We start from the raw sequence: 61433 nt of genomic DNA, 5'->3' as shown, positions 1-61433 counted from the left end.
ATTCCTGCTTCTCTTGATCACTGCGGAAAGAGCAGCTGCTTAATGCTGCATCCAGTCAGTGGCTCGGAAGACAGAGCTGTGCCCTGAAGTCTCCATTTTGCATGCTTGATAAATGCAGCAGGACAGAGGGAACAGTCTTTGCCATTTCACTTGACGTTGGTGGAGACTTACATGCTGCCATTGGTGATGGGATTGTATGTCCTGTGAGGCAAGAGGCTATGCTAACAGCATCAGTGCTGCTAGTAGGGTCTCCTATGTCAGACTGGCTTTTGCTCTGGAGCCAGATTAAATGTGCCAAACAGCTACTGGACAGCAGCAATTGTGTAGCAGAGGATCTCGGGGACAATGGCAGTGGCACCATAGTTAGTACTGCCCATAAGGATGCATGGTAACCCCCATTAGAATGTCCTTTACTACAAAAACCCTGTGATGAGTCAATCCAAAATGAAATGAGATCATGCCAGATGAGACACTGAAGTTGAATGGCACTCAGCAAGCTTTTGGGGTAGAGCAGAGGACAGCTGTGAGTAGCACTGTATGTAATGATGCAACTGGACTTGTAAAGATATATAATTTCAATACTAAAATTAGGGTGGTCCATGCCATTCTATTTCCCATGTCTATGTATGGTTGTGAAAGCTAGACAGTGAAGAAAACTGATAGGAAATCATCATCATCATCATCATATTATTATTATTATTATTATTATTATTATTATTGCACCATAAATTTGCATGGCACTGTACAGAGATTAATTAGTTAATTAGACATTGCCCTGCCCTCAGGCTTACAATCTAAAAAAACATGACACAAGAGGGGAAGGGAATGGCAGTGGGGAAGGGAAATATGTCCAGCGATTCTCTCTCTGAGCCCTGGACCATGGCAGATGGACTAGAGAGAGGGCTCACCTTCTTACTCTGGGCTAGGTCCAATGGAGCTGGGCCTGTTTCTCTCTCTCGGAGGCCAGATCGTATTATTTGAAATGTGCTGCTGGATGAAAGTTCTACAGAGACCATGGACTGCTAAAAATACAAATAAGTAGTTCCTATGGCAAATCAAGTCTGAACTCTCCCTAGAAGCCAATATAGAAATAGCATTTACATTTCTATACCACTTAATAGTGAACGCACCACTACACAGTTTACAATCTGTAAGCCAATTGCCTTCAACAAGCTGGATAATCATTTTACCAACCTACGAAAGGATGGAAGGCTGAGTCAACCTTGGAGCCCTGGGATCAAACTCACAACATCGTGGCTGCTGTACTGGCATGTAACCGCTGTGCCACCAAGGTTCCTACTAAACTGAAGATGACTGAGACTGTTGCACCTTTATTTTGGGAAGACATGACTCACTAGAAATTACAATAATAATACCTGGGGAGGTAGAAGGCAGTAGGAAAAGATGAAGACTGCATTACAAGATAGACTAATCAGGTAAGCCATGTTCCTGAGGCTGCAGGATCTGAGCAGAGTTGTTGACTGTGTGTCTTGAAGGTCTCTCATTCACAGGGTCGTCATACATCAAAGTTAACTTGAGGGCAGTTAAGAACATAATCTAGGCCGGTGTTTCCCATAGGAGTCAATAAGCTGCCCGCTCCCAGGGGTGGTGGAAAGGTCCAGGAAGGCAGCGAGGAAAAGAGGAACCTTTGGTCAAAATATTGGCACACAAGAAAGACAAGGGGAACGAACCAGCAGCTTTTAGAACCAGGATGGAGATGAGTTAAAGCACATGGTATTAGGGGGGGAGAACCAGCAGCGAAAATTAGCTTTCACATTTGGGACCTTGTTTAATCATTTGGCGCTTTTGCAGGACTAGGCTAGCAGGTTGGAGCTGTGCTGCAGCTCCTGCTTTCTTTTGTCAAGACAGACCAAGAGAAGAGATACCAGAAGAAACAATGTTGAGGTGGGGGGGGGGGGACTTGAAGCTGTGTGAGAAAAGCATGTCTCAGACTCAGAGGAACAAGGGTTAATTCTTCAAGAGTCCTTTGCCTCTCGAATTGGCAGTTTTTCCTTGCCAAGGAGAAGAGTGAGAAGCTGGCTGTGCCCCATGCACCCTGGCAAAGAAGGATTGGGAGTCCTTACTTGCCAGGGAGAAGCTTCTCCCTTTGCACCTAGTCACCTTGTGAGCAGCAACTGAGCAGCTGGTTAAGCAGCAACCAAGAAGCTTCTCGCTTACGTCGGCTTTTGCGACAAGGCCAGCACAGCCAAAAAGCTTCTTGGTCACTGCTCAATCAACTGCTCTGTTGCTGCTCCCAAGGTGACTGGGTGCAAAGGGAGCATCAGCTAAGAAGCTTCTCACCTGTACCAGCCTTTGCAGCAAGGCTGGCATGGCCATAGGGTTCTCAGTTGTTGCTCCCTTTGCACCCAGTCACCCTCACAGTAGCAACTCAGCAGCTGGTCAACAGGCCAGCCTTCCTTTTGCTGTAAGGCCAGTGTGGGCAAGAGGAACAGGCCTGGGACACTACCGTATTCACACTTGAGAAGCTGAGGAGGCAGTGATGAGCTAGGCACAGCGAGGTAGATGCCATTGGCTGCTGCACAAACAGTAGACCTAATACCAAGGCATTTGGAGAGCTCTAGGATTGTTGCCTTAGAGAAAAGAGGGCAGTACCCCCCGGGGAAAAAAAATTGGGGACCACTGACAAAGGCTTTCAGCCACTGTCCTAAATATGCAGAAATTGTTAAGATGGCATTTGTCTCTTTCTTCCTCGCTCCCCCCTGGCCTTGCACATTTCTCTTCCTTTCCATTACTAGGTAAAGCCTAGACACTGGAAAAAACCCAATGCATATACACCTTCAGACTCATTCCTGTACAAAAATGTATGCTATGAATAAAGGGAGGGGAAGGCTTGAAAAAACAAACAGTGCTCGGAGATAGCTCAAAAGCCTCACATGGCATTAGAATGGGACATTAATGCTCTGTTAAATCTCCTTATCCTTCTCAAAGTAAATTGCATGAGCCAAATAAATATGGGATTGGCAAAGTTAGGTTACCCAATCTGAAGAACAGTAGTTCTTGACAGAGAACTTCAATAGAATGTACAACAATCCTGCTCCCAGCAACAATCAGCAATGATGATGGGAATTATAGTCCCAAACAGTTGGAGGGTACCAGATTGTGGAAGGGTGTCAGTACTTCTACACATATATTACTACTAGAATAGTTTTCCAGAGATGGGTGGAAGGACCCACAAGCCCTCATGTTGGATACTGCTCCCCAGGTCCAGGCATGGTGTTGGCAAGAGGTAAACTCCAATTTTACCCGTCAAAGTTACTATATTCTGAAACATTTACATTTCCTACATGTTAAAAATCTGATATGGAGTGGGGACAACTCATAATTTACAAAGGTTGCCTCATCTACTCAGAGCTGATTCATATTTGGAACAGGAGTCATTAACAGGCTTTTCTTCCCTTTCACCCAAAAGCAAATTTGGACTGATTGCACTGATGGGGGGTGAGAGCCTACATGAAGGGCTGTGAGTTTACAATGGCAAGAGCTGTTGCTGACATGACACGTGCTAGAATTGCAATGATGTACAAGATGTTCTATTGCACAATGGGGCACTATGACAGGTGGGGACATTTTTCCATGACTTTCCACTGCCATCCATTCTGGATTATCTCCCACCCTTTGTGCTGCACTGTTGCTCAACAGCCATGCTGCTCACACTTCTACAATGGCCCTGATGATGCAGTAGGACAGTGCTCCCCACCTGGGAATATGAGCCACACCTCAGTTTATTACACAATTGTAAATTGGTTTATGACATCACGGATCCCCAACAGGATACCAGCTAGTTTTGTGTTGTTGTTTTAATAAAAAGACTAAATTTCAGACTGTAGATGTCAAGCACAGATTTACTTAAGCCTCATGATTAGCAACCTTTTTATAAATGCCTTGATTTTACAAGCTAACACAGTAGTTAAAAAGAATATTTAAGACAGGTTTTAAGCAGGAGTGGTAAATTTACTTGGCACCGATAATCAAAAATCTAGTTTCCTATTCAGTTGAAGTTTTTATCTGTAACAATGAGACCTAGAAGTAGAACTTTTGCCCTTTAAATACAAGCTTAAATATTTGAGAGAGGCACCCACAAACTCAAGGGAGCTGCTGGATGGGTGTGTTAGCTTATCCATTTCAGGTCTTCAAGTACTCCTCAAATGATTACAGCAGCACTTCTTTTATGGAAGACAAGATGGACAACTTAGTTCAACAGTGTGTCTTCTAGCTCAGTGTCTCAGACAGTTGTAGTAATCTCCAAGGAGGTACTCTTTGGCTTGAATACTTTAAAATGTACTAAGCATGTTTAATACAAAGAAAAGGAAAGTCACAATCCCCACCAATGAACAGTGTTCATCACTCCAGATGACAGCAACCAGATTTGTCTCCAGCTTGACGGGGTGGGGACATGCCAGCATGCACCCAAACATAAGATGCATCCCATGGCTAAAAAACTGGACAGAAGGTTCACATACAGCTGATACTTTGCCTCTAGCCAGCAAGAGGTGCATCGTGCAGCTGCCTTGGCTTACTAGTTGTATTCCTTCATGGGAGCATACACAAATGATTGGGTCCTTGCTTCCTAGAGCAAAGAGCTGTTGAGAACAGTCTTCCTAAGATAGCTCATTAATACCTACTTCCAGCATGCACATCTTTTGGTGCATGAAGGAAAAGGCACATGTTCCAATTGTTCAACTCTAAAAGAAGATGGAAGGATACACGCATTCATGGTGAGAACACAAAGCCATCACCTAACTACTGTGTAATTGGTCACAGTGGAAAGGGTAGAAGATGGGATATACCAAGGTCATGCCTTCCATGCTTTCCAACACAGCAACAAATAAATTGGCAAATACTTAATCTGAAAGCCCCTTTGTTCTACTGTAGGGCTTAGAAGATGCCCAAGAGCATGAGGAAATGCTCCTAATTAGGAAGAAAAACTGTGTCATGTTTTTCCTAAAATCACAGGAGCCAAAGAATGTGAAGGCAATGCTTCTAATGACTGAGACCACACAATTGTTTGAGTAGGTAGTGGGAGAGTATAACAACCCATTCTGTCTTGCTCTTCTATACTTGTTGCATCTTCTACCTTCAGTCTTCAAAAGTCTCCAAGTTATGACTAAAGAAAAGATTGAAATCAAGTAAATTTTTTAGATCAAAGAGTCTTTAAGAATTTTTCCTTCCATCAGTATAGAATTTCTAGACAAGTGCTTTCCTTGTTATTCACAAGATGTTAACAAGTGAAAGTACAAAGAGCAATCGAGTTTAAGGGACAACTGGGATCTCTCCCTCCTCACCTGCTGCAGCTCATCGTCCGTACATTCCAAAAACAAGAAAACTGAAAAATACAGTCACCCCAATCAAAGATACAGTGGCAGGGGCCGTGAATAACTGACGGTAGTTGATGCGGAAATACCACATGACTGCCAGCATCACCATAAAAACTGGAACCATCAAGTTGCCCATGCTCAAAACAATACCCCCAGCTTCTGAGGGTGGAGCTACAGTATCAGGAATGGCAGAAGCAGTGGTCTGAGAGAAATGGCAGTGGATCACACAGTTGTCCAGGATGTTGAGGGAGCGGAGAGTCCGTGCCTGGTCTTGCAGAAGCTGGCCTTGGTAGATAAACTTCATCTGATTTTCCTGGCCTGGGAAGTACTTGCTTTAAAAAGAAGAAACAAGATGTAAATACTTGGAATGAAAAAGTGCTTGCGTGATATTTTAGAACAAGCATCAGAGCAACTCATTACCCATAAATGAGAAAGTACATTGGGGCACTTAGAGATAGCAGCTATGACAGGTTAGGACTGATGAACAAGCTCCACCTAAACACAGTGCAGCAGTTCCCTCCAATAGCCTGCCTGAACCACATGGCCAGTTAAAGTACTCTCCCCCTCGATGTCCCAGGGGTAGTCAAGTCATTTTCCACCCAAAGGAAGAAAAGAAAGAGCTGGTTGACTAGTTTTTAATATGAAAAAGAAAACAACATCTAACAACATATTTCCCGTCTCTCCCCATGGATTGAGGCGGGAGTACATCAGATAAAATCACCATTACAACAAAAACAGAGCTATCCAAAATTACATCAATTAGTTAACAAGGGAAATTCAATAAATTAATATAAATCCATACCTATATATGATTAATGGAAGATAGAGTGTTACCCAGGTTCAGTTATGGTGGGTCAAATGGATAGGCCTGCCGGAAGAGACCCGTCTTAAGTGCTTTCTTGAAAGCAACTAAGGTGTTGATACGACGGATCTCATCCGGAAGGTTGTGCCAAAGTCTGGGGGCAGCAGCAGTAAATGTCCTGTCATAGGTCGATTTCAATCTGATTTTTGGGTACTCTAGTAATATGTTTTCAGATGTTCAGAATGTGCAGGGCGGATTGTGTAGGGAGAGACGTTCCTTCAAGTAACTCGGGCCTGAGCCATGTAGGGCTTTAAAGGTAATTACCAACAATTTGTTTTGGGCCCAAAAGCTAATCGATAGCCAGTGTAAAGATTTTAATATTGGTGTAATGTGTTCCGATCTAGATGTTTTAGTGATCAGTCTGGTCGCAGCATTTTGAATCTGTTGAAGCTTCCAGGTTTGATACAAAGGTAGCCCCATGTAAAGCGCATTGCAGAAATCTAAACGAGAAGCTACTAGCACATGTATCACTGTTTCAAGGTCCCCCTGGGCCAGGTAAGGACACAGTTGGCGTATCAATCAAAGTTGGTACCAAGCACTTCTGGATAAGCTTAGGCTCTGCTAATTTTCAGATAGTAAAAAAACAATGAAACTTGGCCCCAGTACAGACACCCAGCAACCTAACACGTCTTCCGTATGTCAAAATGGCTGCGCCCTGTACAGATGGGCGCTGCCATTTTGACGCGACGGACGCCTAGCATCCGTATGTCACGGCACCATAATGATATAATGAGTGCGCCACTGGCGCACTGTGGCATCATTATGGTACCACAAAAAGAACCCGCTTTTCATGGGTTCTTTTTGCTCTCTGAGGAAGCCACATGGTTTGTCCGCTGCGGCTTCCTCGCAGAGCAAACCAGGGCACCAACAGACCACCCTTTTAGGCCAGTCTGTACCAGGCCAAAGACACTCATATATATACTCACCCTCTATTGAAGTATGCAAGTATTTAACTACATGATCTGACATCTTGTTCATTATAACCCTTCTCACTACATCCTGACATCCAGACAACAAACCTAAGAACACCACTGTTATATTGCTAACACAGCTGAATTCCCCAGGCCTAGCCTCTAAACCTGATATTGAAACTGATGGCATAGACCAGACCACCAGCAGATACAAAGGGAACACCCAAGATCCTGCATCATCAGACATAACAACAATGATAAAGCTCCATCATCATAGTTATGTCTGATGACGCCATTCCTCCCAAACCCACCTTTTCAGCCTGGTTGTCTACTCAACTGCATCATCAAGAACAGGTGGCTGGAGAAACCCCTCAAGGTCCACTGCAAATGCTTGTCTCGAGGCTCCCTGTGACCAGGAGAGCAATGCAGATAACATCTCAATCTGCAGCACCTTGAAACCCTTTGATTGGGGTGCTGCCAGCATGAAAAGGTTTTGAGCATCATGTTTAGTCCTTAATGACCACAAATGTGAATCTGCAGCAGTTACAAGATCATCTGTCCACTTTATGATCTTGTAACCACTCAACAGGACGCCAGCTAACCTATTGTAGCTCTGTTCACCTGCTGATTACACAGCTATGTGTCAAACCTATTTTCCTCTTCCCCAGTAGCTACATCCATGTATGTGCCAAGAGTTTCCAAGCTATAGCTGCCTCTAAAGGTAAAGGTAGTACCTTGATATGACTGTCTAGTGGTAACCAACTGTAGGGAGTGGTGCTCATTTCTGTTACTAAGCCAAAGAGCCAGCACTGTCCAATACAACTCTGGTGGTCATGTGGACAGCATGACTGCACCAAACGCTATTATCTTCCCACCGAAGTGGTACCTATTTATATACTTGCATTTGCATGCTTTCGAACTGCTAGGCTGGGAAAAGCTGGAACTAGTGACAGGAGCTCACCCCACTTGGGCCTTGAACTGCCAATCTCTCAACTAAAGGATTTCTGAAGGAAAAATCAAGGCACTGGGAAATAGTGTCTGCAGGATCACTGCTTCACATTTGAAATGCCTACAGTTTTCCGATCCGTTTCTTTTTCATTACACGCAAGCCCAAAACTGAGCTGGCCAGATACTTTGGGCAGTAGCACCAACATTTTTGGTGCCCAGAACTGATTCATGCTCAGCCCTAAGCCAGTTATTTCATGAAGATGGGCAAGTTGAAAAATCAGAAAAACAGCAGTTGAACACGCAATGTAATGATTCAGAGTATGAATGCAGAGCTCAGAAAGCCCTAGTGCAAGTCTCACTTCCGTTATGAACCTTCTGGATGGCCTTAGGCAAGCCAATATTGTCCTACATTAACCTCAAAGTTTGCTATAAAGAAAATTACTAAATACTCATGTATAAGTCTAGAAATTTTAGTAAAAAAAACTGACCCCAAAAATCTGGGTTGACTTATCAATGTATGTAAGTTCACTGAGTAGAGCAGTGAAAGGTGAGAGTTTACTCATCCTGAGAGAGTAATTGTCCCAAGAGCACTTAAAAGAAGCACCAACCTCTTATACCTTCTCTGCCACAGTGCTGCTTCTGACATTTTCAAAATGCCTTGGTGGAGAAATGGCAGTGGTGACTGCTTTTTGCCACTTATCCCAAAGAAGTGCTGGGAGGAATTGGGCTTTGAAGGATTTAAATAAAAAATCTGTGCATGTTTGTCAGTTTTTCTGGGTTAAAATGATACAAAGTTATCACCTTAAACGCTACAATCACTGCTAACGTAGTTATCATTTTCTCTCCTTTGCCTTTTTTATCCTTTCTTTTTTCTTTTTTTGGTGCATGTGTTTTCTTAGCCCCAATTGTGCCTGTTAACCTCCCACATATATCACAATATGTACTGTAGTTTCCTCCTCATCCACCCAGCCTTTAGGGTGAGCACAAACAGTTCTGCCTACCAGAATTCATCCTCTACACCTTTTGTTACGTGTCCTTAAGTTTTCCCCTCAACTTATCCATGCGTCCTATCAAAATCTGTTATTCTGGCCCCAAAATCTGCCCTCAACTTATACATGAGGTCGTTTTATGGTTGACTATACAAAATAATGTCTGTGGAATGCTGTGCACATAAATGTTATTTTTAGCAGCATATATGCAATTGAAAAGGTGACTCTGTATCAGGGATGGGCCTGATACAGGCCTGCAGACATTACTAGACTACAACTTTCAACAGTCCTAGCCAGAAAAGCCAGTGGTGAGGAATACTGGGACTTGGAGTTCAACATCTGGAGAACTACATGAGTCTCATCCCTGCTTTATATATTGTCACAGCAAAGAGGTTGTTCCAAAGGCTTTTGTTTTCCTGCAAATGTAATGGGTGGTTTTAATTATCAATGAACGCACAGATTTATTTTTGTATACTTTGGCCTGTTACTGACTGCCAAAATAAAGCTGCTCCGGGTCTCTTTGGAGGTATGCTGTTTAAATGATGCGTGCATCCTAAGAATCCAGAAGCTGCACCAAAGCTGCACTCCAGTGCTTAGGAATGGAGTGTGGCTTTGGTGCGACCTCCGGATTCTTAGGACCCATGCATCATTTAACTAGCATGCTTCCAAAGAGACCTGAAGCAGCTTTATTTTGGCAGTCTGTAAAAGGCCTTTATATCTTATTTATTAAAACGTACTTTCTGTCATGAGTTGAACAAATATGATGTACCTCTGCAGGTACTGTGTTTACATGAATCCTGTTGGTTAATCTTAACTACAAAGGACCTACTGAAACAACTGCTGAATGATGAATCAATACATTCATAAATACCATTATTTAATGAGTCTACGCTAGCCAGGGCTAATAAAAGGATTGACATTTATATTGTATTATTTGTTTACTGTTATTATTATGGTTTATGCTCAGACAAATAAAATTAACTTACAAAAAGTGCTATACATGTCTGTTTAGAAGGAAGTTCCATTCAGTTTGGTAGGACTTACTTCCACGTAAGTTTGTACAGTCATCCCTCCATATTTGCGGCTTGATATTTGCGGATTTGATTATTCACGGATTTCATTAATATGTTCTCTCTAGGACTTTCTAGGTCCTCCAGTGCAACTCTGTGGTCAACTTTAATTAAAAGTTGCACTGAAAGACCATTTGTAGCTACTCCAGTGCCATTCTATGGTCAGTGTATGTTGGACATTGACCACAGAGTTGCACTGGAAGACCTAGAGATTCCTAGAGAGGTGTCCTCTCAGATAAAAACTGTGTTTTTGTTATTTGCGGTTTTTCCATATTCGCGGGGGTCTTGTTCCCCTAACCCTAGCATATATGGAGGAACAACTGTATAGAAGTACTACCTGACTTTTAAAGCCCTGCATGGGCTGGCCCCGCCTTATTTATCTGAACTTCTTTCTTCTCACATTCCCACTCATACTCTCCGTTCTGGTAGTCAAGGTGTGCTATCCCAGGCTAGGATTTCCACTGCCCCGTCCCGGATTCGTCCCTTCTCACTTGCTGTCCCTCAGTCCTGGAACCTTCTTCCTCCATGAGCACAGGTCATCACTTCTTTAACCAGTTTCAAAACTGAGTTGAAGACTATATTGTTCAGGACAGCGTTCCCAGCCATTGTGTGATTGTTTATCCTATTGTTATCTGATATTTGCATTGATGTTTGATCTTTTCAATTTGTTGTCTGCTTATTTTTATCTAATTCTATCTTGTATCATTATCAATTGTTCTTTTGTATTTTGTAGAATGTACGCCATTGATAGGTATCATTTTTATCGATTTTATTGTTTGTATGCACAGCGCTGTGTAAATCTACAGCGCTATATAAATAAAGTATAATAATAATAAATAATAATACTAATCTGTGAATTTCACATTTAGATTTTCTCTTGCTCTCAGAAATGTAACTATTGCAATGACGGCATTTTACTAGATCAGCTACACTAAACTTCACAGGGGAAAAAGAAAGAAAACATACCAATGAGGTACCTTCTATATCCAACGGCACTCACCTCTTGAGGATGCCAATGGTATCTTCTGGTTTCACAATAGCCACCTCTTCAGTGTCATTGAGGAATTTGAGGCGCACTTTGATAAGCCCTGGGTTTGGTTCATTCTCCTTCTTAGCAGGTCCTGCTTCTGTAACCCTCTGATTCTCCTGGGTATCAAGAGAAAAGGTCCTTTGGGGCTGACCCTGAATGTCCAACAGATGATCTAGGGTAGCATCTGCACTACTGCTATCTCCTTGCTCTACTGCAGGTCCTGAGCCAGAAGCAGCACCCTCATCGGCCTTCTCTTCGTCAGTTTCTGTAGCACCTGGGGGCTCTGACTGCTCCGACGCTGAATTCCCCACATAGCGTTCCATGGGATTCAGATGAATCCCTGATGAATTATCAGCAGCCACTACAGTTCCCAGAAGATGGTTGCTTCCATCTGCGACATATGTGGAAAGCCAAGCCAGGACCAGGGCCATGCCAAGGACCAGTATACCAGCAACTACTGTCACCTCGTCCCCCACACCTTCAATGATGGTAACTTCAGGGGGCTCCATCTCTTGGCTTCAGCTAAAAGGGGAAAAGACAATGAGGGAATTTCAGTTCTGGAAGGTATTAATTGAAATGGAAGCCGATAAGGATTTGATCCTCATGTCTCACTGCAAGCAAATATTGAAAAATACGATGTTTCCGATGGATGCAATGCAATGCAATTTCTGTAAACTTTTTATTATTTTGTGCTGGCCATGTGCCGTAATAAATTATTCGCATATTAGAAACATAATAAACTTGATATAAATTCACGAAAAAGAACAGATAAAAAATTGGCCTTAATCTTTATAGATGCGGAGAAAGCGTTTGATAATGTTAATTGGGAGTTCATGTTTGGGCTACTGGAAAAAATGGGAGCAGGAAAGGACTTTCAAAATTGGATTGAAACATTATATAAAAAACAAGAAGCTAAAATAATAGTGAATGGTGAGGAGATTGGAACAATCTTAATACAAAAAGGGGTGAGACAGGGTTGTCCTCTCTCACCACTTTTATTCATACTTTTGAACAATATAAGAGATAGCCATTTAATTGAAGGATATAAAATGAAAAAAGAAGAATATAAATTAAGAGCTTACGCCGATGATTTGGTACTTACATTAGCAAACCCATTGGAAAATTAGCAACAATTGTTAAAAGCTTTTAAGGAATATGCCAAAGTGGCAGGATACTGGATTAATAAGGATAAATTATAAATATTTTTAAAGTCCTCTCTTATTACTACAGAGAAAAGCTTGGAAAAGCTTGGATACAGCTAATTATTGAGTAAAGCCGCATAACAGCATGTGTGTGCATGTGTGTATCTTCAGTGGCAGTTTGCCATTGCTTCCCTCTGAAATATAACCTAGTCCTTGGTATTCCTTGGCAGTCTCCCACACAAGTATTAAACAGGCTTCATCCTACTTAGCTTTCAAAATCAGACAGAGCCTTCAGGATATTTAAGCATTTACCTAGATATTTATGCTCAAGCACAGAACCAAACCTGCAAGACTAGTCTTAAAGCAAAGACTCGAAGCTACATTTAAGACTACTGAAATTTATTGGGGCCTATCCCAGTGCTGGTCTTCACTCACAAAAGTACTGTTCGCCAAAACCTGCTAAAGAAGGCTGTAAAATAACCTGGAGCTGATTATCAGACATTTTCAAAGACTGCAAAGGTGAGGAGGAGGGGAAGGAAATCCCAATGGTACTGTCAGCTATGTTGGATTTAGGCCACTGAGACACAAAACGTATCAACTGTAACAAATGTATTAGTCTTCAACTCTTCAGACTGTCATTTTTGCCTGCATTCTCTCCGGGTATCATTTATAAAACACTCAGCAATCATAAATGGGAGTTCCTTTCAAAAGTGGCATTCATTATTTTGTTAATTTATTTTAAATTTTATATCCCACCAGTCCAAAACAGAACCTTGCAGATGGCTCACAAAATGTAAAATTGTGACAAAATATCACAGTCTTAAGAGACAAACATATTAACATGCAAATAACAAAAATGCAAGTATACCACAAAGTCACACCAATCCAGCAACAAACCCATCTATCTTATTTTTAGAAATATCAGATCTTAAAATAGAGTAACAATCCCATTTTTACCATCCTTCTAAAGGCCATGACCAGTGAACTGAATAGTCTTCATAGGAGAAGGTGCCAGATGTTACCACTATTGATAAATCCCTACTTTAAATCTGTAGGGTTACAGCAGACCTAGCTCCACTCACTCACTCTTAGCTACCTATATATAAAGGTCTACTGGAGAGCCTTATTCAGCTAAAAGGCTGAAATTTGAAACAACTCTTCAATGTGGACATTTTCCCACAAAGAATATGAAGAAAAACTAATTTCTTTTTAGGAATACATTCAAGTGCAATAATCTTTAGGGCTGCAAAATGCTGCTCAATTCCATGCATATGTTCTTCAGAGTTAATGCAGGACAACAGACTCTAGGGCTGCAATTCTATTCTATCCCTATCTACTCTGGAGTTAGCCCTAATGGAACAACACCCAGAGATGTAAAGCGGAATTAAATTCCATGCAACACATCTGTGCAATACAATAGATAAATAAAGAGGGTGGACTAAGTCTCAAAGGAGAAACATAGTTGTAAACAAGCAGTAACAAAAGAAAACAAGCAAATAACATCCCCAAAGCATTATTTTCGAGATCAAATCGCAATGATACACTTGACAGACAAAGTACAGAACAGAGGTGTGTGAAAGTGATAATAATATTTTAATAGATCCATCTGATCTATTGATTTGATCATTTGTAATAGATGTATATGAGTTTAAGGCCCACCATTACAGTCCAGTAATCAAAGAGTTCAGAAATAAATGAAGTCCCTTGATCTCTTCCCACTTTAACACAGTGACCACAATGTACCAAACTGTTATCACGGTTAAATACTTCTCTTTTTCTTCATCTGTTTACAACACCAAAAGAGCAATCTTACAGTGTTGTCAGGATGCTAGCCACTGGTGGCTGACTGACACGTCAACAGTCCAATGATATTGGCAAATATACCAGCCTTGGAAAAAGCACAATAAATTCCCTCCCATATTTTTATCTGTATAAAAATATGTTACACACACATATATAAACCATTTTTGGCCATAAGGTCTACTATAGTCAACTGAAGGAGAAAATGTTAACATCTCTAACCCTGCTCTAGGCAGGATGCAATGGAAAGGCAAAGACTGCAGTGATCCACCCCACTATGATAAGATTGTTCAATAAGTCTTTCTGAATAGCATCTTGTATTTTTTTTAATCAAGAAAATGACCTCTTGCTCAAGAACCTAAAATCCTACTACTCTTTAAAACTTTAGGGACAACTCTACTATGTATCACAGAGTATTGTCTTGTTCTTGTAACTCTTCCTAAATCAATTTTTTCTCTGTCGCCTGTAAGAGTCAAGGTAACAAATGGCCAACATCTTATATGAGTGCTCCTTTAAATTCATTCTTATAAAGAACAGGTTGGTTGGTTTGTTTTTTCATACTTACCAAGGGCTATTTAGTTCTAATATTTGTAGCAGGAGATATGAAATGTAATAAGGCTCTGGTTTTACCGCTGAAGTGTAACTACGACAAACCACATCCTCAAATCACATCTTCTTGCCGCCATCGGCCACCATGTCTAAACAAAAACAGAAACAACCCACCATCAGCGTGAGCTACATAAACAGTACAATTGAATGAAAGGAGTTTCCACAGTTTCCTTTCATAGCAAAACAGAATTTCTCTGTGGAATTGACTAAGGTAGATAGATGAGTTACCAGAAGCCTGAAACCATGCCGTTCTGAATTTGTTGAGCTCTTATATCTATAACCTTCCAGGGCCCAGTCTGAATTGCTAGTTTTATATAATATCCTGAGATGTCTTGAACTCTGTTTGGTGATGTGGGTGCTGTATTGGACTTGGAGACCGACACAAATAAACTCTTGTATCGTTGACAGAAGTTCAAGATACAGAATTTAAGCTAGCAGAACTCTTCCCACCACTTATCTATATGTCATGACATTTTGTAATTTCTTATTGTCATGTTAAAGAGTGAGGGGGGAAAGTGACCCTACATACCCACGTCACATTGGGATCTGAAGACTGATTTCTTCTGTCTTATCTAGTGTTAGAAAGAGCTGTCAATGTTGACACCCACAACTGGGGAACCTGGGACAGCACAACATGGCCATTAGTCAGGAATGATGGAAGCCGGAGTCCATCAATGTCTGGAATGCCACAGTTTCCCTATCCATCACCTAAACATATATGTGCCAAGGAAACACCACCCCCTGACTTAGCACATAATGGTTTAAAGGAGTTAACCACAGTGGGAGAGGGGAAAAGATAACAATAATAATAATATAATATGTTTTATTTATATACCGCTATTCCAAAGATCATAGCGGTGAACAGCAAGTAAGCTAATTAGCAAGTAAGCTAATTTGCCCCCAACAGTCTGGGTACTCATTTTAGCGACCTCGGAAGGATGCAAGCCTGAGTTGAGCTTGGGCCCTTTTGCTGGTCTTGAACTCGCAACCTTGTGGCACATATTAGATAGTGAAGGCACATATTTTGTCCAGACTTGACAAAGCAAATAGCAAGGAGCAATTACCTCAGAATGGCAGCCATCCGCTTGACCATTACATGGAAGCCCTACCATCCTATCTAACAGGTTTTATCCTCCACCCTCAGTCAGCTATGCATGATATACAGATGGCTTCTCTGCCCTAGATTCCCAACAGCTCTTTCAAAAGGTCAGCATCACTAAAAGAACTTTACAAATTAAAAAACTCTTGGCCAAATTTTGCTTTTCTTTCAATCATAGAATCGTAAGAGTTGGAAAAGACCCCAAGGGCCATCCAGTCCAACCCTATTCTGCCATGCAGGAACTCTGAATCAAAGCATCCCCAATAGATGACCACTCAGCCTCTGTTTAAAGATCTCCAAGGAAGGAGACTCCATTACACTCCGAGGAAGGAGTGTGTTCCACTGTCGAACAGCCCTTACTCTCAGGAAGTTGTGTTGATTTCTCCTTTTCCTGCTCCTACTATCAGCAACTCCTTAAACTTCGTGTCCAACTCTAGTTCATCTGCTCTGATGTTCCTATAAATCCATTAAGAAATACATGTCTGACTGGGACATCAATACGCATTGTTCCTGCTAGCCCTGAGCTGGTCCTCCTTCTATGCCAAAGGGGATGATCAACTTTCGAACCTCTTGGAAGATGCTGCCGGACTGAAACTCCCATCCTCCCCACCATTGACTAGATCGACCCAGGCTCATGGGAGCTGGAGTCCAACACCATTAGGAGGACCACAACTTGATCTATTCCCAAACTTTGGTCCTCTATTTGTTTTGGACCTCAGGTCCCAGAATTCCTGACCATTGGCCAAACTGGCTTCTGGGAATCTGAGTCCAAAACACCAGGAAGACCAGAGTTTGGACATCACGGAATACGTTGCTTCCACTCCACCAAATGCATCTGAGGAAGTAGACTGACAAACACTGCACAAACATTAGGGCTGTCATATCACCTCTTAACCTTGGCTGCATCCACACTGGAGAGATAACCCGGTTTGGCACCGCTTTAACTCTTTGTCTGGCTGTTTGCTATGGAATTCTGGGAGTTGGAGTTTGTTGTGGGGCCCACAACAAACTCCAACTCCCAGAATTCCATAGCAAACAACCAGGGCAGTTAAAGCGGTGCCAAACCGGGTTATCTCTCCAGTGTGGATGCAGCCCAAGGAGGGACTAAAAAGCCTGACTCTAAAATGGAGGCAACATTAAGAAGTCCATAGGGTCTTGATAATGGAGGGAGGCAAGGAACGAAGCTGCTGCCACTCACCTTCCCTTCCGCAATCCTCTCTCTCTAGTCTTCCCTTTCAGAGCCAGAGACTAGGCACACGTCACCAGCGACCGCCGCCTACGTCACAAAGGCGCGCCCGCGGCCGCCATTTTAGAAAGCCGGTTGCCACGGCAACGGGTGCAGGCTGTGTGACGTCAGCGCCGTGCGCCTAAGTAACAGTGGCCGCCTCCTAGGGATTGATTGGCATCTCCCTACAGAATCCGGAGGGATGCTCTTTCTTTGCCCTAATGTGACTCATTAATCATAATTCCCATATATATATATATATATATATATATATACACACACACACACACACACACACCACAGAATTTTGTGCTAATAGTTGTGACATAAAACCACAAGCAAAATTAAAATTATCACTTCAAGTTACAATATCATATGTGCAACCTAAATGTGGCTCATAAATCATAATTCCCATATATATATATATATATATATACACCACTTAATGTCGTGCTAATTGTCGTGACGTAAACAAGTAGCGAAATTAAAATTACACCTTCAAATTGCAATATTGTACACGCAACCTAAATGTGTCTCATCGATCGTAATTCCCATATAATACCACTGAACGTTGTGCTAATAGTCATGACGTAAACAACTGACAGAATTAAAATTATCACTTCAAATTACAATATTGTATGCACAACCTAAATGTGGCCCATAAATCATAATTCCCTATATACACCACTTAATGTCGTGCTAAGAGTCGTGACGTAAACAACTAGCAGAATTAAAATTATCACTTCATATTGCTATATCGTACATACTGAATGTTATGCTAATAGTTGTGACGTAAACAAGTAGCAAAACTAAAATTACACCTTCGAATTGCAATATCATATGCACAACCTAAATGTATTTACATAGATAGATAGATAGATAGATAGATGTGGTTAAAATGTGATGCTCTTAAAGGAAATTTTAAAAGAATTTTAAAAATTCAAAAGTTTGAAAAATAATTATTTTAAAAAATCTGAAACTTGAAATTTTAATTTTAAATTTTTGGGGGGGGTCTTCTTTCTCTTCCTGCTAAGATTGACCTTAACCTCCAACCATCTCTTAAAGCATTTTAAAGGGAAGCAGATGAATGCCACAGCCCATTTCTGCCAAAAAGTGTTTGAGGAATAGTGGTGTTACCTAATGAAGTCTGCACCCTCCTAATGATACCACAACACACACACACACACACACACACCTCAGCTTTGAAACCTACCCAGGGAAACCTTGGGCAAGTCACACTCTCTCAGCCTCAGGGGAAGGGAAAGGTAAATCATCCCTGAAGTAATCTTGCCATGAAAAGCCCATGACAGAGTCGTCATGAGTCAGGAACAACTTGAAGGCACACAACAAAAACAAAATACAGTGTGTGTTGTTGTTGTGTGCTTCAAGTCATTTCCAACTTATGGTGAACCTATAATGAGGTTTGCTTGACAGGTTTCTTCTGAAGGGGGTTGCCATTGCAATCCTCTGAGGCTGAGAGAGTGTGGATGTTATCATACAAGGGAAATTGGAAGCATAATCCAATGGCGATCCGAACGCAATCATGGGGTTTAACGTTATTGTGTGATAGACTACCACACGCAATTTCTGGCAATGGGAAGTCAGTCCGAACGCAATCATGGGGTTCCACATTATTGCATAAGAGGTGATTACATGCAATTTCGGGCAATCAATGACAAGCTATTTTCGGGCAATGGGAAGTCAGTTTGAACATAATTCAAATTCACGTAAATTTGCTGAACTAGCGAATTTATGTGAATGCATTCTGGCCCCACTTTCTTTTCATTCAAAATTAAGAGAAATTCCTCCCATGTGATAAACTCCTCAGACTTGCCCAGGGCCAAATGGGGATTCAAACCCTAATCTGCAGAACATCTTAAGGGTAGACGTGTTGGCCATATAGCAAATCTGATAACATCAAAACCATGATACCTTTATTGGACCAACCAAAATGCACAATTACATGTTGCAAGCTTTCAAAGTCACACTGGCTTCTTCATAAAGCAAAGAGAAAGAAATGGAAGATGTTAGTCATCGGTCTGCATTTTCTGTTTCTGGTCTTAGTTCAGATGGTAGGGAGGAGGGCTATCTGCAGGCTGGCACCTCTCCTTTTTTTGGCCATGGGGTCACTGGGAGATTTTCAAAGTCAAGGAAACTTAATGTGCATTTGCAATTCAAAGAAGATGCTTCCTTGGAATCCAGCATGTCTCTTTCCTTTGTGAAGCTGCAGGCTCCTTTGTAAGTAGAGAACACTGAATTTCTCATGAAGTCTTCATTATTTGCATCTGGAAAACTTTAGGTGGTCTAAAGGCAAAGCATGACAATCAGTCCCAATATTAGAAAAAATTGCTTTACCTTTGTTGGAGGCAAAGGTATGTTGAACCCTAGTCTGCAGTCATAGTCAAACGCTCAAACCACTACACCACGTTGGCTCACTCTCCTTCAACACACATCTATCTATCTATCTATCTATCTATCTATCTATCTAAGTAGTTGGCACAAATGTCTTGCAAAAAAAGCAGCTTTGATTGGCCTCTCTTCTTCAGTCCTTTCTAATTTGGGATTGGAGATGGCCTTTAAATTTCTCAAACCGGGACTGTGAGACATAGCCTTTTGCAATCTGAGTTATCGCTCCTGTCTAAACTGCTTGCCTATTGCATTGAATGTACATTTGCACTGGGCCTTTCCAATTAGCTGACTACATTATAAATCTGACAGTGCCAAAGTACCACAGACATTTTTCTCAGGCCAGATGTAACTCCCCCCCCCCCCACCAAACAGCTCCAAGGCAGATTTGCTGGGGGCCCTTACTTAGTGAGATGGCATCCACAGAAGTTGAGTCAATTTAATCATACATTTTTTTGTCTTGTAGCTTTTACCCTGATTTACAGTGAGGCATTCCAGAAGCTGATTATTCCACTATTGAGAAAATTTGTTGGATGTTCTGTTCAATTTCATACCAGGTTCTTGGTGGAGGATACGTCCCGGAACTTAGGTAACATTGGCTGTTGCTAAATTTCTTTCAGAGGCAAAGAGCATTAGAGCTCTTTATGTGTTATAAAATAGACAGCAATCATTTTATTGTTTTTACTGTACTATTTATTCCTTTTGGATGTTTTTAATTTTATGTTTGAGTTTTCTATTGGATCTGTTGATCGTTCGTAATAAATAATGATTATATATATATATATATGGGGGGTTAACTAACTGTAACCAAACAATATATGTCTCCCCCTGGTCATTTTGGAGTACAAGGTATAGATTTGTAATCCAAACTTCTAAATTCAGGCTTCTTTTTTCTAGTTTTCTTTTCATTTTTTGTGGGTGTGGTGCCCATAGAGCAGAAGACGAACTTCGGGCTTTTAGCAAACTGGTTGAACAACAGCAAAGTCAGAAATATGTGTTTTTTCAACTTGGCCGTTATTTGGATCACAGAAATGAAGACGCAGCCACCCTGCAGAAATAAAGCTGTTTGACCCCACTTTAATTTGCACGGGTCAAAGCTATGGAATTATGGAATTTATAGCTTTGTGAGATATTTAGCCTTCCCTCTCAGAGAGCTCTAGTGCTCCCACCACACTGTAATTCACAGAATTCCATGGCATTTAACTCTATGGAAGTTCAAGTAGTATCAAACTGCTTTATTTATGCAGTATGGAAGCAGCCCACATCTCATTCTGTTTTTGTTTTTAAATGGTTGAAATGTCAATGAGTTTATATGCACAACAAGATTTGGACTGAACACTTCTAATCGATAATAACTTTAAGCAGACTAACCAATGCTACTAGATGGGCGCTGTTTCATATGTGGACATTTTGCCTGGAAATCCAAAGCAGCCACCATCCCCCCCAAATTACAGTATTGCCAATGACCATCCCCGACAGATAGCCATCCAGCCTCTGCTTAAAGACCTCCAAAGATGAGACTCCACTACTCTCTGAGGGAGTGTGTTCCTCTTTTGAATAGCTCTTGCTGCCAGGAAGTCCCTCCTAATATTTAGATGGAATCTCTTTTCCTGTAGCTTGCATTCATTGTTCCGGGTCCTATTCTCTGCAACAGCAGAAAATATGCTTGCTACAGCCTCAATATGACATCCCAGGGCTATCATATCACCTCTTAATCTTCGCTTCTCCAGGCTAAACAAATCTCCCTAAGTCTCTCCTTATAGAGCATGGTTTCCAGACCCTTCATCATTTTCGTTGCTCTCCTCTGGACTTGCTCCAGCTTCTCAACATTGTTCTTGAATTGTGGTGCCCAGAAATAGGCACAGTATTCCAGGTGAGGCCTGACCAAAGAGAATAGAGTGGCACTATTACTTCCCTCGATCTATCTAGACACTGTACTTCTATTGATGCACCCTAGAATTGCATTGGCTTTTTTAACTGCCGCATCACAGTGTTGACTCATGTTCAATTTGTGGTGTGCTAGGACTCCTAGATCCCTTTCACATGTAGTCTCGTCCAGCCAGGTGTCCCCCATTCTATATCTATGCATTTCATTTTTTATTCCTAAGTGAAGTACCTTACATTTCTAGCTTTTAAATTTCATTTTGTTAGTTTTGGTAGTGAATACACACATCCTAGAACAGATTTGAGGAGCTGTTGAATTTGCAATCCTCTGCTCCCATCAGCTTAAACTGGTTCAACAACTTGTGAAGGTTAACAAGAGTTAGAGTCCTGAGGGCTTCATTTTTCAACCTCCATTCTAGATGGCCACCCATTCTCCACCTCTTTTGGGGTGGCGTGGGGGAACATGATTCAGACACAGAGGTTGAAAAAGTTTCTTGGTGATTAAAAGTTTGGATATTGCTCAAAAAGACAAGGAATGCATCCAGAAAGTCACTATTGGACATTCCAGATGAGTTTACATTTTAATTCCATTGAATTCCCATTATGGCTCACCTATCCCTCACAGCATTAAGTTTTCTAAACAATCTTCAGTAGTACCAGAAGGAGAAGATACAATGGATAAAAAATGAAACACTTCAAGCAGATAAGGAAAGGCGACAAAGAAAAGCAATGGGAGACAGGAACAAAATCAGAACAATTAATGCTGCCATCCATCGATAATTGAGCAAGGAGAAAGATAATTACTACAACAATCAAGGCAAAGATATAGAAGCTAACAAAAATAAAGGAAGAACCTATTACCAAGATTAAGAGAGAAATTAAAACCAAGGGGAGGAAAGAGGAACGTAACACACAACCACAATGAGATTTTTTTAAAATTGAAACAGTATACAAAAGAGCTACATAAAAAATTCAAAAGAATAAATGGCATATGGAGAGAAGAGACTTACAACAATGAACCCCAAATCTTGGAAAGCACTCCAAGTGAAAGGTTCACTCAAAATAACTGGGAAAAATAAATCACCAGGAATAGATGACATACCAATAGAACTGTTACAATCCCCAGAGACAAATTCAACTTCAGCTGTAACTAAAACATGCCAACAAATATGGAATACAAAGCAGTGGCCCACAGATTGGAAATGATCAATATGCATCCCTATACACAAGAAAGGAGACCAAAAAAGACGGCAGTAATTATAGGACCATGGCATTAATATCTCATGCAAGCAAAGTCATGCCCAAAATTCTGTAGCAAAGACTCCAATAATATATGGTGCGAGAAATCTCAGAGGTGCAAGCTGGATTTAGGAAAGGATGAAGCACAAGGGTTACAATGGATAATTCTTCTGGAATTTCTATGGTTATATAAAAATCTGCATGTGCTTTATTGATTGCACCACAGTTTTTGACTGCACAGGTTACTATGGCTTGCTCTTTGAGGAATGGGAGTGCCCCTACATTTGATTATCCTGATGTATATAATCCATACTCAGGACAGGAGGCTGACGTCAGAACTGAATACAGAGAAAACAGAATGGTTCTCAATTGGCAAAGGGGTTAGGCAAGGTTGCATTCTATCGTCCTGTTTATTCAACCTATATGTAGAAGATATTGTATAGAGAGCAGCCTCAGAGGCAGGAGGAATGAAGACTGGAAGAAGGAACAAAACCTAAGATATGCAGATGACACCCATACTATTATCAGAAAACAACAAAGACCTGGAACAATTACTAAAGAAAGTCAAAGTGCTAAGGTAGACTTAATGCTAAATACTGTATTAGGGAAACAAAAATAATGAGCATGGAAGTACTACATTAATTCTTCCTTGATGACAGTTAACTAGAAATAGTAAAAAAAGTTCCCATATTTTGTATCAAACATTGATCAGAATGGAGACTGCATTCAAGAAATCAGTAGAAGACTAGGATCAGTAAGAGCAGCTATGAAAAAAACTAGACAAGACCCTAATGTGAGAACTGGACAGTGAAGAAAGACAACAGAAAGAACATAAACTAATCTGAAATGTGGTGCTGGAGAAGAGTGCTGAGGATACCGTGAATGTCCAGAAAGACAAACAATTGGGTATTAGACCAGATCGAGCCCAAACTCACCCTGGAAGCCAAGATGATTAAGTCAAGGCTCTCATACTTTGGTCACATCATGAAAAGACATGACTCATTAGGAAAGGCAATGATGTTAGGAAAGGTGGAAGGTAGTAGAAAGAGAGGAAGAATGCATACTAGACAAATTGATTCAATCAGAGAGGCCATGGACCTTAGCCTGCAGGACCTGAGCAGAGTGGTAGAGGACCAGGTGTCTTGGAGACATCTAATTCACGAGATCATCATGAGTCAAGGTCAACCCGCAGGCAGTTAACAACAAACCACAGCCAAATATTCATTTATCCAGAAGGCCAGCAATTCCATATGGCAAAACAGCATGCCTGCAGCACTGTTGTTTCTTACTGCAGGGCCCCAAATATTTTAATTAGTTAGATGTCCTATTATCTTGGGAAATGGAATGGGAAGTGAGTAAAAGGACAGACCAAGTAAGCACTGGTATGGTAGGAAAGGCAAGAAAGAAAAAGAGTAGTGGTGGAGGAAATTTTTTTTAGTAAAACGAAAGAGGGAGCATCTGCATGAATGACAAAAGAAACAGTGCTAGAAAGGTTGGAAAAGAATACCAAGATATTAATAGGTGAGGGCAGAGAAAGAGCACATAAATAGGTAGGAGGGAAGGTATTTCATGTTAGCCTGAGAGTCTAAAATGGGTATTTCTGCTAGTTAAAAATAATCTCTATTAGGGACAGGGATGGGATGGAACTTTTCAGTACAGTGGGCCCTTGGTATCTGCTTGGGTTTAGTTCCAGGAAAAACCCCTCCCGTGAATACCAACATCTGAGGATGCTCAGGTCCCATTAAACACAGTGGCATAGCTAAATGGTGTCCCTTATATAAAATACAGGTTTGTTTTTTAGACTTTATATCTTTTAAAAAATATTTTCAAGATATGAGTGGTCGAATCAATGGATACAGAATTCACAAACACAGAGGACCAACTGTACTTAAATGTGTTGTACAGATAGATTTAACACAAGTTGTTTGATTAGCATAACAATATGAGAAGAGATATGAAGTAGATAAAGGAAATTCCATTCTAATGGTAATCAGCTGACAACACACCATGGGGTAGGTCAATTAATTAAAATTCCAAATATATACCTGACATAATTAAAGATAATTTACTTTTAATTCCATGTAAAATGGCAAAAGCTAGGTTTTTAGGTTCTCAATTATGCTTGAGTCTTTCACTCCTAGGTAAAAGAGGTTATGGCTGCTGAGTGTACATTCCTCAAATAATTTTTTTTAGATTTTACTATAATCTTAGTGGTAATAACAATTTATATAGTACAGGTTTACAGATCTGTGGTCTTACAGATGCAGGAATGACTGACTCAAAGAACGGACACATCATTTTGAATTTTATGTATTCTGTTTTTGTTGAAGCTAACACATATCAGCACATACTGTACATATAGTCCTCATCTCATCTGAGATAGCCCTCAAATGGGAGATGCAGGTAGTCTTGCAGAGAAGAAGGAAGTTTCAATTGGGCAATGCCCTGATGGCATCGTATTCCCAACTGTTTCCGGACAGCACAGCGGGCCAGATGTTGCAGCGGACGAGGCTGATTTACCAGGCCAAGGGCTGAATCATAGAATACTTGGTGCTCCTGTGGAAAGAAAAGATGCCAAGTAAGTCTTTGCATACACACACACCTCCCACCTGTTGTGAGGAAGCAAAAGCAGTAAGACAGGCAAGCACTGTAGACATTTTAATATTACAGCTTAGAAGCCTTTTCTTTGGGTAATGGAAGACTAGGCTTTCAATAGAGCTGTCTTACTCAGAAGGGATGACTGTCTGAAGATACATCTCTACATTTCAAGATGAGTAGCTCTGGAGAGTTTAGGGTGGTAGGGGAAATATAGACAGGGCAACACTAGGTATAGATAATTTAAGGAAAACAGGAGAGGCTGAATTCATGAAGAGGAGTGAGTGCAACACAGTGGTGGAAGGTGAAAGAACAAACCCTAGTTCTTGCAAACAGCAGATGACCTGTATCACTTCAGGCTAAATGTGAGAGATGTGTTTGTAATATGATCTACAACTTCCCTTTTAGAAATCCATCTCTGCACAAAACTGTCTGGGAGGAATCATAGGCTCATAGAGTTGGAAGATATCACAAGGACCATTCAATCCAACCATTTGCAGTGCAGGAATACACAATCAAAGTAGGTAGATTTAACTGAAAGGAGGTAGTTTTGGCTTCTTCCCAATTTGTTCCATACATTGTTGTATAATCCCAGCTTCCATCTAAGAGGAGCAAACAGCAAGTAGCTATGATTGCAGAAGATGATTATGAAATGGAATAGAATATCTTACTTGCCACACTTCAGGGGACACAGACTCAACCCAAGAATCACAGGAGAGAATTCGGTCATAGGAATTCAGTATAACTTCCATAGTCCGAGGCGACAAGGCACAAAACTTTAGCATCTGAGGAAAAAAGCACCAAGCATAGAAAAAGAGAAATAAATTATACAAAGAAACATGTGACATGTGAGCATCTTGGAAAGAAAAGGGAATGCAGATGATCCCATGCAGTCTCCAATGGAAGTCTTTATCATAAACCCCTTATTTTTCCAATGATTAGAAGTAAATATTTATTGTTGTGTGCCTTCAAGTTGTTTCTGAAAATATATACAGTTTACTGTTGTTGTTGTTTTAAAGAAACAAAGATTCTAGATATGAGATTCTTTGGGAACAAAGATAACATCCTAAGGCTGAAATATTTCTTCAAATAGCCATTGTCTTTAAGGCTGGTGGTACCAGTTTGGATCTGTGAAACCCTAAACAGGAAGAGGGGGGTATGTAAGTGTGAGATTAGGATTTTGAGATACACCAGGATAGTGTCACCTTGGTCCAGAGGTTAATTTAATTATTGAATGTGTACAACTCATATGAATATCTGGTATACATTTGAAAAAGGAATGTTTTGTACACATGGCATGTGAGCAAATACTGAGGAACTTATTGACTTTTGGAATCTGAGAAGCAGGGAGTGGCTGTAACACAGCCAGAATGTGAAGGTTTAAATATTATTCAAAAACCAGTTGGCTTTCTGCTCTCAGGTGTCCCTCCCATGCTAGCATGCCCACCTAGTCACAGTCCTTTCTTCCATTTGTATTGTGCTTTTCAAAACTCAAAAATCCAGAGCTTGAAGAACTGAAATTTATGAAGCACCAGAAGGTGGAATAATATATTTTTTTAAATTCAAGTTGGAAATGGTGAAGTTCATTATGAATTTAAGTCATCCATTGAAGCCGAGAGTACACATTTTAAGTGTGTGCCTAAACTGTCTTGTTTCCCATGTAAATAGCATGTGAAGCATACAAACATTTCTTTTGCACCTCATCCTATGTGCCACCAGGACAGTGCTCTGCCAGTAACAGGGACCATCAACCCACCTGATCTCCTAGTACTAGAGTGCTGTTGAGCTTCTTGTAATTTGTTTAAACATACTGAGCATGTATGCAATAACCCTTTCTCAAACACTTAGTCCCACCCCCATAAGCACACTGCTGCATATGCTCAGTATCCTCATCCAACAAACATTCACTCTTCTTCGGATGTGTATACAAAATATTACACATCCATAAAGTTAGCTACCAGCTTTAAGCAGAGAGTTTAGATAACAACTCCCAGAATTCTTCAGCCAGCATAGCCAATGGCCATGCTGACTGTGGGATTTTAGGAGTTGCTGTCCAAACAGTAAAAATCCAAGCTTTGCAGAAGTGGTGACTGATATAAGCAGGAAACCATTAAATAGAAGCAAGAGCCCACCCTTACCTTGGGATTGATAGGGGCTGCACCATGATTGAGCAAAATGGCTATAACCCTCTCAGGCTCTCCTTCCAGGTAATCTTCTACTGCTTGCACAGCACAGTCCACTGGTGTGTAACCAGCACAGTTGCTAACATTGACTTCTGCTCCATGCTTCAGTAGCAGCTCCACAATGCGGAAGTGGCAGTTGCTGCAGGCGTTGTGTAGAGGTGTGTGGTTCTTTCGACCAGCTACCTGGACATCAGCCCCACTCTCCAACAACCGCTTCACCACTCGGTAGTAGCGACCGGCTTCCTCGGGCCTTTCTGCACTAGCACAGGCTGCGTTAAGAGCGGTCTCTCCTTCTCGGTTTTTGTGGCCGATGTTTGCTCCATAGCAAAGGTACAGCTTCACGTGGTCTTCTAAGCCATGCTTAGCGGCCACGTGCAATGGGGACGCACGGCGGTCTCTTGTGTTCTGGTTGACTAGAGCCCCATACTCGAGTAACAGCTGAGCACATCTGGAAAGCACAATATGTTGAACGGAAGAATTTGGTACCTGTCATATAACTCATACAACTGAGATTGGGTGTGGTATAATGGTTTGAGTCTTGGATTAAAGCTCTAGGAAACCAGGGTTCAAATCCCTGCTCGGTCGTGGAAACCCAGTGGATGACCTTGGGCAAGTCACTCTCTCTCAGCCTTAAAGGAAGGCAGAGGCCAACCTCTTCTGAATAAATCTTGCCATTAAAAGCTTAGGATAGGGTCACCATAAATCAGACTTAACTTGAAGGTACATGACAACAACAATACACAATCTACCCACTGATGTCTATTAATAATGTTCATTTAGTTTTAAATAAATTTCTACATCCATAATTGCAGAGGTAGATTTGGGTACATGCAACCCCTGCTGGCAAAGAGCTCTCCTGTTAAACAGGTGGCACATATGTGTTCTTTGTAGCTACATCTCCTCCCTTCTTATTCCAGTAGCTTTCCTCATATGTCATCTAGGCCAGTGCTTTTAAAGGTATCTGAGGACTAACTGAAATTCCTCCCCCATGTGCCAAAGAAATGTATTTTTATACATTGGACACAACTTTTCAGGGTCTCTCCAGGAAGTGCAACTGGATCTGATTATGGACTGGCACCATTCCATGGAGCACCAATGAATTACACTGATCTAGACTGCATGGTAGTGTTGAAATGTATTCTCAGGCTCTATTTAAGTTTCTTCTTTCTGTGCCTTACCCCAAACTATAATGCCCACAGTTTGCTAATATTTTTCTGCCAATGTCCATGCAAACGAATAGTAGCAAATTATACAGTAGCTGGCTAGATAATTGAGAGTAAAAACTGAATATATGTATGCTAACTAAAACTGAATTTCATAGTTCAGTCATTATTAACCTTTTCACTACAGAATTCATTTTGTTGCAAATTAAAAAAAAAGGTGAATTGCACCTGCTGGGGGCAATTTCTGTCTTGAATTGCCTCCCAGAAGTAATCCCTCTTTCAGAAGCAATTCCTGGTGAGGCAATTAATCCCCATTTTTGGTGTCCAGAAAAAGGGTGGCTTGGGGAACATGAGGGCCAGAGAGGGGAAGGGGTCTATTTTGCCCACTGTATTCCTAAATCTAATGAAGCTTTATTGATATTTCTTCAAGATCTACAGTTGGCCCTCCACATTTGCGACTTTGACTTTTGCAGATTTGATTATTTCTGGTTGTCATTCATTTGTTCTCTCTAGGAATCACTTGGTCCTCCAACACAACCCTACCAGAGGTTGACCACACAGTTGTGCTGGAGAATCTAGAAGCTCATAGAGAAAATGCTTCTCTAGGCATTTGTAGGTCCTCCAGCATGATTCTATGATCAACTTCTGGTAGATTTTGAAGATAGAGTTGCACGGTGTTCTCTTAGGTAAAAAGAACAGTGTTTTTTTATTTGCGTTTTTTCCACTGTCACGGGGGTCCGTCACCCCTAACCCCAGCGAAGGTGGAGGGACCACTGTACAGTTTTAATATCCTTCATCACATCAGTTTCTCCTTAACCCTTCCCAACTCCCCAGAGTCCAGACGTACGGCAAAGTCTCTTGGGTGGTGCACAAGTGCAGTGGGGCCAGACCCTCCTCTGAGATAATATTGGGGTTCGCAGTGTAGCTGAGGAGCAGACGAGTGCACTCTGCACGGTGGTTTTCACAGCTGTAATGTAGGGCAGCTTTCCCACCCACAACAGCATCGACTTCTGCTCCTTGCAGGAGGAGGTGCTTAACACAGTCCTGGTAGCCCCTAGCAGCTGTGATGCACAATGGCGAGGTGTGCTTCTTTTGGGGGGTCAGCACCCACAGCCCTGCAGAGTCAAGGAGGAGAGGGGAGGGTTGATCAGGCAGGAAAGTCACGTAGAGAGACTAAGTTTGACTGTCATAGCATAAAGATATCCAGTCTGGTGTAAGAATTAGAGCAATGGTTTCCAAACTTTGGCCCTCCAAATGTTTTGGACTTTAACTCCCACAAGCCCCAGCCTGCTTGGCCAACATTCAGGAATTCTAGGAGTTGAAGTCCCAAACATCTCAAAGACCAAAGTTTGTGAACCACTGAATTAATGATGGGTTAGGAACTCAGGTCCAAAACACACTGCAGAAATAATCCAATTTGAGACTACAGTACTTTAACTGCTCAAACCTGGAAATTGTAGTTTATTGTGACACCAGAGCTCTCTGACAGAGAAGGATGAATATCTCACAAACACTACAATTCCCAGAATTCCCTAGCATTGTGCCAAGGAAGTTAAAGCAATCTCAAACTGGATTATTTCTGCAGTGTGTATTGGACCTGAGAGAGAAATTCAAGTCTCCACAGACCCATGAAAATTCAATAGGTGCGTTTCCCCCCCTTTTTAAATGATCATTTTTATATAACACATACCTAAAACAATAACACACAAATAAATTTGATATATAAATCTGGAACTACATGCACACTACAAACAAAATATAACATAACATAAAACTTCAAGACATAACAATAAATCTAACTACTATACATAAACCCTACTGACTTCCTCCTTCTCTAATCAATTATTTCATCTTCTTGAGTTCTACACTTTCTCCAAACAGTTATATATCTACTTTTTTTTGCATCTTTTGTATAAACAATCTCAATTAATTTTACAAAACCTGAAACCAATGTATAACCTCAGAAAATTCAAAAGGTCTTTTGTACCATCAATGTGCTCTCTCCGATTGACCTACTTTGTGAGGACAAACTGGGGAAGAAAACAGACATATATACCACACGGTCACCCAGTTATGTTAGGTTTTCAATACATTTGGGACTAATAAAGAAAATTCTTCCCACAACTCTTAGTTTGCAGAATTCACTATCACGGGTTCTGGTTGCCGGTGCCAGCTTTAAATTGCTTTTAAGAAAAAATAGTTTTTATGGAAGACAACCAATATGCATTCTAGTCAGCTCTCAGTATCCGTGGGGATTGGTTCTGGAATTTATTATTATTATTATTAACCTTTATTTATGAAGCGCTGTAAATTTACACAGCGCTGTACATGCAATCTTTTTAGTTAGACGGTTCCCTGCCCTCAGGCTTACAATCTAAAAAAGACATGATACAGAAGGAGAAGGGAGTGGTGACGAGAAAGGGTAAGAGGTCCAGCAGTTCCTCTCAACCTCCGAGGCCTGGACCAAGGCAGATGGACTGGAGGGAGGGCAAGGCTTCATAATGGATGGTTAATCATTATCCAGGGAAAATACATAATCACAAGTAGGATAATACATATACAGTACATAGGAATACAGGAAATGGATCGATAAACAGCCAACAACAGAACATCAGATAGTAAGCGACAATTATGCGATGCCTGGGAAGGCTTCTCTGAATAGGATGGTTTTCAGCTCCGTTTTGAAGCTGGTTAAAGAAGTGATGGCTCTTGCTTGTGGAGGAAGAAGGTTCCAGGAGTGAGGGGCAGCAAGTGAAAAGGGGCGAATCCGGGATGGGGCAGAGGAAATCCTGGGCTGAGACAGCAGACCTTGACTACCAGAACGGAGGGCCCTGGTGGGAAGGTGAGGAGAAAGAAGGTCTGATAAGTAAGGAGGGGCCAGTCCATGGAGGGCTTTGAATGTCGACAGCAGGAGCTTATACTGAATGCGGAAAGGGAGAGGGAGCCAGTGAAGGGATGCCAACACAGGAGAGATGTGGTCAGAGCGGTGGGTGGAAGTGATAATGCGTGCAGCTGAATGCTGGACAGAGATTAAAGGACGGAGGTGAGAAAAAGGAAGCCCAGCCAGGAGGACATTACAGTAATCCAGTCGTGAGATCACTAGGGCATGGACCAGGATCTTGGCAGTAGAGGCAGTGAGATATGGTCGGATTTTGGCAATATTGTACAAAAGGAATCTACAAGCCTTGGCTGTGGTCTGGATCTGAGGGATACACGACAGAGAAGAGTCAAAGATAAAGATAAACACACACACACACACACACCCCTTTCGTGGACCCCAATACTCAAGTCCCTTATATAAAATGGCAAAGATTTGCAAACAAATAAGATGAGAGATGAACCATGCTCAAATAATGAGTGCTGGAGACTGAGAATCAGTGAAATGGTGGGAGGCTACAGCAGGATATGCCTACACGTCACTGCATTAATGTGGATTCAGTGTGGTGCTCAGTGTGCAGCAAATTCAAGTTTTGCTTTTTGAAACTTTCTGGTTCCCACTCCTCAATTATTTTAAATCTGCAATTGGTTGAATCTGCAGGTGAAGAAACCATGAATATGGAGGGCTGACTGTACTTTACTAACAGGCAAAAGTAGGTGCCCATTCCCAAGGAGCTTCCAAACTAAAGTTAGACAGAGGGGTGAAAAATAGAAAGAAGCAAGGCTGACTTGGGAAGAATGGAAAAATAAGCCATGATAGAATAATAAAACTCATGCATTTAGAGGCAGTATTTAATTTTACTCCACAAGGCTCAACACAGAAGTTAATACAAATGGAGGAAACTACCAGACACAGAACACTGCTTAAAAGAAGATCTTGGAAAAGTTATGATTTTGGTTTGCAACTCTCAGAATGCTCTGGCCATGCCTTGGCTATGCTGGCCTGGGCATTCTGAGATCTGTAGTCCAAAAAATAACTTTTCCAAGCTCTCCTTAAACACAGACACAGTTGTAAACACCTAGAAACACACAAGTCTCCAGTTTTCTGATAATGGGGATAAACACCAGGGCACAGCTTTCGCAATCCTGCTCTATTTGTGAGCTTCCTAGAAGCATTAGTGTATCAGATGCTAGACATGGAAGGCTGGATTGGATAGATAGTCTGAGTCAGCTGGTTCTTAGATGCTTGATTAAGTGCCATTTTCATACATTAATAGACAGACGTTGTGCAAGTCACATGCTCTCAGCCTCAAGGAAGGCAATGGCAAACCTCCTCTGAACAAAGCTTGCCAAGAAAGCCCCATGATAAGTTCTCCTTAGGGTTGCCATAAATCAGAAGTGACTTGGAGGCACAAAACAACAACAAAGGTTAATGGGGTAGGAACAAATACATAGTTCAACGTGGTATGTCTAGAATTATAGCGCCCAGTACACATTAAGTTTCACTCATTTCCAATGAGTTTAAAGACCAAAAATATTATACGAAAACCACTGGTGATGGGAGTAGTTGACCAAAATGTCCAAAGTGAACCAAGCTGGAGAAAGGTGCATTTTTTAAAAAGTCACCTGTGTCATCCTCCCATGTTAACTAGAAAAGATGTGATTATTAATCACATAAAGCAATGTTTCAGTTTGCCCTCAGCCTACAAGTCAATTGACTGCAAACTCTCAAGTTTGCCCTCATTCGACAAGTCAATTGACTGCAAACTCCCAGCTCAAAGTGTTGGTTATCACATACCTTATACAGTTGGCCCACCGTATCTGTGGAGATTCAACCATCCATGACTTGAAAATATTCCAAAAAACAGAAATTCCAAAAAGCAAAACTTGATTTTGCCATTCTGTATCAGGGAGACCATTTTACTATGCCATTTACTGTAATACAATGGGACTGCAGCACCAACAGATTTTGGTATCCATGAGGGGCCCTGGAACCAGACTTCAGTAGATACCAAAGGCTCACTATATGCCTTAGATCTGAAAACACACATATTCCCATATGAGCCTGCCCAAGTCTTACAGTCTTCATGGGAGACTTTCTCTCCATCATATCACCATTATAGGCTTGCCTGGTGGCGACACAGGAGGGAGTCTTCCCTGGGACTGCTCCCAGTCTATGGAACAGACTCCTAAGGCAGGCTTGGTTAGCCCCTCTCTCTGCTTTCCTTTTGCCAGCTGGCAAAGACCTTTTTATTTAAAGAAGCATTCAGCCTTTAACTGGTTAGGACAGAAGGATGTCCAATTGTTGTGCTACATATTTGAAAACGAAATATATATTGAATGTGTTTTTAATTATTTTTAAAAGAATGTTCAATTTTTTAAAAAACTCTTTTTTTCAATGTTGTTTTAGCTATTTTGCTTTAAGTTACTAAGCTACTTTGGCAGAAAGGCAGGATATAAATTAAATAAATGTTAGATTTTTCTTCATATTATATTTCATTGAAAATTTCCTTTTTATTTGATTTTAACATTTAACTAGAAAATGGAGAGAGAGAAAGAAACAAGGAACATAAATGAGATATTGCAGAGCAGACTAGTATCCAACTATAAGGTGTTGGTCTTCAGAAACAAGGTAAGAGCAGTGGCACCACAACAGTTGTGTTACAAAAAGAAAAGAAAAAGAGTGTAGAGACAGAAAGGAGAAAATAGTTAAATATACTGGCTTCTCTCCACTCAGTTCCTGGGGACTACAATTTGGCAAGACAGCCGTGCTAAAGACTTAGAGACTCCAAGTGCTATTCTTGCTGCCTCCAAAGAATTTATAGGGCCCATACAGACAGGCCAAAATAAAGCTGCTTCGGGTCACTTTGGAGCCATGCTCCAGTCCTAAGGACTGGACCACAGATTCGGCACAGCTTTTGGCCTCTTAGGATGCATGCATCATTTAAACAGCATACCTCCAAAGTGACCCAAAGCAGCTTTATTTTGGCCTGTCTGTATGGGCTCATAGAATCCCACCTCACAAACAATAAAAACAAACAGCCAGTGCATGTATACTGATTTGAGGACATTAAAGGGAACAAAGTGACAGGAGCCTGTCTGGTCACAAACTATACTACTTTATGCATAAAGATTCTGATTTCACTAAGCATCCACCTTTTTGTGTTGCAAGAGGGAAAGAAACAGTTGCTATCTGCTCACTTTTCTCATGCAATTCTTAACATCTTAACTAATATAAACTTATCTTCTTTCCAGTATGGACAACCCCTTACCCAGTTCAGCTGACCATACCAGCTCTTCACTGAGGGTCTCCACAATCAAGTTGGCAGTGGCTTCGTCCTTAAAAATGCTTCGGACTCTTGCCAAGTCTCCTGTGTACAGAGCATTGTGGACAGCGGGATCCCGGCAGTACTGAGGGCGCCGGCTGGGGCTAGGGAGAGATAGGAGACTTCTGGTAACTGGCTGGTACCTCCGACTGGTGGACTGGCGATAGGCAGCCCTTCGCCGGTCTTCCCACTCTAGCATTTCTCGTTGTAGACGCAGGGAGCGTAGAGTCGAAGAGGTGAATACAAATGTTTCTTTTGACATGCTTCCAAATGAAAAGAAAGTCCCAGTTTTCTCAACAGCAGTCTAATAGATCCAGTCCAGATTAGGGAAGAATTCCTTGCTGCCAAGTGCAATTTTTTAAGCCTACTGTTACAAACAGATCCCTCTCACATATACAAAAAACCCCACGTGTGCTAACTAGGAGACAACCCAGCCTTGCTTGGACTATAAATAGATATGAATAGTCATCATAGCAGACATTCACTCTCTCAGCAGTGTCATCTTCCTTTCTAGATCTTGGTGCAATTAACATGTTAGTGGATTTGTGGAAGCAAACTGAGCAAAGGACAATAAAGCAAAGAAATATGGATGTTAGGAGTCCTTCTCCAATCCAAGCTATTGTATCAGGAAAGTCTAGCTGAGAAGGTGAAAAAGAGGGAACATATTGTCACATTTTATATTAATATTTTTATATATCCTGTTGCTTCAGCTCTCTATGGGGCTAGCAACTGGATTTAGGCCACAGATTACCAGAAAGAGCTGCAACACCTTGTAATTTCAGGCCAGCCTTTTAGAACCAGGGATTTTTCTACGTAATTTTGTTTAAGAGCAAATCCGTTTTGGACAATAGGTACAGATTCCATTTTTCACACCTCCAACCAGATAAAGCAGACCAGAAGGTATCCTATTCTTCTTGATTTCTTTTCACAAGGAAATTTTTGGTTTTGGCAGAGAGGAAAGTATTCTCACAGCATACAGATTGAAGTGATATTTTTATTCTGCCTTAAAGTGGGGAATGTGTGGTCTTCCCGAGGATTTCAGACTAAATTTCCCATCGGCCAAATAGTCAATGGTAAGGAATGATGGTAGCTCCTGTTCAACAACTGTGTTTCCCACCATTACTTTATTTCATTTTACTAGGCTCTGTTGTTACAAGCCTTCAAGTGAGCATCCAAACCTCTCCTATTTACCTTGGCCTATAATTTGAGTCTGAATGCCACTGAAACCATTGTATATAAGGTATGACCTGTTTTTCTGAAGTCTGATTTTATCCACATTATAGTTTTGTTTTATGATGTTAAGTTTCGTTATATACCATGAGGGGCTTTTAAAAGGCAGTTAATCTTTTAGATTGAGTGTTGGACTATGCCTCTGCAGACAAGGGTTCAAATCCCTGCTTGGCCAGTCATAATCTTTAAACCTCAGAGGATAGCAAAAGTACACCCCCCTCTGAAGAAACTTGCCAAAAAAATCCCACAATGACTTGCCAAGAAAACCCCATGGCCTTAGGATTACCATAAACTAGAAGCAACTTGAAGGCACACAACAATAAACAACCACCACCTTTTATATAATGAAGTTACAGCACTTCTAGACTCAAGTAATACAACTAACAAGACTTCAGCCAGCCTAGCAGGCATCAACTATATTGGCTCATGATTTCTGAAAGTATTCTGAAAAATAAATGTTTCCAACCTCTGGAATATCATAGAAAAGAGCTGTTTGCATCTCTCTATATTTCTATCTATGCATTCATCCCTTTTTCGGTTCTTTAAATTCCCAGTTACTATTTTCTCTCACCAGACCTTCCTTGGCAAGTATTCTTGTTTGCCCCTCACAGGTTGATAGTTCCATAAGAACATACAAGCATTGAACAGCAACAACTGTGCACACATTTTGCAATAAACTCCTGAAACCAGGTCAGAGGAGTATATGCGAACAACCAATTCCAACACACTTTGTACGTTAAATTAACTGGGAAACAATTTGTAAGAATTGACTAGGAACTGTTGTTTGCCTGAGTGCCTGAAAAATGATCACATGTTGACATTAATATCATATTACGTACTTCATTAGTGGCCAAATTACATTCATTGTAACATTTTGTGGGGAAAGAAAATAAACAAGTGGCTATGTTTTTACTCATTTATTGCCATCTTCTTCTAGACTACCCAAAAAGACAAGATGAGTTGTTTTAACTGTTGCAACCAAATAAAGAGGATTAACTTAAAAGGCAAAACACACTCAAGATCCTCCTTTCCCAAATGCATTTTTTACAATAATGTATCACTGAAATTCACTTACATGGAACTATGTTTTTTAATGATTGTCAGCTGCCTATATCCCATAAGATTATTTACAAGACAGACTGTGTTGTGTCGAAGAAGGTACATAATATGACACCAAAGCAGGCATCAGAAAAGATGACATTTCAAATCAGAGGAAAATGGCAGCTGCTTCACTTATTAAATTTCCATCATGGCTGGCTCCAACAGCCAGGCAAAGTGCAGTACAGGTAGAAGTATGTCCACTGTGGATGCTCAAGGCTGGATGAGCCCCGACATAACATTTCTAGCAGATACCCTGTGGCTGGAAAGGCTATGTCTTTGAACAAGGGTCAAAAGTTACATTAAAAAAAAAAAAAAACAGGTGGGAAAACATGCGTAACAACCAACACTGTAGCAGGCATCCAGTATCTAAACAATCAGCTGAAACGCATCAGCTTTTCTTATTCTATGAAAGATCTTCTTTTTTTCCTGACAAAGCCAATATTCATGCTAGAGACAATACCTCCAGTAAGAGATAAAAGGAAGTCAATGTCATGGGCACAGGGCCACATCCTTGGTCTTCTACCACAGTTATAGTCTTGTTTTCAGCTCCAGAAAACTGTTGTTGGTTGTTCTATGCATCCATGCTGGAGAAAAAGTCATCAGGTAGTTCTCCAAGAAGCTGGTCTAGATCATCTGCATAGACAGTATGAAAAGGCAGTTAAGTTATTAGGAGGAAAGAAGTTACCTCTGTCCGCTGTGCAGGTTCAACTATACATCAGGGATAAACAATGACCATACTGGCTATGAGATTTTAGGAGGTGTAGTCCAAGGAAGAACTTTTCTAAGGGCCTGTACAGACAGGCCAAAATAAATCTGCTTTGAGTCACTTTGGAGGTATGCTGTTTAAATAATGTATGCATCCTAAGAGGCTGGAAGCCGCACTAAAGCCACGCTCCAGTCCTAAGGACTGGAGTGCAGCTTTTGGCCTCTTGAGATGTGTGTGTCATTTAAACAGCATATCCCCAAAGTGACCCAAGGCAGATTTATTTTGGCCTGCCTGCATGGGTCCTAAGATTTAAAGAAAAGAGGTTGGCTTGCTAGTTTTTGCTTCTGGTTCCACCTACCACTGATTTTAGCCTTGGCTAGTTTCTCTTTGTTCTAGGTGCCTCTTACCAGTCCCTCTCCCAAACAAGTTCACTAACTTAATTTCCAAAGAACAATTAAGATTTCCAGGATGCTAAGTACTTTATTCTGTCTTTCCACAACTTATCCATTGCTGGCCTTAACTGGCCACATATATGTGCTACTACATTTAATCTTCCAAACTGTATGTTATCAGATGCTCTAATGTGGTAGAAGAGTTAGCAATATATTACTCTGCATCTGATTCAGTAAGAAGACCCCTGACAGATTCTAAATGCTCTATTTTCCAAGTTCTGAAATCACATTGGCATGAACGATGACAGTGAAAAAAGCCAGGGAAGCTAACATCCATTTCTGTTTTATATTATAGTTACCTGAATCAGCTCCATCAGCCTTTGTAGATGATACACTCAAAACCATTTTGCTTGCTCCACAGATCCCTGATACTGGTGTCAATGGTGACCCTTTAATTGATACACTCCGTGAAGAGTTCTCATCCTTGGCCCATCTTTCTCCACTCCAGCAGTCTTTTGTGGTTATGGGTGCTAGGGCATTTGTGAGACGATCCTGCTGACATTCTGTTTCAGCCTGTACTCACAAACACACAAGAGGCAGATACGTCAGGAATAAACTCTTATAGAAAAAGGCCACATAGCCCGAAAAACCTACAAAAAATATGGATGCCGGCCATGAAAGCCTTCAACTTCACGGCAGATACGTAGTTTGGTGTTTGAATATTGCATCCAGATTAACTGGGGCAGGTTTGTTGCTGCTGCTGTGTGCCTTCAACTTCATTTCCAAGTAATGATGACCCTAAGGCAACTCTATCATGGGGTTTTCTCAAAAAGATTTATTCAGAGGGGATTTGCCTTTTCCTTTTCCTGAGGCTGAGACAGCGTAATGTGCCCAAGGTCACCCAGTAGGCTTCCACAGCTGAGTGTGGATTTGAACCCTGGTCTCCAGAGTCTATCCAACACTCAGACTATATATTTTGAATGAAATTTGTTCATAGTTATGGATTACTGTTTCACAAACACAGTATGTCATCAGAAAGACAGCTACTATAAACTGTGATATTGCTGCTATCTAAACGGTAATCAAAGGTGTGTACATGTTGAAACATGACAAACACATAATAATGTAGATTTGGTAACAGAAGTATGTATATACTGGTATATACTGTTGTATATACTGTACAACTATTGAAGCATTTTTGCATTATTAGCCTTCATTTTACAAAATATTGTTGTGATAAATTGTATAGAACTTCTGTGCAGCATATTTCAATGTTTAAAAAAGACTGCTGCTTAATGGCTTCCACCCAAGTATGAAACAAAACATATATTCTATATTAGTAATGAACTGCTAACACAAACCTATATAATATATAGGATATTAATTGGTTACTTTAATTTCTTAAATATGGGTGGAAATAGAGTAAAATAAGGGACTATTTAAATTTGCTTGTTGTTGTTGTGTACCTTCAAGTCCTTTCCAACTTATGGCAGCCATAAGGTGAACTCATTATGGGGTTTTCTTAGTAATTTTTAGTTAAGGAATGAGGGATGGAATTTTAGTTTGTATATATGTACTGTTTAGGTATTTTATTTATTTGCTTATGTAAATCATTTATGTATTATTATTTTTATGTAATTTTGTAAACTGCTTTGATTTTTTTGGAAAAGCAGTATATAAATAAATTTATTATTATTATTATTATTATTATTATTATTATTTTCTTCAGAAGGGGTTTGCCATTGTCATCCTCTGAGGCTGACAGAGTGTGACTTGCTCAAAGTCACCTAGTGTGTTTACATGACTGAGCCTGGGTTTGAACCCTGGTCTCCAGAGTCACAGACATGCGCTCAAAATTAAAATTAAAATTTTGTGCTGAAGCCATGCAAGTTCTGCATCAAGAAAACCAAGTGTACAACCTATGTTAATTATGCAAGTTTACATAACTTCTTTTTTCATAATTTATTTTTTATCTATTGGTAGTGAGTGTTTCTGAGTCATGGGAGGGGGCAACTTGTTATGTAAAGAACACCTCTATCCACTAGAAATCTTATTCAGTTTCCTACCCCTTCCATGCCCTGCTTAGTTCACTAGGAATTCAACAGACTTTTTCCCCACAATAAAAACATTAAAATGCAGCATTTTAACTTGAATGTTGCACATTCTTTAACAAAACTGGCATCATTTCAAATATCAAGAACGAGCCTCTTTCATCCTTTTAAAGCACACAATGTTTTATATCTTTCCAAGCAGGCTGACATGAAGAACTATATCAAGACAGCTCTTTACCTGTGATGGCAACATCGCTGTTCCTTTCTTAATGCCTTGGAATAATGGAGGGGATGTGCCACTGTTAATTCCTGGTAGATATATCTTCACCAAGTTACTAGGTGTCACATTGAGGTAGTGGTTGCGATGGGATGGAGAGAACACACCCACCTGTGAAACCAAGTAGGCATCAACCACTTTTACTGCAGCACCATCAACTGTATTTCACAGCTCTGTGTTGACCTCTTAACATGCCTCATTTTTTCTAAGCAATTACAGTCTACCATATTTAGATCAGGGATAGAAATCATACAGTCCTCCATATGGTGTTGGGACTAAAACTCCAGTATTCCACAGCTAGGGCTTCTGGGACATTCTGTCCAACAATATCTAAGGACCACATGATTTCCATCTGTGAGTAAGATGAAGTTCTACGTTTGTCAGTTAATCTTAAAATCATATCCATCAAAGAACAGGGGAACCATCTGGTTGTAAGAGCAACAACAGAAGGAAATACTAATTTCTTTGTAGTGGAGTGCAACAATGAAAACAAAAAAGGTAGGACTCATGTTCTACCACTGGAAAGCTAGAACACATAGCTGTCAGTGAATTAAATAAACTATCCAGCTTGTAAAAAGGGAAGGAAAGAAGGGGATAGTTAGTTAGAGTTCTGGCCCAATTTATTCAAACGGCTGTGAGAAAGTAACAGACTGAGAGCTGTTGTGCTCTTTATTCCTTGTCCTAAAAAACAGGTTAATCAAAAACTGCCTGTGCTGTTTCCAGAGGATGTACAGGCTTAGGTGAATCTGTCAATGAAAAAAGATCTCTGAATATCATTCAGGGCAGGCAGACAAAAATACCCCAGAAAAAAATAATGCAATCTTGAAGAAGTACAACTATAACAGAAGATCTTACATACTGATTAAGTATTATTCATTGGCACTAGAAATTTCCATCTTGTATTTCTGGGTTACCAGTACCTGTTTTAGCAGAAGCACTGAACCAGCCTTGAATTCACTCTCTTTCTCTTCCAGCAACAGACGATGTATTGTGCCCTGCATTTCCCCTGCAGAACAGAAGATCAAAAAACTTAGGTACAGTAACATGGTGTAGCTGAGGGTCTGAGGCAGAAACATATTAGTGTTAGCCACTAGTAGCATTCATAGCCCTTACGTAGGACACTAAGACAGAAAGGAGCTAAGGGGGGGGGGGGGGGGAATCTAAGCATTCAGCCACATAATCTTCCAGTCATCCAGAACAATTACTGTTAAATAAATAGCCACCTGCTTAATGTCCCATGAGTCCATGAGGTTTATTACATCAATTGATGACTGTGATGTTGCTTGTTTACTGCCTATTATGGCCAAATACTTATAGAATCATAGAGTTGGAAGAGACCACAAGGGCCATTGAGTCCAATCCCCTGCCATGCAGGAACACAGAATCAAAGCACCCCCGACAGCTGGCCTCTGTTGAAAAACCTACAAAGAAGGAGACTCCACCATACTCCAAGGGAGTGTGTTCCACTGTTGAACAGCTCTTACTGTCAGGAGGTTCCTAATGTTGAGGTGGAATCTCTTTGCCTGTAGTTTGAATCCATTCCTCAGGGACCTATTCTCTGGAGCTGCCGAAAAAGAGCTTGCATCATCCTCAGTATGACACCCCTTCAAATATTTAAACAGGGCTGTCATATCACCTCTTAACCTTCTCTTCTCCAGGCTAAACATCCCCAGTTCCCTAAGTCTCTCTTCACAGGGCACGGTTTCCAGACCGTTCACCATTTTGGTTATCCTCCTCTGGACATGTTTCAGCTTGTCAACATCCTGAATTATGGTGCCCAGAACTGAATACATACAGTAGTCTGGAAATTGAGTCAAATGCTGACTTTAAATCAATAAAGGCAACATACAACTTTTGTTTCAAGTTATGGACATATTTACTCAACATCAGGAACTTCTTGATAGTAAGATTTTGATTGAATGTATCACAGTGCATTAATTTTGTATTAGAAATTTTTGGCACTTATAGATGTACATGTTCTTTTAAATTATACTTATGAGATCGAAGCTAGTTGAGTTGTCAACATGGTTAGATCCTGTATGCTTTTACTGTTGCAATATATACAGTATATATATAGGATAAAAAGATAAATATTCACCACCTATTATTCAAAGGTCAGAAAAATCTAGTGCTTTAGATATGAACATGTATTTTATAGATGCCAATATCAAGAAAATGTATTCTTGGAAGTATGCTCATCCTATATTAATGTATATGCCTAGCCCATATTCATATCCTATCTTTACCCCCTTCTTTCATCTCTTTTTCTTTTCCTTTTTAACTTTTTTGTGGCAATCATACTTTAATAATGAAAAGAGAGTACAAGATCTGACTGGCTGTCAAAACCAATGGAAAGTTGTAAACCAGAGCTGTTTAGCAAGAAGACTGGGTTATTGACAGACTTCTGAAGAGCAAGGCACAAAACACAAGTGGCCATGGGCCAGCAACCACCAAGAAGGTAGTTTGGTCAGGCCGTTTTGTCTTAAGCTGTTTGATTTCCATTGTAACACACCTCTGAAGTATGTGGAAGCAAAGAAAAATGAAACATGGATCACCTGCATTCTGAAGCAGTCCCCAGGAGACTGTACCACATGCTTTTCTAAATCTTTGGATTAGTCTTTAGTAATAAAATACAGTATTTTGAGTACTGAACCAGACAATAGCCATTTGTGAGCTGGGTTTGCCAGGTGTCATAAGCAAAGAAGAAAACACCTCCAACTGAGGCAGATAAGATCATTCCAGGTAATTCAAGACTGAAAGGAAGGTAATTTCCATCCCAACCAATAGACCAGAGGAATATGAGAACCTAAAGATTTTGAGTGCTGTTGCCATTGATTCTAGCCAGCACAGCCAAGGAAGAAGCATCAGGAAGCTGCAGTTCAAAGACCTGTTCATCAGCAAAGTTCAAAGTTCATTGGACCACATATTTCCTCTCCCTGAACCAAACTGAAGTATTTTCACACTTACCAGTATGATCTTTGAATACAGCACCTGCATCAACATTGGTCCTTGTCAGTGTCTTAATCATCACTGCCATATTGGGAACTTTGTTCTTTGGGAGTTGCTTCAAAGCTGCCTGAATTGTGGAAAAGGAGCAAGAAAGACATACTATCTATCAAACATGAGGAGACAAAAAATGAATCTTTTTGTCTGAAATGGCTCTTTTTTATGATTTAAGAAAATACATTTGGTAATAATAAATGAGAGAATATGATAATATGGTGGTGACATTTTAGGGTATTGTTCTTCCTGTCTTTTGTACTAGAAGGGTACACGCTAGAATGACATCTGGCTCAAGAAATGTTTAGGCTTCTTGACACCTCCAGAACAAAATGGTTGAAAGAATATAAGGTAACCAAGTATTGTTGCTTAGCAGCCACCGCCAACTCTCTTACCACTTCTAAACAGGCAGAGATACAGGAGGAGGTATTCAGGGTTATCTAACAACCAGGATGTTAGTTTGTCCTTTGCTGTACAAGGCCACATGCAAGCATTGAGATAGTGGCCTTGTCAAAAAGAGGTAGACGAAAGGGGGAAAGTGGTCTGGATCTGGAGGGCACAGTAGTTACCAACTTTTCCACTGTATTCTGGAAAAGCTCTACGTTTATGATGGATAATACTAATGCAGCATCTTCTCTGAGATCATTCAGTGCCCTAGCTCACTCTACAATAACCCTCTTATTCTAGTGCTCCTACAGAATTGGTAGAATTCCCACCCCCCAAAACAATACCCATCTATTACCTTACGAAGCACCATAACAATGCTGTATGTCCTAAGGAAGCAGGATGAATCTCTCTCATCCAGTCCCAACTCGGTTTTCATAGCAGCCCAAGGACCTCGTTCAAATTCATCTTCTGTTCGATGTTGGGAAGTAGGTACTTCCTGGAGGCATAGTACACAACATCAGGTTAAGCCTTATTTTGAACCTATACCAAGCAATGCATTCACCATTATTTCCCAAATATATGCCTGTAATATAACCCATATCCCTTTTCAGAGCTTGGAAATAGTCCTGTTTTGACTAAACCACATAATACACCAGCCAGCATAGCCACTAGCCAAAACAGTAACTTCTCCAAGTTATGTCCCATAGAAACATAGGAAGCTACCTTATACTGAATCAAATCATTGATCTATCTAGACCAGCATTGTCAAACCTTGACTGGCAGCAGTTCTGAGTTTCAGGCAAAATTCTTTCCAAGCATCATGGAACTTGGAGTTCCCTGGCACTTTCTGGTATTCTGCTGTCCACATATTAACCAGGCCTGACCCTATTTAGCTTCTGTCATCAGACAAAATCAGGTACATTCAGGGTGATATAGTGAGGTTCTTGTTTGATTCCTGCTTTTTCCTTGCTCTGCTCACCTCAGCAATACCCTTCTTAAAAGCTAATCCTGTCTTATACTCTTACATATACAACATAGTTAGAAAATATGTTGATAATTCCCTATAACTCTCAGAATTCTTCAGCCATATTGGCTAGGTGAGTCTAGGAGCTGTAGTTTGAAAAGGTATTTTTCCAGGTTCTGATCCAAAATACGGACAGGACAGAATAATTTTGGTTTCTCATGAATGTGCAAATGTATTAAATAAACAAATAATTAAATAAATAAAACTTTTATATTTCTATCCTGCTTTTTGTTAAAACAATCAAAGTGACTTACAATATTAAAAAATACAACAATATGAACAAGATATCCCCCTTTAAAAAAGAATTAAACTCATCCATGACAGAGTCCTGCTATTAAATAACAATTTTCAAAATTTTACCCTCACTTACCAGGCCCTACATCCTTATTCAAGACTAACAACAGGAGTAGTGAGTGAGGATATAATTCTAAAAAATGTTGTTTAATAGCAGGATTCTGTCATAGATGAGTTCGTTTGGGCCAACGTCTGGTAGCTCTATCCCACATGGCCAAGCACTATGGCAGCTGTACTCCAAAACATCTGGAGGCCCCAAGGCTTCTCACTCCTGGTTTAGCATTGTATACTTTTTTCCTTAAAGGTAATACAAGATACTGAAGTCCAAATTCCAATGAGTGTTTTGTCTACCAGGAAGAGGAAAAGGAAGAGTTGAATAGGGTGGTTACCTCAATTTGTAGCTTTGCTAAGGCCCCATGAGTTGGCATCTGTGGAGTTGTAATGAGAATCTCTTCCAAGTTTTTCTCATCAGGCTTTTTAATGAAGAGGGAAAAAACATATGAACACAGAAACTTGTCTGAAGCAACATATACAGAAGTAATCAATCAAGGATGAGTTTGATCTTTCTGTCCTAAATGAACACAGAAATTCTTAGGATGTTGAATTTAGGATGCTGACCAAATCCTGAACTCCCAAAACATCTATCTACACACCTGTTTACAGAAAGTTATGGTATAAAGTGGGCTGAAATTATTAGTTCAACCTCATGAACAACAAGATATCGGCTCTCACTTCATTTTGATAGCTCCCCAAGTTGTGGCCTTAGGAGAGGATATATGGCCTTCCAGCTACAGGGGTTTCTGGATGAGATGGATTCTCTAGAGCCACATCAATCTGGCTTTAGACCTGGCTATGGGATAGAGACAGCTTTTGTCTCCTTGGTGGACAAGCTACACAGAGAACTGGAGAGAGGGAGTGTGTTCCTATTGCTTCTAATGCTTAACAGCTTTTGACGCCACCAACCATGGTATCCTTCTGGGATGGTACTTGGGGCACAGTTCTGCAGTGGTTCCAGTCCTCCTTGGAGGAGTGAACCCAGAAGGTGCACAACTAAAACTGGTGTGCCAGCTGTGCCTATTCTATGAGACATCGGATCTGGCTACAGTGGCACATGCCACGATTACATCCCATTTGGACTTCTGGGCTTGCCTCTCGAAACATCAGTGGGTCCAAATTTGGTATTTGTAGTTTGTTGTGGCAACAGAGCTTTCTGACAAAGAAAGCTAAATATCTAAACACAAAACTACAAATCCCAGAATTCCATAGCACTGTGCCATGGAAGTTAAGGTGGTGTCAAACTGCAACAATTGTGCAGTGCAGATGCAGCTTAGGACAGCCACATAGAAGAAATTTCAAAAAAGAAAAGGGGGCAGGGAGAAGCTTTTATTTGTCTTTTGTAAATTTTGTGGCTACTATGAGCTTTTATCTGAGTTGGAGTGAGAGAAATGAAGATAATAACTGCATGTGAAAGAGTCCGTCTCACACACACACTCATAAAAAGCTATGAGGAATGCATTTCACATCTCTCTACATACAGGCCACACATCATCCTATGCTTTGATGATCCTCTTACCTGATTTGGCAGAATGCCTGCAGGTCCTGGGAAGCGACGAATCTTAGCCCGCAAACCAGTATGGGCCATTGGCTGAGGCTTCTGGTTAGCTGCTGTGACCAAGCGAACAAGATGGTTGGTGACCACAGGAGTCTGGAGGTTTCCAGCAGCTACTGCTGTACAGGGAGCTTTAGGGGTGGCAGGTGTGTTTTCCACAGATGATGTTGGTGAACCATATGCACTAAGAAGCTGACCACCACTACTGGCTATTCTAGACACAGAAAAGTTCTGGTTTGGTATCCACGGTTTGGATTGTCCTGGAGGGGTATTTGCTGACAGGGAGGAGGAGCAGGGTCTAACCAAAGGTAAGCATGGGCTGTTACACTCACCAGGAGGTTTACCTAGAGACGTTTGAAGAGACCTATGGGTCTGACAGTTAGAGTTCAAAAGGGTATATGTATTGCTGCTCACTCCCAAGTTAGACTGGGCCATGCAAGATCCTATACCAGCAGACTGCAAAGTCAACTTTGAAGAAGCCTCCACTGGTTGGACATAGTCAAGGACCACTGCAGAAGTTTGTCCCTCAGTTATTTTCAACTGTGAGGTCCCAGTACTAACAGGAGTGGTTGGAATCGCTGGATTTGCCACTCGTGGTTTCTTGGCTGTTGTTATACTGTTGTCCCTCATCTGCTCCTGAGATCTACAGTCAGACCTAAACAATCCTGGATGTGATCGTGTATAAGAGTTCTCAGAACCCATGGATGCAGCCAGCACATGCTCATTTTCATTCTCCTTGTCATAGCGAGCATTTCCAGTGGGGAGTACAGCTGGCTGTCTCTTCACAAATCTGAACCTTGTGCCTGTAGTGCAGCTTGATTTGCTTTCAACTGGTGAAGTTACCTGGTCCTTCCGAACATTGAAGCTGGCCACCAGAGGAGAAGTCTGGTTGCTTTTGACCTCACTGGAGGAACTGTGTTCCCGAAATCTTAGCCTGGAATAGTTTTCAGCCTGCAAGACAGGGGATGTAACCACAGAAGGGCCAAGGGAGCCAGTGCCCTTAGCGACTGTAAGGGCATTGCTGGAGGCTCTTAAACCAGCCGACACGGGTCTCAGACATCTTAAGTTGGCAGGTTCTGGATCCAAGGCCTGCTTCTCCACATCCTTCACTGCCAACAGGAAATCCTATCAAAACAGAGGGACAAAAGCTATCCCATTAGACATCACCCCTCACCTTTGAACTGTCTTCCTGAGTTTTCTGTCCCGTAGCTCTTAAGATTCTCCCAGGTGGTGATGAAGAGATCAGTGGATATGAAATATATGTCTGAGATCTGACCAGCAGCATTCTGCCTTGGCAGATTTCCTTCCAAAGTCCTAGATTCTCAGAATGTTCTCCTTCAGCAACCAAGGAGAAACTTTTGCACCTTTTGCCACACTCAGGTACGCTCATTTCCCACTATATAGCTGTGATTTACACACATTTTCTTACCTCATCTTCAAAGTCAGCCTCCACAGAAAACAGCTTCTGTAGACCACAGGCCTGCGAAAGCACAATAAATTTACTTGCAAAACTTTCTGCCATTTATAAAAAAGAAGTTAATACAGTATACAGTACTCTGTATCACCACATATGAATAGTGTAGAAAATATTTGGCGTCTCTCCTAATACCACAGAGTAAACTTACCTAGTGAAGATTAATGGCGTAGTTTCAGGATTACCCAATGTTATAAGGGGTGCAATCAAATGACACAATTATACCACCTTCATGACACAATTATAGCATCTTCATATCTCATTTTAAGTGCCATCTTGTAATCCTAGCTCAAATGTTTAGACAAACTGGGGAAAGAAGCTGCAATCTATTCGCAAATGCTTTCTCTAGTCATAAATTAGTTCAGTAAGAAATACAGTACAGTTTATATCTCTTTTTTCCTTTCGGGGTTCTTTCTTTCATTCATTCTCTTTTCAGGGGGTGTTTTCTGATTGTGATTTCTATTTGAAAACTATCTTAAAAAGGTCACATATTTCAGGATGATGAAAGTTATACTCTAACACAGTGCTACTCAAAGCAGTGGTCCCTGGAATGGTGCCAGTCCCAAAGCCAGTGCTAGTCCCTAGCAAACATTTAGACAAACTGAGGAAAGAACTATGTCAGCCTGGCACAGTGGTTTGAGTGTTGGACTACAGCTCTGGAAACCGGCGTTCGATTGCCAGATAGGCCATGGAAATCCACTGGATGCCCTTGGGCAAGTCACACTCTCTCAGCCTCAGGGGAAGGCAATGACAAACATTGTAATGTCCCATTTCTTTCTTAAATTTTGCCTTATCCGTCATTATAGTTATGACATATGGTCAGTCTAAAACCCATGTAGATGACTTTGGAGTATGCTCATCCCTCCACAATCTCTGGGGTTATCATGGGCAAAGGACCCCCATGAATGTGGGGAAATGGCAAATAATAAAAAAGCTGTTTTTACCTGAGAGAACACCTGTCTAGGAATCTCTAGGTCCTCCAATGCAACTCTGTGGTCAACATCTACAACTCTGTGGTCAACATGTGCTAGACATTGACCATAGAGTTGCGCTGGAGGAGCTAAAAATGCCCAGTGGAGTGTTCTCTCTAGTAATCTCTAGGTCTTTCAGTGCAACCTTTAGTTAAAGATGACCATAGAGTTGCGCTGGAGGACCTAGATATTCCTAGAGAGAACATATTAGCAAAATCCATGAATAATTAAAGCCGCAAAATTCAAACGTGGAAGGACGTTGTGTATTCCAGATGAAGGAGACGCAACCTGTAACAACACAACCAGGGCATTAACACAAGTACACAGTATAAACACACCACACATTCACATAAACACAAAGGGGTTTTGTTGTAACACCTTTGAGACGGAGGTCTAAAACCCACTGCAGTTTCAGACTGCTTTAACTGCCCTGGATCAATGCTAGGGAATCTTGGGAGTTGTAGTTTACAGTGGCACTAGAGCTCTCTCTGACACAGTTTGGTGCCTCTTTAACGGGGCATGGCTCCATGCTATGGAATTCTGGGAATGGTAGTTTGTTGTGGCACCAGAGGTGCCACAACAAACTACCATTCCCAGAATTCCATAGCATGGAGCCATGCCCGTTAAAGAGGCACCAAACTGGATTATTTCTCCAGTGTGGATATCATACAGCCCTGTTTCCTCAGATGCATTTAGTTCCTATTAACTCCCTTTTCTCCAAGACATCCCAGCCTCCTTTTTACCATTATATAAACGAGCCACAGCCTCCAGTGTTAATGAGGGGAAGATGAGGACGAAAACTGGACTTTGGGTAACCAAAAAGAAGCCCCAAAGCCAGTCCCTCCTTCGGGCATCCTTTGCCAGGCTCCACAGGACTCTGCGTTCAAACCATCCGCCCAAATAATAAGGAAAGCTCCCGCCCCACTGCGCATGCGCAGTACTTCTCCTCCTCAGTCCGCCATTATAGAATGGGGCCTCATGGCTCTTACTACGCATGCGCCGCACTTTACGCTATGATCTGCAGTCGCTTCCTTGCAGTTGAACTGCGCAGGCGCAGGAACACTTTTATGGGCCTATACTGTAAATGTGAAGAAGCATTCTCTCTCGCCTGAAGGCATTGTTGTTGTGTGCTCTCAAGTTCACTTATGGCGACCCTATTTACAGTGTTTTCTTGGCATATTTCCTCAGAGGCGCCAAATTGTACGAAATGAAGTGATAAAACAGATATATTACTTCACACTCCCAACCTTTTCCATCTTTACGTGCAAATATATATAACAATACTGTGTCACACTGCCTAATTAATGCAGTTTAGCACCTCTTTTAGCTGCCATGGATCATGGCCCCATATGGAATCCTGGGATTTGCAGTTTTGTTTCTTAAGACTGAGAGAAGACACAATTCCAAAACACACTGCAGAAATAATCCAGTTTGAGATCGTTTTTAACTGCCCTGGCTCAGTGCTAGGGAAATCCTGGGAATTGTAGTTTATTGTGGCACCAGAGTTATCTGCACAAAGAAGGCTAAGTGTCTCACCAAACTACAGTTCCCATAATTCCTTAGAATTGAGCCAGGGCAGTTAAAGCAGTTTCAAACTGGATTGTTTTTGGACCTAAATATCTCACAGAACTACAAATCCCAGAATCCCATTTCATGACGCCATGGCAGTTAAAGCGGTGTCAAACCATTATTTCTGCAGCATAGATAGATGCAGCCATGGAGTGTCTTTTTAAGTAACAAAGATCAGAAAAGGGCTGAATACAAAGAAACCATTTATTTATTTACCGTATTTATTTATTTTTATTTATTTAGGTATTTATATCCCGCCCTTCAGCCCTAATGGCTCTCAGGGCGACTTACAATTATTATTTTTAATCAGACAGTTCCCTGCCCTCAGGCGTACAATCTAAAAGACACAAAACAAAAGGAGAAGGGAATGATGGAGGGAAAGGGGATGAGGTCCAGTGGTTCTTCTCTCCCTCTGAGGCCTGGACCAAGGCAGATGGATTGGAGGGAATTTATTCAATTTATGAATACAGTTGGCCCTTTTTATTCATAGATTCTTTATCCATGGATTCTCTGTAGTGGGAAAGGGTCTCATGTAGAGGGAAAGCTCTCCAGTTCAGAAACACTGCTCTTAATGCATGGAAAGCAAAGGAATTAGAGATGGGATTGGGGACAGAATCAATGACTGCCCCATTCACATGCTAGTTCAACACACTTGCTGAACAAGTGTAAAATACCGCTTTTGGTGCCATGGCTCCATCCTGTGGAATCCTAGGATTTGCAATTTTTGAAGATATTTAGAATTCTCTGCCAGAGAGCTGCAGTGTCTCACCAAATCGTGGCTGAAGTGATATCAAATGGTGGGATTAAAGTGGTATCAAATATATAGTGTGAAAGAAATCATGGAGACCAATGTAACATGGCTAGTATGTAATTTAAAGATCTAAGATTGACTCAGCCTTCCATCCTTTCATAGGTTAGTAAAATGAGTACCCAGTTTGTTGGAGGCAATTACTTACAGATTGTAAACCACTTGTGCTGAGTTCACTATTAAGTGGCATAGAAATGTAAATGTTATTGCTATTGCTGGGAGACAATTTTCTGTACCACATTCAACAGTTCTAGACTCTCCCTCTGCCTGATGAACTATGAATACAAAAACAAAAAGGGGGTTATATCATTAAAGATAAAATCTCATAACTAAAGCCATTTTAGATGTGTAATAAATAGAAAAAGACAGTGAGCTCTCTAATAGTCTGATCTGCACATTAGAAATAATGCAGTTTGATACCACTTTAACGGCCATGGCTCTGTGCTATGGAATTCTGGCATTTGTAGTTTGTTGTGGTGCCAACATTCTCTGATAGAGAAGGGCCGGCTAAATCTTTCACAAAACTACACATCCCAGAGCGATCCAGCCTAACGCCCTGACCCAGGTGCATATTGAAAAAGTACAGAGCCATTGTACACAGTCTATCCGAGAGGCAATGCAAAAAAGTGAAAGTGTGACACTTTCAACGGATGCAATTACAACGTACACAAACCATATAGTGCAAGAGGGGGGTATAGGGTGAAGGGGGCATGTAGCGGAGGTAGGTCTGCATGACTGTGTTTTGTTAATGTTTTACAGGGAACATCAATTCTCCGATGCCCTGAATCAGTGGCAGGTTGCAGGTGCAACTGTGTGGCCGATCAAAGGGCAGCCATCCAATGGGATGGCATTTAGCCAGAGGTGTGTTTGTGTGTTAAATGGCCAACATGGCATTGATCACTCTGGAAATCAGGGTTCAAATCCCCACTCAGTTGTGGAAACCTACTGTATGACCTTAGGCAAGCCTCTCAGCCTTAGAGGACAGCAAAGGCAAACCCCTGTGTACAAATCTTGCCAAGAAAACCCCGTTACAGGTTCACCATAGGATTACCAAATGTCAGAATTGAATTGCAGGCACACTGTAACAGCAATATATAATTAAAGGTGCTAGATAAATTCATGGAGGATATGTCTATTAGCACATATTAGCAACTGTGCTTTAATTATTGGAGGGAAGGAATGGTCAGCCCCCCCCCCCCCTTACCTTTTGTGGAGGCTTCCCTAATTACAGTACTGTTTTTACAATCTACAGGGAGAGAGAGAGATCTAATTAAAGATCTATCTATCTCCCCTTTCCTCCAATAATTAATGTGTAATGGCTAAATAGAACTTACTGTATGTTCAAATATTATAATTTAAAATAAACCTCTATTACCCACCCCAATAAATAACACAGAAATGGAGGGAGGGGATCAGTACTTAAGCAGAGGGATCAGATGGGTTGGGTATACTCTTCTCTTGAAAATCATACAGTATTCCAAATTTTAAGAGAAAGAGTGTTGTCACTTAAGACTGAACAGCTGATTGGTCAATAAGAAACTGCTCTTTGCGTTCTTTCCTAGAGGCAGCTTAATTTGATAAGACTATGAATTCCAAACACAATGTTGGTGTGTTAAAGCAAAAACTAAAATCCTATGATATTTTGATGACCATATATATATATATATATATATCTCAAGACATTAATAGTACAGTTATTCCACTTTCTCAAATAGTGTTCAGTGAGAATTATAGTTTTGGGAGTGAGAGTGAGACAAAATAATTTTACCAGACAATTCTTAGCATTCCCAGCATTCCTTAAGAAAAGCCACAGCAGCTTAAAACTAGAATCCACTGATGTTGTTGAGCATACAGCCTTCCATGTGGGGCACAACTTTCACAGCCTACTTCATCAACCACCTGGGACATCTTCATCCAGTGTTTTCTGTTTTTATTATCTAACTTTAGATTTTTTTTAGTTCGGATCAGTCTGCAAAGGGATCTTGTAGCACCTTTGCGATTAACTGAGAGAATTAAGCTGGTAGTATAAGCTTTCACAGGCTTACTGTGTATACTCATGTATAAGTCTAGAAATTTAGGTTAAAAAACTGATCCCCCAAAAAATGTGACGACTTATCCATGGGTCAGTGTAAGTACTGTATCTCAACTCTTATTTAAAAGAAGGAACCATCTCCTGGTGAAAAGCAAGAGTATAATACGTGAAGCACTGACACCTTCTACTCTCTCATCCATCCAGTTTTAAGAGTAAGCACAAAGAGTTATGTCTGCTTGAATTTTGCTTTGCTTCATCCTTTAGATCCTTTGCTATATGCCCCTTATAAGTCGATGTAGAACTCGATTTATCCACGGATCATAGCAAAATCCATAATTTTAGCCCCAAAACTTGCCCTCGATTTATACATGGGGTCGACTTATAGCTGAGTATATACGGTATATCTACTTCCTCAGATGCATGGAATGCAGATTTTATAGCTAGCATATGGAATATGAAGCCAGAATGTCAGGACTTTTTTTAGCACTACTTTATTCCTTTCACTCTTGCAAATAAAAAGTAACAGTCTTACCAACCTGAAAGAGAAACAACAGAATTGGAATACATCCACAAACTCTCGTCCATTGACAATGGCTTAAACAGAGGCAATGGTTTCCTGGCACACTACACACATTATAACTCTAGTTAACACCCCAGCCTCATGAGGGCTCTCATGGCCAGTTCATCACATCTCCTTTCTGGTTCCTAGCCAGCATCACACTAGTTCCAGTTACTCCCTCCACCATTCATATGGTTATCTACACATCTTGGCTTTAGGCAACATCTTTACTCCTATATTTGTTCCCTCCCACACACACAGTCCTAAAAGTGAACTTGTCATCTCATCATCATATCCACAGGTTTTGCATTTTTATTGCAGTTCACATATACAACCTGATAATTCATAGCTATACAACTCTCTTCTTAGGCACTTCATTCTATGCATCTCATAAAGTAGACTTAGGACCAGAACACACTGCAGAAATCATCCAGTTTGAGACGGCTTTAACTGCCCTGGCTCAGTGCTAAGGAATCCTAGGAATTGTAGTGTGTTGTGGCACCAGAGCTCTCTGACAAGGAAGGCTAAATATCTCACAAAACTACTGTTCCCTGGATTCCCTAGCATTGAGCCAGGATAGTTAAAGCCTTCTCAAACTGAATTATTTCTGCAGTGTGTTTTGGATCTGTGTTAGCAGTTCATCACTGATCATCACAGCGTCCAAAACACACTGCAGAAATAATCTAGTGTGAGAACGCTTTAACTGCCCTGGCTCAATGCTAGGGAATTATAAGGATTGTAGTTTTGGGAGAGAGCTCTGGCGTCACACAATAAACTACAGTTCCCAGGATGCCCTAGCACTGAGCCAGGGCAGTTAAAGCAATCTCAAACTGGATTATTTCTGCAGTGTGTTTCGGACCTATGTCTTTGAATTCTTACCAGTTGGCATTTGACGTCAGAGGAAAAGAAGGGCCTAGTTGTTTATTTATTTTATATGCTGCCTTTACCCCCAGAGTGGGACCCAAAGCAGCTTACAGCATGAAACCAATCAAAATCCACAGTGCAATAAAATAGCCATAAATAAAACCCATCACTAACACTTCAGGTTGCCATGCAAAACATCAGGAAGATACTCTTCTAGAACATGGCCACATAGCCCCAAAAACCCACAAAAAACTATGGATGCCGGCCATGGAAGCCTTCGACTTCACAAATCTTGGGGACATTATACCCTCTCAAATGGCAAACCTCCTTGTAAGAAGTATTGCAAAACAACAACAACCCTAGCATAGGTGTCTCTACACTGTAGAAATAATACAGTTTGGCACCACTTTACGTTCTGTAGTCCCATCCTATAGAATCTGGGATTTGTAGTTTTACAAGGTTTTAGCTTTCTCTGTCAGAGTGCTACAAACCCAAAATTACAAATCCAGGATTCTGTAGGACAAAGCCAAGGCAGCTAAAGTAATGTCAAACTGCATTATTTTTACAGTGTAGAATAAGATACAAGTTGACTTGAAAACACATGAGTTCCAGGTAGTATCTCCAATTGAGAGATTGCAGTTTTGAATTCAGATTTGTGAGGGGGAGGCAGAAATAAATAACTTCTGTTCTTTATCATGAAAGGGTGTTTTCGCCGCCCAAGATACTTAAAACACTTTTTCTTCCTTCATGCTCCATTCTGCATGCGTAATATGGATCAGAGGCGATTCTACCACAAAGCAAGCTGAGTCAGCCTCCTCAGGCAGGTACTGTATGTGTGTTGGCTGTGGTTTCATTTAGATTTTCCAGCCTTAGGGAATCAAATTGTTTTAAGATGACTCTTAGTGAAGGTACAGAAGGCTCATGTGAGAGGTATGTAAAATCAAGCACATGGTCTAGCCAGTTGTTGTTGTTGCTGTGTGCCTTCAAGTCGTTTCCAATTCTGGCGACCCTAAGGCCATACGTCATTAGGTTTTCTTGGCAATATCTGTTTTGCCTTTGACTTCTGCTGAGGTTGAGAGCATGTGACTTGCCCAATGGATTTCAGGGTTGATTGGGGAATCAAACCCTTGTCTCTGGGGAGCTGTAGTCAACACTCAAACCACTATGCCGCACTGGTTTTTAGTGTGGGTTGTTAGGTACTACTAAAAAGTTTTTTTGTTTTGTTTTATTTCTCAGCTTTGCCCATCTGCTGTTAATGTTTTTTACATGGCTGTTTGACAGTGGAGCATACTCCCTTGGAGAGTGGTGGGGTCTCCCTCCTTGGAGGTCTTTAAACAGAGGCTGGATGGGCATCTGTTGGGGATGCTTTGATGGAGAGTTCCTGCATGGCGGGGGGCTGGACTGGATGGCCCTTGCGGTCTCTTCCAACTCTATGATTCTACGATTCTATGGATTAGAAAGCAACAAAATGCTATTTTATTCCTCATCTTTTATAGCTGCACTTACAAAATGAATCCTAGAATTGGAAGAGACCCCAAAGGCTGTCCAATCCTTTCTGCCATGCAGGAAGATACAATCAAAGCACTCCTGACAGATGGCCATAATATAAAAAAAGATCTTACAGCTCCTATTAAAAATTGAAGAAACAACAGACTTACACATTGTTACCTTAAATACTAAAGTGGATCAGAATAAGGATTGCTCTAATCCAGCATCTAATTTCTGGTTTAATCTGCTAAAGGACCCATTTGTTTGTCTTTTTGGCTGTCCACAGGATCCTCAGCACTCTTCTTCAGCACCACATCTTGAGTTAATTGATTTTCCTCCTCTCTTCTTTCATAACTGTCCAGGTCTCACATCCATACATGGTAACAGAGAATACAATGGCTTGTATGATTCTAACTTTAGTTCTCACTTCTATATCTTTTGACTTGAGGATCTTATCTAGTTTTTTCATGGCTGCCCTTCCCATTTCTAAGCTGCATCTGCACTGCAGAAATAACCCAGTTTGACACCACTTTTAATTGCCATGGCTTACGGAAACCTATTCATTGTAATTTGTTGTGGCACCAGTGCTCTTCGACAGAGAAGGCTCAATGCCTCACAGAACTACAGTACAGTCCTCAGAATTATGTATAGCATTGAGCCTTGGCAGTTAAAGTGGTGTCAAACTGGATTATTTCTGCAGTGCGGATGCAGTCCTAGTCTTCCAAAGCCTACATCCATCTTTATGACTCTATGAGCCTTATCACACTAGATGGACCTTGCTCAGAAACAGGTTTTTAAAAGTAGAAAAAACCTGCAAATGCGGGAAGTTTTGCGTTTGCACCAAACAGCAATAATGCAAAAATCAAGCGAATGGAAAGTGGTAAAAATGTCACACTTTTTATTTTGGGAAAGTTCCTGAAAGTAAACAGTGTCAGTTTTGTCCACTTTCCGTTTGCTTTATTTTCACGTTATTGCTGTTTGGAAGAAACGCCGTCTGAAAAACATCTTTTCTACTTTTAAATCCCGTTTCTGAGCGGGATTTGTCTAGTGTGATAAGGTCCTGTGATTCTATCTGCTGGAGGCGGAAAGAGAGAAAAAGAAAAAAGAGAGAGAGAAATAGAGTACTGTATCTATCACCAATGGTAGCTTGATTTTTAGCAAGTCTTCTTTTTCCTTTCCAGGGCCGGCTGAGTGTTTTGAGGCGGTGAATTCCACACATTCAATATGTGTAAAAACAGCTTAGAGGGCAATTTTCTACCAGGCATTTGGGAAGCTGAGCTCTTTCTTGCAGCCTGGAAGGACCACGTAGGCTCTTTCTGCCAGACCCAACAAGCACTAGGACCTGGAAGAGAAGATTGAGTCATTTTTATTACATATATTTATATATATATTAAGGCAAACCCTCTCCTTTTGTCAGGACTTTTGTCTGCCTGGACACGCTTTCAAATAGTTTTTCCTGAACTCTTTCTACACAAAGCCCATCCTCTCCCTACACGCACCAAAAAGGATCCTTTATTATTTTAAAGTTTGACACAAAATATGAGTTGTTTAAAGTATGAAGAGATGGTAATATTAGATTGCGCATTCTTGTGATTCCTAGATAAAGCGGAGCGAAGAATTTATTCCGCTCAGAGGAGGAGGGGAAAAGGTGGGAAAGCTACCAAATAATAAACATTTAAAAAACAGTCAAGAAAGGATTTTAGGAAGTCGGTGTTTGTTGAACTGCCTTTTTAAAATGTCTGTTAGTTGGGATATGTAGTGTTTGTTTAACTGTCTTTTTAAAAACTCCCAATTAGTTGGGATATGTAGTGTTTGTTTAACTGTCTTTTTAAAAAGTTCTTATTTGTTGGGATATATAGTGTTTAACTGTCTTTTTAAAAGCTCCCTATTAGTTGGGAAATGTAGTGTTTGTTTAACTGTCTTTTTTCAAAAGTCTCTATTAGTTGGGATATGTAGTGTTTGTTTAACTTTTTTAAAAGTCCCACTTAAGTTGGGATAGGTAGTGTTTCACTGTCTTTTTACAAAGTCCCTATTAGTTGGGATATGTGGTGTTGTGTGGTGTGTGTGTCTTTTTGCCATATAGGGCCTTTGTCTGAATTTTGATATGGTTGAGTATCTTAAAGGTTTAAAATACAAAAAGGGGGGGAAGGTTTTTGTGGGGAATCCTCCTCCTGAGTTGCAAAGCAAGCCTTCCTCCTATAAGGAGGAGAGAGCAAAGTGAAGGCCCTGGGGCTCTTTGTGTGGGTCTGTGTGGTACCCAAGCCCAACAGGCCTCCTTTTTTACACGTCTACAAAAATTTGTGAGGGGTGGTTTGGGATATAACCCTGCCTGCCTCCTCAGCCTCCGCCCCATATTGCCTCCCATTGAAGCTCCTTTTCTCTCTCCAGACCCAGCCCTTGAAGCAGCTCCACATTATGGGCTCCCTATTCAGCCTCCTCCTCCTCTGCTTCTTGGGCCTTTGGGGGGTCCAGGGTTTGGGGGACCCTGGCCCTTTGGAGGACGTCGTCATCGACAGGTACTACATCCCCAAAGTCTGCTTGAGAGAGGTCCAGATGGGGGACTTCGTTCGCTACCATTACAATGGGACTTTCCAAGACGGCACCAAATTTGACTCCAGGTACTCTTCCTCCTCCTCTTCTAGGGATGGGATGCTGGCAGGGATGGATAGATGGGTGCCTTTGCAAGCTGGCCCTCTTTGCTCAGGGTTCAAGGGGCCCACTCTCCAGAACAGACCCAGGTTGAAGTGGAGCCCAAACTGTTTAGGCTCTGAAAGGGGGGGGGTATTTGGGGGGGGAACCCCTTCCCAGAAAGTTTGAGGCAGAGAGCAATTCACCAAGTTTGAATGGCCTCTCTCCTCCTTTCCTTTCTTCCTCCCTGCTTCTGGGATGGTGGAAATAGCTTTCCTAGGAGTAACTGCAGGAAAGCAGTTTGATTGACACACACACCTCTCTCTCTCTCTCTCTCTCTCTCACACACACACACACACACACACAGAGTCATGGTGTGTGTGAGATGTTTTATGTATATTTTATATATCTGTATTTATATAAAGCTATTGCACGCTCTCACACACATGTGTGAGGTTTTAAATATATATGTGTGTGTGTGTGTATAATATAAAATCTATCACTCATTCTCTCTTACACACACACATATACGTAGTGTGTGTGAGAGGTTTTGTGTGTATATATATATATGTATACATGTCACACAAAACAAACAAACAGCTTCAATTATATACCACTTAATACTTATATGTTTGTCTATCTATATAAACCTATCACACTCTCTCTCACACACACACATATATTCCTATCTATTAGTCTCTCTCTCTCTCTCACACACACACACACACATATGTAGTCTGTGAGAGAGGTTTTATATGTATATATATCACACATGTGGTGTGTGAGAGGTGTATATATATATATATATATATATATGAGAAACCTCTCTCTCTCTCTCTGTCACACACACACACACACACCCCTTATCCATCAGTTTCTCTCTGTCTCTCACTCACACACACCTACATACATATCACCTATGTGTGTGTATGTGTGTGAGTGAGTCTGAATGACAGGGTCACCATAAGTCAGAAACAACTTGAAGGCACACGACACACACACACACACACAAACATGCATACAAGATGATTCAAAAAAGATGGTGCAAAACTAAAGCTGTTCCTAGTCGGTTTTGCACCATTCTTTTTGAGCCACCCTCTGTGTGTGATACACACACACACACACACACACACACATATACATTTTATATGTTTTGAAATGGGAGGATTCTCCTTGGTTTATATGGTCCTGTAGTATGTCTGTCTCTTTTCATGATCTGGCCTCTTTGAGGCCTGGCAAAAAGCAATGAGCCCTGCCGACTGTTCTCGGATGCGGTTGCATGGGGCAATGGAGTTGCCAAGGCCGGCCTCCCATGGAATGGGAGAGCTGGAAGGATGGAGGGTTGACTTTGCAAAGACCCAGATCCAAACAACAGGCAGCCTGCCCAGGAAGGAAGGTGGGCAGGTTTTTAAAGCAGAAACACTAGGAATGGAGTGGATAGATGGATGCTTAACGTTGTACATTTGGGGTGACTGGCTGATGCAAAAGGGGGGGGGAATGAAACCCAGTAAATCAATTACACTTCAATGAACATTGTTTCATTTCAACAACTCTGAATTCATATTTCCCTTTAGTGGCAAGTAATTTACAGCTCTATATCTTTCTGTGACCAACTTGCATTGTTGGAAAGATCTTCCTCTTGGGTGACAAGATGTTCACATGGTGGAAAGTGATATTGTGGAACTCGCTGCCACAAGGTGTAATGACAGCAGCTGCTAGCTTGCAGGGTTTTCAAGGGGGATTGGCTGAATTTGTGAAGGATGCAACCATCAGTGGCTAGTAGCCAGAATGGTTATAGCTCCCCTCCAGTATTTGAGGTGGTAGCCTCAGATGAAGGCAAAGACCAAAACCCCTCTGAACAAATTTTGCAAACAAAACCGGCACACAATAGGTTTGCTTAGGGCACAGTAAGTCAGAAACAACTTGAAGGCACACAACAACAACAACAATTTACAGCTATGTTTGGGTACATTGTGGGCAGATCCTGGAATGAGAAAATTTGGAAGACCTTATCAAATGCAACATCTTATTAAATTCATCATGCATGCGCCCAATTTCATAGAAGTACCTTGTGTCAAAATGTAGTGCTGTAAAGTTGGTAAAAACTAGAGAGATACATGGTGGTTCTGCACTTGGGTGCTCTCTTGGTTCAACCTCCATGAAATATTGTGCAATTTAATCTGAAGGTCTTGCACATCTTACCCTAAACATTGACAGAATTATCGGGGCGTTCTGAAATTTGCCTCAAGTGTCAGCCTCCATTGCTTCTGCTTTC

At 41.1% G+C, this 61433-nt stretch overlaps 4 protein-coding genes across 6 annotated transcripts in view; 1 reads left to right on the top strand and 3 right to left on the bottom strand.

Annotated features, from left to right (window-relative positions):
* Positions 1 to 1961: 1961 nt before the first annotated feature.
* TMUB2 (transmembrane and ubiquitin like domain containing 2) lies at positions 1962 to 17077 on the bottom strand. Its single transcript, XM_042476751.1, has 4 exons — positions 16995 to 17077; positions 14654 to 14786; positions 11117 to 11668; positions 1962 to 5668 (listed from the first exon to the last, which is right to left on the bottom strand). The coding sequence occupies exons 3-4, from the start codon at positions 11653 to 11655 to the stop codon at positions 5314 to 5316; spliced, it is 894 nt and encodes a 297-aa protein (XP_042332685.1). The 5' UTR covers positions 11656 to 11668; positions 14654 to 14786; positions 16995 to 17077; the 3' UTR covers positions 1962 to 5313.
* A 7767-nt stretch (positions 17078 to 24844) lies between these two features.
* On the bottom strand, positions 24845 to 35130 carry ASB16 (ankyrin repeat and SOCS box containing 16). Its single transcript, XM_042471257.1, has 5 exons — positions 34641 to 35130; positions 29339 to 29606; positions 27284 to 27776; positions 25817 to 25930; positions 24845 to 25106 (listed from the first exon to the last, which is right to left on the bottom strand). Exons 1-5 carry the CDS (start codon positions 34954 to 34956, stop codon positions 24921 to 24923), a joined length of 1377 nt encoding a protein of 458 aa, XP_042327191.1. The 5' UTR covers positions 34957 to 35130; the 3' UTR covers positions 24845 to 24920.
* A 1699-nt stretch (positions 35131 to 36829) lies between these two features.
* Positions 36830 to 50145, bottom strand: HROB (homologous recombination factor with OB-fold). The gene is given in 11 exon segments (XM_042471066.1): positions 36830 to 37658; positions 38483 to 38672; positions 38675 to 38696; positions 40413 to 40562; positions 41372 to 41457; positions 43419 to 43527; positions 44194 to 44334; positions 45546 to 45629; positions 46730 to 47890; positions 48195 to 48245; positions 49954 to 50145. Coding segments are annotated over 10 exon segments (1878 nt in total). The 5' UTR covers positions 49957 to 50145; the 3' UTR covers positions 36830 to 37658; positions 38483 to 38601.
* Positions 50146 to 57739: 7594 nt separating this feature from the next.
* FKBP10 (FKBP prolyl isomerase 10) overlaps positions 57740 to 61433 on the top strand; it is a 20556-nt gene continuing 16862 nt past the window's right edge. Inside the window, exons 1-2 of one of the 3 annotated variants that reach the window (XM_042474752.1) lie at positions 57740 to 57835; positions 58919 to 59148. In XM_042474752.1, coding sequence (XP_042330686.1) covers positions 57755 to 57835; positions 58919 to 59148 — 311 coding nt within the window. In that variant the 5' untranslated portion in view covers positions 57740 to 57754. Of the gene's footprint in view, positions 57836 to 57944; positions 58179 to 58918; positions 59149 to 61433 lie in introns of those variants that run through there. The other 2 variants (XM_042474753.1, XM_042474754.1) reach the window with 2 other exon arrangements.

The sequence above is a fragment of the Sceloporus undulatus genome, chromosome 6 (assembly GCF_019175285.1).
Source record: "Sceloporus undulatus isolate JIND9_A2432 ecotype Alabama chromosome 6, SceUnd_v1.1, whole genome shotgun sequence".
Taxonomy (NCBI): domain Eukaryota; kingdom Metazoa; phylum Chordata; class Lepidosauria; order Squamata; family Phrynosomatidae; genus Sceloporus; species Sceloporus undulatus.
The sequence above is the reverse complement of the archived record's forward strand: the minus strand, read 5'-3'. Positions and strand labels throughout refer to the sequence as shown.

What these genes read in the sequence shown, in the direction of transcription:
- TMUB2 (XM_042476751.1), bottom strand. Translation starts at nt 11,655, where the DNA reads ATGGAGCCCCCTGAAGTTACCATCATTGAAGGTGTGGGGGACGAGGTG. An exon ending in ACCATTGGCATCCTCAAGAG is followed by an intron (nt 5,669 to 11,116) that starts GTGAGTGCCGTT and finishes TTCTTTTTAAAG; the next exon opens with CAAGTACTTCCCAGGCCAGG.
- ASB16 (XM_042471257.1), bottom strand. Translation starts at nt 34,956, where the DNA reads ATGTCAAAAGAAACATTTGTATTCACCTCTTCGACTCTACGCTCCCTG. An exon ending in CAGCCCCTATCAATCCCAAG is followed by an intron (nt 25,931 to 27,283) that starts GTAAGGGTGGGC and finishes TTTTTTCCTCAG; the next exon opens with ATGCTAAAGTTTTGTGCCTT. An exon ending in TGTCCCCTGAAGTGTGGCAA is followed by an intron (nt 25,107 to 25,816) that starts GTAAGATATTCT and finishes TTCTTTCCACAG; the next exon opens with GAGCACCAAGTATTCTATGA.